General features: G+C 41.5%; 2 protein-coding genes across 3 annotated transcripts in view; one reads left to right on the forward strand and one right to left on the reverse strand.

The window, feature by feature from the left end:
* The window catches only part of LOC129187616 (indian hedgehog B protein-like), an 8,533-nt gene extending 4,943 nt beyond the window's left edge, over window positions 1-3,590 (reverse strand). The window contains exons 1-3 of the mRNA XM_054787152.1: window positions 2,841-3,590; window positions 486-643; window positions 232-335 (exon numbers count right to left, since the gene is read on the reverse strand). Coding sequence (XP_054643127.1) covers window positions 232-335; window positions 486-643; window positions 2,841-3,146 — 568 coding nt within the window. The 5' untranslated portion in view covers window positions 3,147-3,590. The remainder of the gene's footprint in view (window positions 1-231; window positions 336-485; window positions 644-2,840) is intronic.
* Window positions 3,591-26,418: 22,828 nt separating this feature from the next.
* LOC129187686 (sodium-dependent phosphate transport protein 2A-like) lies at window positions 26,419-45,736 on the forward strand. Of its 2 annotated transcripts, none has more exons than XM_054787290.1 (9): window positions 26,419-26,524; window positions 30,966-31,109; window positions 40,841-40,952; window positions 41,022-41,190; window positions 41,384-41,477; window positions 41,565-41,633; window positions 41,969-42,136; window positions 45,167-45,291; window positions 45,364-45,736. In XM_054787290.1, the coding sequence occupies exons 2-9, from the start codon at window positions 30,998-31,000 to the stop codon at window positions 45,502-45,504; spliced, it is 990 nt and encodes a 329-aa protein (XP_054643265.1). In that variant the 5' UTR covers window positions 26,419-26,524; window positions 30,966-30,997; the 3' UTR covers window positions 45,505-45,736. The 2 variants fall into 2 exon arrangements, with proteins under 2 accessions (XP_054643265.1, XP_054643266.1); XM_054787291.1 differs by lacking the exon at window positions 26,419-26,524 and adding an exon at window positions 28,073-28,195.
* Window positions 45,737-72,089: the final 26,353 nt, after the last annotated feature.

Genomic DNA, 72,089 nt, shown 5'->3' on the forward strand with positions numbered 1-72,089 from the left:
GGCAAGTCATGACAGCCATTACAACAGCCAAGAAGTGTGGATTACATAGACTTGCATTGACCAGCCTGCTAGCCTCTAAGCACTAGCCTGACGACCAGGCTAAAGGCTGCACCGTGACTCCAATTCCATCTGTTCATTTATTATGTGTTATGGATAGATGGCCACAAAACAGTGAGATATACAAGCACGCACACTACTGACCAGACACATACACTAATTGTTGTTGCTTACCTGACTTGACGCTACAATGAATATGGGCTTTGGACTCATAGTAGACCCAGTCAAATCCAGCTTCTACAGCAAGCCGAGCCAACATGGCGTACTTGTTTCTGTCTCTGTGAATGTGAAGAGAGTTTCAGTACGCTAAACATAGTCACCTCTAAATGTAGACTCATCAAATAATCAATACACGGATACTGTTATTTCAAAGGAAGGCGGAATTAGCTCAAATTCAACTCATTTTACCAACTGCAGTGGGTGCCCACCTGTCTGAGGTTGTGATGTCAACCGCACGTCCCTCATAGTGCAGCGAGTCCTCCGAGTGATGGCCGTCCTCATCCCACCCTTCGGTCACTCTCAGTTTCACACCGGGCCACATATTCATCACCGAGATGGCCAGGGAGTTTAACTTGTCTTTACATCGCTGAGAGTTGGAGGACACAAAAGAGGAAGAAGGTCATTAGAAACCAATACACACAGTATATGAAAGGCTGTCCTGAGTTGTGAGACAAAGCAAAGGGATGCCTGGTCAAAAATAGGAGTCAATTTCTGTCCATTTCTCAACCAAGCCAAAAATGACCACAAGAGATGGTCATAGGCGCTTGAGTTTGCTGAAAGGAAGAGGCTTTTTAATTTAAAACTGAACTCACATGAGCTTGTCACACCGTAAAATTAACGGGGGGGCACTAGACAGAACACTAACCACAATCACGGTGCGAATGCCAAAATGACAGCACAACATGCAACAAGTAAGTACACTCATCGGGCAACTACTACTACGACTACATATGTTAACTCTAAACATGCACCTTTACCAACGTTTTACAAAACAAGTGCTGCAAGGCATGCTGAGAGGCTGGAAACCTTTTTTTTCATATTTTTTTGTGGAATACTTGAGGCGGCCCATCCTCACCCAGACTCTTCCTCTAGATAGACGCCTGGTAGACAGTAAGGCTAACACCTTTTAAGGGCACCACCCCTGTAACAAGTAGTGATGTTCAGATCGATACTGAAATATTGATATCTGTTATATATTGATAACAGCTTTCCGTGCTCTAAAGTTGATACCCAAATCAAAATATCGAACTTTTGGCACTTCATTTGAAGCAATGTTTGTCTGAAAAGTTTGTCTGTTGAAACGATGAGCGATCCTAAACAGAGCCATGTGTGAATTGTGAATAAAGTTCTCATTCTCAAAGTAGTTCTTAATAATGAATCATTTATTTTAATGGCTTCTTTTTTCTTTTTCTTGTTTTATTGTTTAAAATACCATTTGCGCATATTTTATTTGATTTTGTCCTCTGTTTTTTCTGTTGTTGTATATTGGCTTGGCTCAGTATACTTGACGGTTTCAAATAAATAAATAATCTACTTAAATCAATTGAATTATTAATGTATTTAATGTAATACCTTTTTAATTAATACATTAATTAAATGACTGGTATTCTTTATGCTGGGCCGCACGGTGGCCTAGTGGTTAGCATGTTGGCCACAATGCTGGGTTTGAATGTCCTTTGGGCATCTCTGTGTGGAGTTTGCATGTTCTCCCCGTGCGTGCGTGGGTTTTCTCCGGGTACTCCGGTTTCCTCCCACATTCCAGAAACATGCATGTTAGGTTAATTGCCGACTCTAAATTGTCCATAGTTATGAATGTGAGTGTGAATGGTTGTTTGCGTACCCCGCCTCTCGCCCGACGTCAGCTGGAATAGGCTCCAGCATACTCGTGACCCTAGTGAGCATAATCGGCATGGAAGATGGATGGATGGTATTCTTTATGCTATGATATGAAATACACTACTTTTTAAAAACCACCAGACACATAAGGTGAATTTGCACAAACTATCTCACCAGTACCGGCCTGAATTTTTCTTGGTATCGGATTGGAAACTAAATCAGTGGTATCACACATCAATAGATATAAGTACTGTCATTTTTCATGCAAGCAGAGATCATTCGCACCTATTAGAAAGAGTCAATGAGTTCATGCGTCTTGTGATGACCCCTGAGATGCCAACTCGCAAAGAAAAAACTATGAGGTTGAGATCGACAGTATACACGTGTCTGTCTATCTTTTCTGTCACTATATAAAAATAACAGATTAAAAACTCCAAACAATTTCGCTGCTAACTCAATATTGCAGGTATATTTTCATGCATATACTTGTATTCCTGCACAAAGGGCAAGGCAGCATAGGAACATATTGGTGAATTCACCTTCATGAAGACCAACTATGGTTTGATTTCAAAGACGTTCTATCCTGTCAAGTGATAACGTGGCTTAAACATTCAAAATTGCACAAAATGCCAAAAACTGTACACCAGTGAGTGAGTGAGTTTTAGACCATTAGTAGTTCGAATCACAGCCGCTTTACGTCTGTCCAAGATACAGAGGTGAAGCAATGAATCAATGAAATCAATCATTTGGGTTTAAATATTTAACTGACAGCAAACATGGAGTACACAGTTTGGTGCAACTGTGAGGTTTGCTCCTTTTGAAGTGATTCATGGACAGGGTTAACCATACAGCGCTTAAATCACATGCTGCATCGGTACAAACAGCGCGCGCCTCTGCAACATGTGTGCAAACATGCACACAACTGCAGCTCCTCATCCTCTCCTCACCTGTGTCATGAGCCTGTCAGCGCCCGTGTCCTCTTCATCTTTGAAGATGATGTCCGTGTTGTAGTTGGGCGTCAGCTCCTTGAAGCGCTCCGAGTTGCGCGTAATTTTGCCCTCCGGCCGACCGCTGGCCCCCAGCGTCTTCTCGGCCACATTGGGGCTGAATTGCTTGTATGCAAGCGGGATGAGCTTCTTCGGAAGCCGCCTCTTGCCGTACCCCCTCCCCGGTCCGCAACCCTCCGAGGCAGGTGCGAGGAGGAGGACCGTGGCGCACAGAGAGGCGGTGAGAAGGAGGAAGGGGATCCGCATCGCCCCGGGAGGAGGGAGGACTCTCCCGAGGGAGAGAGTTGCCTTCAGTACGTCTCCGGTTCACCTGTCCAGTCCATGGTGGGGTGGGGGGGACAGTCACGGGCACTATGTCAGAAAACCTCTTTACTCCATCGGACACAGCAAGTTCTCGGCACTCACAATGAACAGGTTCTCCGCCTTAAGAGAAACAGCCGTGGGTGTGCAGGCTGTAAAGTCCGTGGATTTAAACAAACAGGTTCAAAGTCGATGAGGTGGGTTAGAGAGAGAGCGCGCAGTAACAGTCGCTCAAGTCCACGTTTTGAATCTTGTGCTCTTCTTCTCTGCTTCTCTTTCTTTTGCTCCAAGTGTCACAACATCACCCGTGGATTGTGAGACGTTTTTTTCCTCCCCATGTAAGAAGACGGCGAGCAGCAGTCTGCAGCTTTCCACTTGAATGGACTCCACTTGAGCTGATCCACGACGAACTGTTGCCATTTCAGACCGCACCCTGCCAGTCCTGCCCTCTTCTCCCTCTCCTGTCCCCGCTCTGCCACCCACCCCGCCCCTCGTGGGCACAGTACGCACGGGAGAGTCCTGTCCACACACACGCACATCGGAGACACACGCACACACACTGCAATGCACTGACAGGAAAAGGTCATGCAGGAAACATCAGTATTGCCACTTATCACTGCCACTTACAATTTCCATTCAACAGTCATTAAGGACCTGGACTTGTTTTGCCAGGTGGAAACAACTCTCTGGGGATGTTCACACTTTTGGTGTACTTAAAACAAACTCAAGACCATTTGTCAACCGTCCGACTGGTCCACTCCTGAGCGCACCCGGGGATCGAACCGGGGTTGAGCAGCGCTAGCCAACGAGCTAAAAGCCAAAGTTGTCAACATGTCATCAAATGCTGCTCTTTAAGGCGTCAGGGAGTGAGCTTTACATGCATCCCTGCTGGCATCCGTTACACTCGCACCCTAAACCTCACTGTCATCGTGTCACCGCACCAAAGCCTAGTTCACAACCGGTCGTACGGGCTCCAACGGACAATCGACGTGCAAAAAAACGCGCTGAGGGCGTGCGTGTGACGTGTTGATTTTTTAGCCGTAGAGTGGCCGCAGAGGTTCTTTGTCATGTCAAACAATGTCATGTTTTTTTCAGGCTGTAAGACAAATTTACTTACTTCGTGCGTTGTCCGTACTCGTCATCCAGAGCGTCTCTTTAAAGAAAAACTGCACTTTTTGTGGAATTTTGCCCATCATCCACAATTCTTATGTAAGACATGAGCACATCTTTCCCTTTTCTGTGCATTCAAAAGAGAGAAAAACAGTTAGCACAAGGGAGCTAACAATGCACGTCATGGGACACACCTATTTCAACTATAAAGCCCTATAAACTATACATTTTTATCATTTTAAACATGACCAGAACTTCTTTCCTGGACACATTGATTTTACATCTAGTGCTATTTCCGTCAACAATAGCAGCGTGTCAGTTTATTACTACTAATCGTGGCAGACTTTGCGAAAGCCCCTGCCGCCGACTTCTTTTGGACAAATGAGGATCCAGAACCTTTCTTTTTGAGCCTGAATATACGGAGGATGAGCTACAGGTTTTAGAAGCTGAGCCCGCAAGAAGAGAGAGTGAAACTTCGAAGGTAGCAGATGGGGGGGCAAGTCATTACACCGGCATGACTTGGTGTAAATGTGGAGCTTATCAAGCCATGCCGACAGAAATGGAGTGTGGCATACAGTGTTACCATGGAAGGAAAGGCTTAGTGTGTATGGCGAGGAGGACATTGCTCCAAGAGATTGCATCACATAAACGAAGAACTGTTAGCACTAACAAACCCTGCAGTGATACGGTAGAAAGTTTTTTCCAACTACACAAAATAAACTGGAAAAGATGCCCCACACCAGCTGACCTGACGGACAACTTCCTATCGAGTAAGTCACCACTGATTCTGATACATGGAGCACATAGCACGTGATATCACAACACAGTCCATCTAGCCATGTACAAACAAAACATGGGATGTGAGCTAATACATTACACATCATTTTGTTGTCTTTGCCGTTGTTCATATGCTTGGTCTTGTTTCCTAGTTAGTACAGCTTGGTATCCTATCGCATTGTTCTCAACAGCGCCTCACGGCACTACATCACGACGGCAGAAGAATAGTTCCTTTTGTTAGCTGCTACAAGAACAATGTCACTGTAGCTTGGTTTATATACAGGTCAGTTATGTAGATAGAACATTGTTGGCGTTTTTTGGAGGGTTCTTTTAGGGCTTTACAGTCGAAAGGGGTGTGTCCCGTTATGTGCATTGTTAGCTCCCACATGCTCGCTGTTTTTTTGTTTTTTTTACCAGTTTTTCTCTCTTTAGAACACGTAGAAAAGAGAGTGACGTGTGTGGTCATGTTTTACATAAGGATTGTGGATGTTAGGTAAATTCCCAAATTTCTTTTAGGCGTCAAGGAGTGAAGATTATTCACACAACCTTATGACTCACCACAACAACCCCGCTGGCAGCCATGGCTGAGCATACGTGTCAACATTTTCATTTGAAAATATGGTCAAGATCTTTACACAAATGTCTTTTTTTGTTTTCTTTAGCAGAGATGTCGTCATGTCCATCCATCGCTCTGTCAATTTGATTGAATCACGTGACATCTGGCAAGCCAGGCCTGACACGAGCCCCGCCTCTACATCACTGTTGTCACCTGTGGTAGTGTGGTGCAGGTTGCAAAGTTGCACCGTGCAACCAAGCGTGTCTTACTGGCATACTTTTATTTTGAAGGCCTGGATTTTCGCCTGATGCAGAACATTTGTTACGCTGATATTTACCGAATGTTGCAGGGGCTGTTCTTCTTCGGTTCCTGGGAGTACTGAAGACATTTTTTTTCCATTGAAGTTAAAAATGCAGGAAAAATACGGGAATGGGAGGACGCCGGGAAAGAAGGGCAAAATACAGTCGTTTCCCACCTGAGGGTGCGTTCGCAGTTGTAATCCTATACTCTGGTCTGGACCAAAACAAGTATCATGTATCATGCCTTGATTGGACAGCGTATGCAGTTTTGGTAAAATTCGGCTTTCAACAAATGCGCATAACAAACTAGTCCATTTGCCTTGTACTGTATCATTCTGCAGAATCGAGTGCCCAAACAAAGCACCCTGCGCGATGCTCACTCACTGTCCTTGCATTTTTATTGAGTACAGCTGCAAAACAATCCGCCATGGGGACAAAGAAAGTTGAGAGTGGCAACAATTTCAGAAAGAAGGTGAGAGACACTGTTGAATTCAAGAAAGAACTCATTGCAACGTATGAAGATGCCGTCGCCTCCCCTCCTCCGCTCATCACTGTCTTTGCTAACGAGATTTCAGTAGTTTTTTGTTCATATTTTTGGGTGTCCAGAAAGTATTCATTGGATATAAAGTGTTCCCTCGCTACATCGCAGTTCATCTTTTGCGGATTCGCTGTTTCGTTTTTTTTTCTGCGTCCTTGTGGTGTATTAGAGCGATCTGTCGGTGCTCTGTTGTATGTGTCTGTTATTGTATTTACTACTGCTACCAGTAGAGGGTGTTGTATACTCATGTGAGAGTTGAAGACGTGTGCCGCTGGAATAAAGATGTCGTCCCTCCACCTGTCAGCCGGCTAAATATAGAGCCACAACAGTCCTGATTGGCTAAGGGAGAACCTGCCCACTGTGTTCTGCGCTCTGGTTGGCTGTAGACCATTGTCAATCAATCTCCCTCGTGCATCATTGCCATTTTTTCTGTTTGCTAGAACGCTATTATGGAATACTCTAAATGAACCTTAGGTTCACTAGTCCACTACGAGGAGAAGTAAAGTTCTACAACAGGAGCAATATGTTTTAACAAGGATACAAAAACGCTACAGCCGAACGGCGCCGGGACGAGCCACGTCAGAGGAGTGAATAGGTGAGAATTAATAACTTCTTGTGTCAAAGAAATTGATCATTAAAATCAAACGGAACACTTTTGAGAGTGTTTAAACAAGAGAGAAATGTGAGAAAACGTGTGCCTGTCTGAGAAAAGTATATAAAGTGCATTGTGAGGGGTTTTCCAGTCTTAAAACATATATAATAATTGCTGACAAATAAACTATGCTACTGTGCGGATTTCACTTATTGCGGAACCTATCCCCCGTGATAAACGAGGGAACACTGTACATTGCTTTGTATGGGAAAAATTGCTTTGGTTTTTGTATGTTTTGGTTTTTGTCTGACCTTTTGGAACCAATTAATAACAAATACTGAGGTACCACTGTATATTTAACAGATTATAAAAATAACCTATGTCTTCAATGCGATGCAAACCACAGCAAAGTGCGCACCAAGTATCTCCTTTACATTTTTGGTCCAGACCACAGTTCCAAACCACAAGTGTGAACGCATCACTCATGATGATGTTAATTGTTAACTTTTTAAATAAGAATCGCTATAGATATAACATAGAATCATAGAATTGTCCAAAATATCCTGGTCTGATTAATTTTACAAGTGGAAGTTCTGGATAACGGAGGCATGTTTTCATACTTCTCTCCATATAGCGTCTTTAGACAAAGATCTGAAAAAGGTCAGCAGTCATCAGCTGACTGAATAGGTATTAGAATCTTGTGGCAACCTGGGCCTGACAGCCTGGTTGTTTGTTTAATCGACAATCTAAGAGTGGAATAAGTGCTTACATACTAATAAACCAAAGCCTTGCTTGGTTATTCACCTGGATGAATTAACTGGAATAGCGTCAACGATGATTCTAATTAATCATCTAGATTAATAGCTTACACTTACATGCAGTTACGCATAAATAACACCCTCCTTTTTAACACCAGCAAACAGAGCCCCTCCAAATTAGCTCCTCAAATATTTACCTGCCGAAACTCAGTGGTCTCACCCCAGTTTCTCTGGGAAACGTCTTTGAATGAGCTGAACTGTGTACAAGACTGAGCGTTCACACACTTTATGTATTATTATTTGCGGGTGTAAACACCGTAAAGTATTTTAGCAGCGCGGCCGCGTTTCATGTCGCTCGACGCCGCGTGTAAAACAAAGAGAGATTCACATAAACGGCAAACAGCCAAACATAACTGTGTTTACTTTTCAGTTGAAATAGAACATCAACGGACACTTGTGTGAAACATTTCAGAAAAGGGAATATACACGCCGATTGAGGAGACAGAAATTGTGTTATAAAGGTGTTAGTGTTTCCTCTAATTTGCGTCCAGCTTTGTGAAGGGAAGGCTCTGATATGTAATCTTGGATTCTTGCTTGAGGGATTTAGGGGGGGAAAAACAGAAGACTTTAGAATCACATTTGCTGCTCCAATGCAAAAAAGCACAATCATAAGCTCCACTCATAACTTATCCATGAGGGGAAATTGCATCGCATGCTGTGAAGTAAACGGCCATATGAACTGCATCCATCTTTTTAAGACACGGGTCCAAATGTTTTCCAAAGAGGGCCACATACTAAAATATAAAAGGATTTTGTAAACCAAAACATGTAGATATGCTAAGAAGTTATATATATTTAAGAAAAAAATGCATTTCAACTTTGATGTAGGTGAAAAGGTGTATTATTCATATGAACTTTGGTACTTTTGTTGTTTTTTTTTTTTCATTTTTTAAATATTTCAACTTTCTTTTAATAACGTTTCTTCTAATAATATTTTGACTTTATTCCCATAATATTATGATTTTCCCCCAACCTAATTTTCTCCAAAAATTACAACTTTATTTTGTTTTGTTTGTTTCTAATATTACAACTTAAAAAAAAAAACATTTTTTCTTTAATATTTCAACGCAATGCTAGGAAAATGACTTTATTTTTTCTCATATTACAAGCTTGTTCTCTGAAAATTCCATCTTTTTTCATGTTAGAATGACTTTTTAGTCGTAGTATTTTGACTTATTCTCATAAAATTGCAGCTGTTTTTCCCCCCAACTATTTCAATTTTATTCTTATAAATTTTCTTATTGACTTCATTTCCATATTTGTACTAGCTCTTTTTTTTCCATTTCTGCAGTTTAAAAAAAAAAAAAATCAAACTATTTCAACTTCAATAAATTTTGTTCTCATAATTATAATACATTTATTCCCATTCTTGTAAAATTATGACTTTTTCTTGTTAAATCACAACTTTTTTCTCTTAATCTTTTGGCTTTATTCTTGTAAAATTACTACAGATTTTTAAATTTTTGCTGTTTTTTTTTTTTTTTGTCAAATTATATTTTTAGAATATGCCGCAGGCCGCAAATGGCCCACAGGCCGCACTTTGGACACCCCTGTGTTAAGATGTAATGCATGGCATTGCAAGGCTTTAAGTAGCATTAATGTCACTGACTGCTGCAGTTGAGGTAATGAGGGCTGCTTGGGCTGAAATAACCTTTTCATAATAACGCTTACATCATAAATCACAGGGTTGTACTGCCTTATAGAGAGGCATGTAGAATACATTTTGACTTGGACTATACAGGACTACTGGATTCCCGGGTTGAGCATTGTTTAATAATACTGTATATACATGTAGGTATGACACTTAAGTGTTTCCGCACTTTATGCATTTAACCGCGCGCATGCAGCAGCAGCAGCAGCAATCTGTATGCAAATTTGCGACCAGCACATGTTTTCCTGTAACTGTCACATTTTGTGGATGTGCGTGAGTGTGTGTGCCATCCCTCCTTTTGAAGATCATAAATACGGGCGTGGCTCCAGCCAGGCCCGCTGCCTATTCAGCGTGGCTGTCGACAATGCTTCAGAAGTGGTCACATTTTCTCATCCATCCATCCCTCCTTTCATCCATCTGTCTCCGAGTCGAGGCTTGGCCTCAAGAAAGGACACTGCGGTTTTTCAAGGAGGAAACAATACGATCAGACCAAACCAGACTGTTGCCCCTTCCTGGTTGGGTTTGTCCATCCTGCACCTTATCTGACAGACTCCTTCAGCGTAACAGCTATGGGTCACATCCTTTAAGGTATGAGCTCTCGCGCACACGCAGACCCACAAACGCACACGCAAACCCACGCATATCCAAGGCATGTGTTCACAGCGCACATTCACACGGTTACACACACACACACACACACGCACACACGCACAAGAAAAACCCAACCAAGCATCAGTTTGCTTGCTCATTGATGTTTGTTAAAGTTATTAATTTTCTCTGGGAAATAAGAGGCCACAGTGGCAGGACAGAGGAAGATGGGTGCCAGGCCCGTAATCTCTTTCTACTTTTATCTACTGACACTGGAGGCCGATGAGTGCACAGAAGAGGGCCTTTCCATTGGCACTAGGGTTACCCACGCATACCCAGGGCTGTAACCAACAAAGATTCAGAGTGAGGCAAACGGCAAGAGAAAAAAATGAAAGGAAATGTTGAGGAAGAAGTAAAGAAAACAAGTCAGGATGTTAAAGAAATCTGGAGAGGCAGGGACCAAATTAAACGGGAACGCATTGGGAAGTTGGGGTGTAAGTGACTACACGGCACATTATCTGGTAAACAAGCGAGTTTGGGTTGTTTTGCAGGCAGTAGCAGCTAGCGTGTTTGTGGCTTGCGGCCGATTGCTGTAATGGGGGTTAAAGGACGTTATGCTCAAGGTAACAGCAGCTGGTGGCTAAAACCACCATCCCTCTTCCTCCTCCTTCCCCTTCTGTTCCTCCGCACACTCCAGCATCCAACCCCTGACCACAATAAACACCTAAAACTACATCTTTATACACAGGGCCTCTAAGAGTGTTTCTGCCTGAGATCTCGTAAGTCTTAATCTTCCAAGACGTGGATAGCGTTTGACTGGAAGCCTTCCTAAAAATGCAACTCTTAATTGGTAAACATCACACATTTTTTGCCTTGAGATGTTTTAGAGAAAGCCATTCGAAACCACAATGGGCAAACCTGACTAACAACAGTAAGGAGAGGCACTAGTGCCATTCTTGTCAAGGCTAGGAAGAGGGAAAGTAAAAGCAGGATGATAAAAGTAGAGTACTGGCTAAATGTGTCTCAGAGTTAGCGGGTAAGGCTAGCCACCGCACAGCTAAAGCAAACAAAGAGCTGGGCCAAGGGACTGAAGTTCACTCTGCTGTGATGCAAGCACATGAGGCATGCACACATGCAAGAATGCAGGTAAGCACTGGTGTGTAAGCATGTTGCGAACACAGCATTGACACTGCCCTGCGAATGTCTGGCTGTACGGAATCATACAAGTTGTTGTCATTGCTGGAAGAACAAACACAAGCCAGCTGCACACAAATTACTACTTCTTAATGCACTTGAATGCCATATTAATAATTACATGTGAATAGCCCTAAAATAGGAAACTTTGGGGCTTGGTCTGTGCAGAATCTCATGCACACTTTGCACACTTACTTGACAAAGAGTTGGTCAAATTTGTATGAAGTGCCCTAATAAGAAATACAGAGGGTTTGGTAGGGCCAACAATAATGCAGTCAATACTCCCTCCATGTCAAGAAAGGGTTCTCCCCCCCCTCCTTCTCGCTCTCTCCTTCCTCGCTCTCCTGAGCATGTGCCACATTTGTGGGCTCTGTGGTGATGTTTCTCCGCTCAGAATGGATTCACCAGCTCAAAAACGTCCTTATTATATTTATATTTTACTACACCGCGAGGAAAGCCATGCCAGCTGGGCTTCGGAACCTTGGGCAGAAAGCAGGGAGAGAAGGCGGAGGGGGAGGGGGGAGGGCAAGTGAGAAAGATGCAAAATAAAAAGATTGGACAGATGGACAGGTAAGGAAATGAAGGCAACAAGATGCTGGCAGAGGGGTATGGATAATGGTAAAGATGGGGTGATACAACAGTTCATTTAATTGAAACTGGACAGTTCTACAAGTCAAACCTCGGTTTTCGTACGCACACGTTATCGTATGATTCGGTTTTAGTTGAACATTTTCATCCATATTTTGCCTCAGTTTTCATACTGCATGAAACAAACTAGTCCGTTTGCCGAGAGCAACAGCAAGAGATAAAGAACGAGAGTAACAGGGGAAGCCATTGTGAGCATGCTCAGCTGAAGTAAATCTCCTTTGTTTGCTTTTATGAGTGAACATTAGTTGGCTGCATGTGTTCTCTTAAACATACATTTATCTCAATGTAAACACATACAGTCAAACCTCAGTTTTTGCACAGCCTAGTTTTCGGATTATTCAGTTTTCGTTTAAAATATTTGCCCAAATTCTGCCTTGTCTACATTTTTGCAAAATATGTGTCTTATTTTTCTCTTATGTCTACTATATTGGGTAATATGAGTGTAAAGGTAACTACATGGTTCTTTCATGTCTAGAGGGCTCTAATAATGTTAAAAAACTGTATTTAGAAGGTCGTAAACAGGTTTTCAATGCTGTAACTATAATTCATAAATAAGGAATCCTACTTTGCGGAAAGTCACTTACCACGGAACCAATTAACCACGATAAACAAGGGATTACCAGAGAATAAAACCAAATGTTTATAAAAGTGACTTCACTATAGCTTCGGTATAAATACGTTTTAATTGCATTTATTTATTTATTTAGCTGTGGTACAAATATTAATATTATATTACACTATTGTTATTTGTACACTGAACTTTGATGTGTTTGAACATCTTGAGTTATTTGACTTCAAGTCAAATAGAAAATCTCGGCCTGACATCAAATACAAAACCGGGAAATGAAATTACATACATCTTGTAAAAAAGCAAAGGAACCAAAAGTCTGCGCGCACGCACTTGAGGATTCAAAGAGAAAGAAGGAAGGATGTGAGGAAGAATCACATTTCCGACTGACACAAATACGTGCTAGGAAGAAAACAACACAGAGGAAAAGCAAACGGAGATAAAGACCACAAGAAAGTGGAGAGAGAAGACGAGACAGAGCAAATAAGAGAGATGGACTCGCTCAAAGACTGGTACTGATCAGTGACTCCTTCTGTGATGCGGCTGCCAGTTTCCAGCCCACCGATTGGTCAACTGCATAACTCGGAACATGCGTTGCCACAATCCCTCAACGCCACTTCAATGTCACCGCACTGGTTCACCACTCTGCGGCTCCAAGCAATGCCGGCTGGCATGGGCAACATATCAATAAATTCATTTATACTCAAATATTTGTGCTTCTGCACTGTGTTTTTCACAGGAATGGTATTTATAGTCAACGTGTTTGTATGTTCCCATGTGTACTCATGTTTATGACATTGTGTCACACACTGGATCTGTGCTGTGGTGAGACAGCTGTCTGGGGAGGGGGGCATTGGCATCTCAGGTCATGTGCAAAATAACAATAGACAAGCACAAGTGATGAAAAGCAACAATAGGAACTAATAAATACGAAGCACTCAGGAATATATTTTTTGCTCCAAGGCTCCCCCTACAGGTAAAATAGTAAACACACAGAGACAGTAGCAAATGTACATTTGTTAACCGACAATGACATGGTCCGAAGCTGAATGAGTGGCACAATTTGTCATCAAGTCTTGAAATAAACATTGTTTGATCGTTTGAGCGTGTGGCAACATCAGAACAAGCACTGCACACAACTCTGAACAGTAACTTTGGCACAGACATTAGTGCTAACACAACATGAGAACTGTCGCGGCAATAGCATAAACCACAAAAGTAGGTAGCCATGGCAATGACAGAGACACTATTCTTTTTATTATAAGTCACTGTAGCATCAAAACGACTTTGATGCTTTTATTTTAGGACTAAATTGCTACATATTATTGTTTTAAATACGCTCATGGGCACAAGTTCTGACTCTTGTCAGTGAGCAACAGTGAAATACACAAATAATTACTGTAGAATCGCTTTTGGTCACAACAATGCGGAAACTTGCGTGAGAACAGCTTGAAATGAACTCAAACGGATGAAACTAATAGACCATAAAAACCATACTGTATATTCATATTGTGCCACAGAGTAACTAGAGTTCATTATTCTCCTTTTTTTTTGTCCTGTCCAGCCAATGGGGCAGATAGTATTGTTGGTCTAAATGCCCTTACATGCTAAACAGATTTGCTCTGCCAGGGAAAAGTGTAAGCTGCTCATCCCCTGTTATATAGATTTGTATTTGACTTTGATGTTTTGTTGTTATGCAAATTTGGAGCGGCCGGACCGGAGCAGGGGGGGATAGAAAAGAAGAGAAAAGAAAACAGAGGGGGGAGTGCGGGGACAAGAGGGAGACAATACAGAGAGAGAAAAGAACAACAGTTGCAACGACAATAACAAAACAACAGAAACAAACAGCGCTGCATCAGCAAAATGTCTATGACGGCTATAAAGACCATAATGTAGAAGAGTTCATTATTGTTCAGAAGCCATTTTAGATGCATTATTGTTCTAATGTCACAATGTGGTTTACAATGTCCTTTCGCGACTTTGGTGATCAAATTTGAATTAGGCGGTCAGAGACCAGAAAGGCCTTCTCTGCTGGCCTAACCACTATCAGAAGCACTGACCAACATTTACAACTTAAATTTTAGTATTTAATCCCAACAGTCTGTTATCTTCATTCCGTAGTGTGTTTCTTGGCTGCAAAATGTACTGTATTTTCCGGACGATAAGTTGCTCCAGAGTAAGTCACACCAGCCAAAAATGCAGAATGAAGAAGAAAAAAACATATATAAGTTGCACTGGACTATAAGCCACATTTTTTGGGGGAAATATATTTTATTAAATCAGAGACCAAAAACAGACATCTCATCTTGAAAGGCAAGTTCTAGTAATAGCAATAAAATGGAGAACAACAGGCTAAATAGGCGTCTGTTAACATAACGTGAACAGGTGGTATGTTAAAGTAACATATTAACAGTTATTCAGATAACTATAGCCTAAACAGCATGACTAGTTTACTCGCAGCTTGTAATCTGCAGAATTTGATTTTCTTTTTGGGGGCATTTGTGTTCTGTCTTTCTCAGTTGATGTTTATATTGGAAATTGTCAGTGGTACAGGAGTGATAGGAGTAGCACATCCTGGCACATACGCCGAGAGCGCCATCTCGTGGCTCACTGTGAAAAAAACATATATAAGTCGCTCCAGAGTATAAGTCGCAGGACCAGCCAAACCATGAAAAAAGGTGTGACTTATAGCTTTAGTAGTAATGGTATTCATCCACAACCTCTTTAGATATTTATGTGTGTATGTGTGATCTAAATAAACAGAAAGACAAAAAAAACAGTAAGTGGATATTTTTATCTCTCACTAACGTAACTCTCACTGTGGAAGTACAATTGGTACGATTTTAACTTAAGTTATGTGGTGTCTTTGAATGGCTCATAATAAAGTGATTAAAGTGTGATTCTGCTCGTAAAGAGACTAGCGTTACACAAATAAATTTTCAGATGCGTGCTATCTTGTAGCTTAATTTAAACTTTCAGTTCATTCGGAGGTGTTCTATACAAAATATATCTAATTGTGTCCTGTCATTTATCTTTCTCTTCATAAAATACAGCAAAAATGGGTATATTTCACACATAGTGGCAAATGGGGATTAATCATGATTAATTAATTTGAAAACTGATTAATTTGGTTCAAATTTTTCATCATTTGACAGCAGTAATATATACAGTATATGGAACAGGTGACAAGTGTGGGTGCATGAATGTACGTTGGTAAATCTCACTCCCCGAACCTTAAGAATCCAACTGGACGTTTAGTTGAATGTATGGGCTTTTATCTTAACGGCTTGCGCTCTCATTCTGCAGAATGTTACATATATTCTTATTTCAGGATAAACCCATTTAAATTACCTCTAAAGATTGGATATATTTTGTGTGCACAATAAATATAGAGTTCAAGAAACCTGCCCTAACTGCACATGGTGGCAAGGCGTTCAGGGTCATGAGGGAGGTGGGTCCTGTCCCAGTTCAATTTGGGCACAGAGGCAAACGATCAATTCGGCCTATCCATCCATCTATTCATTTTCTGCCATGTTCGAGTTTGCAGGGTAGCCCAGCTGACTTTGGGAGAATGGGCACACTGGACTCTAGACTGAACATGAGTCAATCATTGGGTATTTTTAGTCAAACAACCTTCCAAACTCATATTTAACATCAAATGTGCCGAGTTGCATATCTGGCACTCAAGCAAGAATTCAACCTTTTTGCAGTCGTTGCCAACCTCAGTCTCCTCCATGCTACGGTTCAACATTCATCCTCCACTGAGGTGGGCTGCCGAAGTGGGAGTGACACAGAGATGACGCGAGAAAGAGAAATAAACACAAAAGACCAAGAAACTGAGAAATTGGGGCTCCGCTGACCAGAACTGACTGTGACTCACACAAAGTCAACACGTTTGATGACATCACTGACCATCGGCTCCATCGTTTCAGCTTAAATGCTTTCATGGTCCAAACACCCTTTGTTTGTACAAACCCACGTAGGCCTGTGCGGGGGGAGCGTCATAAAGCCAAACAAACACTGGAGTAAGTTTATCCAAAAACATGTTTTTTGTTCAAATTATTACTCATCAGGAAGATTCAAGTGTAATATTTTTCCATATTTAAAGCTAGAATACATACATCCTCACATGTTATTTATCTGACTGTTCCCATAATGGAGCATTACACAGCACGGCTGAGATGCAGGAGGCGCAGAATTTAACCACAGGCGTCTCGCTGGCACCAGAAAACGTAATTAACACTTGTAAAAAGTTTAACAAGGCTGGTTGATTAGATATTCCTTCATGAGGGGACAAGATGCTTGGTATTAAAGCACAGGTTGATGATTTTGTTGTGATATAATAACATCCTTTGTGCATAGCAGCTTACAAAAATGGAAGCTGGAGGAGTAATGGCAGAATTAGTGGACTGATAGCATGGCACGCAGGACACAAATGGTAAATGGTACTTTCACTTGTATAATGCTTATCTACCTTCATGGTACTCAAAGCGGTACATTTACCCACTGATGACGCAGCATTAGGAGCAACTTGGCGTTCAGTATCTTTCTCAAGGATACTTCGACATTGTCATGGGAGGACGGCGGATTGAACCAGCAACCTTCAGGTAGGAAGACGGCCGTTGTACCATCTGAGCCATGCCGCCCCACTGTACCAGACAACTTTATGTCGAGCTCGGGTTATTCCAAGCAGAAAATGTTGTTTTGTGCAGTGATTTTGGTTTGCAGGGCACACTTACAGTATGTACAGGTGGCTGATAATGTTGACTGATGGCCAACTATTAGTGGCACTTGTGTAAGGGGTAAGAAGGTCAATATGTGCATTTTAAACCATTAATATCAAGGTATGCATGTCAGTTGAGAGGTGTTACTTTACCCTGAAACGTACGTACTATAGTGTATACGAATTCTTGATATCAGTGAATGAATTAAAAAGTTTTTTAGCAGCACCTAATAATGAAGTGTGAACTCTGGATTTGTAGGAATTCAATTCAGTCTGCATTACATTTTTTATATGCAGTATTTAACCCCAACACACGCAATATGTGGAAAATTAAGAGGGGGTAAGAGTGAAATGTGGGGTTTAAAGCTGCGGTTGTCTGAATGTTAAGAGTGGGATGGAGAGGCAATGGGAAAACAGGGGTGTTGGAGTGTTCAAACCAGCAGCCTCTAATCCTGACACGATGCCTCTGCCAATTATAAAAGCTTCAAACACGACCGGTGGGAGGAAAAAACATGACCAGGGAGACCAGACGAGCGCCGGGGCGTATTTAGCTACATACAGGCAGACTGTAATTATATATTTGGGCAAAAGAGAGATTTTGTGACGTTGAGTGAAGGCAGGTGGACTGAAATGCAAAAACTAAGTAGCTCCTTGGCAGGAATTAAATGATTGATAGTTTAAACTAAAAGGTAAAACCGGGCTTCCGGGATTTACAGCAAACTAACTGAACTGAATGAACATAAGGGTGAATTTCAGGTGAAAACAAAATTAAAAATGTGCTTAATTTAAAAGTGATTAAAAATGATGTTAATACAGAGCCTGTTTACGACTACCAAAAATTAGAAAAATTAATCATCCCCTTCTCACTTGTTTGCTCCACTTTTGAGAGATGAGGTGCTCGGTTGGTTGATGAGATGAAGGAAAAACCTTGTTACTCATGGACAGGATTGCTTTGTAAGAAAGCAGGCTTTGCTACACATCTTGAAATAAATTCTGGGGCTCTGCCAACTATCAGTCAGTCAGCTGTGGATGTAAAAGGTGTATATTTGATAATTTGGTTTTACCTAGCATGATAATATAACGTTAGAATGTGCCTGTGATGTTGGCATTGACGCTCGCATACGCTACATCGCAGCTCACATGGTGCTCCCGTTTGTGTCCTCCCAACTCCTTATTGTTATCCGAATGCACAGCACATCCATTACACGTTACAGTACATCCCCATCTATTCGTGGATTACCTTTTCTCTGCTTTACATTGTAAATAATTTGGATTTTTTTCAATGGCAATTTAAATAGTGTGTGCAGCAGTCTTACAAGTCAATTCACTTAACATTTCCCAGCAGGACGATGCTTTGACACGACATGCTGTTGTGTAAGTGTACATTTGTAACTACAATGTGTGCAGCGTATGGCTGAAACAGTTTCTTAAAGGAAAACTGCACTTTTTTTGGAATTTTGCTCATCATCCACAATCCTTATGAGACATGAACACGTATGTCTTTCTTTTTTCTGTACGTTCAAAAGATACAAAAACAGATAAAAAGACTGATCTGAGAATGCACGTAAAGGGAAACGCTTATTCCGCCAACAACGCTCCATTTGCATATCATGTTATGTGCATATTAACCAAGCTACAGTGATATTATTATTATTATTATTATTAACACTGTTACGCCGATCAAACTACGGTACTGGCGTATTGCCACCTTACCACACCATATCGGCTAGCTACTCGTCGACTATACAGTCGTCCCTCATTTAACACGGTTAATTGGTTCCAGACCTGACCGCGATAAGTGAATTTCCGCAAAGTGGGATTCAATATTAACAAATGGAATATTTTTGTGGTTAGAGCATAGAAAATCTGTTTATGACTTTCAAAAGTATTTTTTTTTACCATTATTTGAGCTCCATAGACCACCTTTACACCTATTATTTGTTTAAACCACATTGCTAATACTAGGCTATGCAATCACTGGAGGGACATAAGAGATGGCCATGGCCTCAAATTTATTTATTCTAAACTGAAGAAAGGATGGAGTGGAGAAGGACAGAATAAGAAGCCAAAATTTTGCACCTTCCACACGGAATGAGAGGATAACCTTTTTTCAGTCTATCATTTTGGACATGCCATGGCTAACTAAATGCAGTGTTAAAGTAATGTACTGTAATGTCATGTCTCATCAATGTTTTGTGTCATTACTGATGCCAATCAACCAGAATACTACATCTGACTTGTCTTTCAATATTTTATGGCTAATAATGGAGTATAGTCAACCACAACCACGTGAAATTCTCTTGGAGATTAATATAGTCTCTATCTTTCTATAGTCAACCACAACACAGCGATCATTTGTTAATTAATTTCTTGAAATACCGCAACATGTAGCGAGGAATGACTGTTTACTTATTGCACAGTTAACAGTGAAATATTTGGTTCTAGTGCAATTTAGATATTTAATTTGAATTAATGACTTATGTGTACGCATGCAGTTGTATGCATTTTGAGTGACTCAAGTGTTTTTCTATATCTCTGCACATGAACTAGGAGAACCAATTATGGTTGTCATAAGTGTCACATGTCCAGTCTTCAGGATATGGAAAAACCTCAGCTGGACTGACTTGGCCAGCCAAAACATTCCACTGTTTGATATATAGCTGCTTGGACTGTATCCATATTTTAAGTACGTTTACTGCTGCATTGATTCTGATGATCATTGTTATTGATTTACTCACTAGCATTCGTGGTTAAGTAATATGAAATTACATAATTGTGCAAGTAGTTGGATATGAATGAAACTTTACACACAGACCTGCTGATGGTCCTAAATCAGGGAGTCGTAAAGTCATGCCATTTCTGTACACTAGGACATTAATCTTAAATGAATATAATTTAGTGGCAACCACCAAAGTGGTGCACTTCCGACTGACCATCGTTACCGAGACTGACACTGAGTCACCGCTGGGATGGGCTCCAGGTTGTGGTCTTTGAAGTCCCCTGTGAAATCGCGAGCGACTTATGGCGTGTCGTGCAGACTCTTTGTCAGGAATATCTTCAAATTTACATGACAATGTCGGACTTTCTACCTTTAATCTAAAAAGACATGTTTTCATGTCGGTCAATAGCGTGCTACTGTTGTTTACTCCTTTGTGAACGTCTTACATCATGGCTACCGCAGCAACGTAATAACAGTGTGCACTGTAGACACACACACACACACACACACAGCCCTCCACACACACCTCATCCCATCCTTTCATCACACACCACATTCACACTTCCTGTAAAACCATGGCTTCTTAAACGATGGCTCGGAAACCGAGATGGGTCGCAGGCCTACGTCTTGTGGGCTGCCACATGATAAAGAGTCCTCATATCATTTAATGAGCAAGCCTCCTGAGCTGTATTTCTCATTTTGGATTTAAAAGGAGAGATCTTTTGGAAATGAAAGTCCCAAAATATCCTGTTTTTATTTTATCACCATCTTTAGACCCTAGTTTTAAGCACCTCCTACAAACCGTGTTAGAGCATTTCTTGGTTACGAACACGCTCCCGTGAATTCATTCAAAACCTCATTTTGGTCCTAAACACAAGACTTGATTGAGAACTAGTTACAGCAGAAGAATACATACACTATACACTTTCAGTAGTCGACTGTCGTGACCATCATTAAGGATAAAGACTACACTGTAACATCTACGTGGATGACGAGTGATCGATCAAAAATCTCATTGCAAAAAACAAAAAAAGCTACTGTCTGCCGCAACCCCGACTAAACATCAGCAAACCCACGCACACACAGTCAGGACATGTCACATTCACAGAAATCACACATAACTGCCAGGTTGCTACAGTATCCTTGAGCATGTCAAAGGATCGTCTCCTATGAAAGCGACAGTAATAACTAAGCACAATTACTATGTTTAATTTCTGACCTGAGCTTTGTAATTCAAAGAGATTTTTTTTTTACAAATTTGATATTGGTTGTGAATTATTACAGTGGAAATCCTGGTTAGCATACCTCCCGGTTAGCATGTTTTAGTATCAAAAATGCATGCCAAAATTTTGTCTCCGTTAGTGTACAATGTGGTGTGCATTTTATTATGTTATTAATCCACTATGAGTCCTACTGTGTTCTTAATGTATTTTTATCACAAAACACCCTTGTTAGCAGCCTATTAGCTTGTTAGTACATGGAAACCGGAACTGGAAGTCAGCTTTGTTGGCCGTCGGCGATTGACTCTAGTTCTTTGCTAATGAACAGTTTTATCTTCATTGAAAACGTAATTGTTGCCAAAGAAATGAGATCGACACAGACACCACCAGTTATTTCTTGAAGTCTGCAGTGTTTTTCACTTTTGTTTTCAAAATGCTGCCACTTGCAACTTTCTTTGGCTCCATTTTGGGTTATTTTGCAGCTGTGATCAATAGAAAAGCAGAGAGATGAGAAACACTATTGGAATTCAAGAAATAAATCATGGCACAACACAAAGGCGGTGTCCTTATTGATCTTGCTGCCATATCGTGTCTTTGTCAACAATCATGTCTTGAGTGACGATTAAAGTAATCTTAAATGTTCATTTATCCCTTTCATTCATCATGTATATGTATTTATGTGCATCTGTCAATGTTTTCTGCATGTAAAACTATCATGGTAAAACTATAAAAACGTGTTTTGTGCTAACATTTTTGGCTTTTGGATTTTTGAATTGGATTTACATTATTTCTTATGTAAAAAAAAAAAAGATTAAGTTACAGTATGTTTTGGTTAGAGTCAGACCTTCTGGAACGGATTAATGACGCTAACCAAGGTTCCACTGTATATCAGAAAAAAGAAATCAGAATAAGGTGACCTGCGATGTAGAGTAAGCCTTACATGAAAGAACACATCTGAATCCGAGTCTCCAAACAACCGACAAACTGAACGCAACGCTAAATATTTTTCCCGTGCTATTTTGCTATCGCTCAAACAGATCTGTCAACCAAAACATGATAACCGTGTGTTTTTATACACACACACACACTTACATCTTGCTCCCAGCAGATGTTTCGTCCGCTGCTGCCTTCCCAGAAACCCACAAGTGAGCGCATTTTCCCGCCGCAGGGTCGGGGAACAAAACCGCCGGAGAGAAGACCGCGGTGCTCCGACATAAAACAAAACTCCAGAGGGAGAAAAAAATGTACAGAAAAACCTTTCAAAAAGGAAAGGAAGGGAAAAAAGCAAAGGATGTTCTAATCCGTCCTTTATTGAGGTGGCTGGTTTTCGGCTGGGCAACTTTTTTTTTTATGTGTGAGAAGGCTGGCCTGTAATTTGGGTAGCCACGGCGACCAGAGGGACTTGTAATAAAACGAGACTCTATTCTGGGATGCTCTGTAATAATGGACGCCAGCATCCACTCCTCTTGTTAGAGATGGAATGATGAATGAAGGGATGGAGATGGATGGACAGATGCTTGTATGGCAGTATCATGAATGGCTGCTGGACAAACAGCAGGGGGCTCAAATATAACAACATTCACTCTCGTCACATGAAAAAGAATGGGTGTGTCAACAGTTTAAATGACACATACACGAACTGCTTCATGAATATTACATGACCTGATTACATGTTTACACTTATTAGCTCATTCTGGTGTGCGCACTGCTTCAACTTATCAACTCTGATCGATTCACATAATCAATTATGCCCTAAAAAAACGGTGTATCGACATTATAAATGACACATACATAAACTGCTTCATGAATAATACATGACCTGATTACATGTTTACACTTGTTAGCTCTTTTGGTGTATGTACTGCTTCAACTTATCAGCTCTGATTGATACATGCAAGAGTCCGTTATGCCATAAAAAGAGACTGGGTGTATCAGCAGTTTAAATTAGACATACATAAACTGTTTCATGAATAATACATGATCTTTTTACATGTTTACACTTAATAGCGCATTCTGTTGTGTGTACTGCTTCAATTTATTAACTCTGATCGATACAGGAATGGGTCCATGATGCCCTAAAAAAAGAATGGGTGTATCAACACTTTAAATTACACATATGTGAACTGCTTCACGAATATTACATGACCTGATTACATGTTTACACTTAGTGCATTCTGGTGTACGCCCTGCTTCAACGTATCAACTGTGATCGAAACATATAAAGTTCTGTTAAGCCCAAAAAAAATAGAATGGGTGTATCAACCGTTTTTAAATTATACATACAGTACAGTACATAAATGCTTCCTGAATATTACATGTCCGGGTGACATGACTTCACTCAAGTTTATACTTATCGGATCATTCTGTTGTATGGACTGCTTCAATTTATCGGCTCTACTTAAGGGTCCGTTATGCCCTCACACTTTTACAAGTCTCTGTGGTTGGATTTCTGCTTTCAGACACCTCTCTATAATCTCCACGCCATGTTAACAGTCAGCCATTGCGCCAAAGCCATTATTAGGAAATTACATTGGCATATATCCTGTCATTAGAAGTGACTATTGCTATTGCATTGTAATTACATTTTAGTAGGTTGTTATTACACCATTTAGAAGCTGTCCGTCTTACCTCAATCTCCTCCTTAATTGGTTATATTGGCCTCTCCCGTCCCCCTAGGTCCGCCCACCTCTTAGCTGGAACATTCCAGTGGTTTTAGCTTTTTAAGATGGGGAGTATTACAAGAGAGTCTAATATGCCGCAGAATGAAAGAAACGGAGGAGGAAACATACCGGCGAGAGAAAATTGGGTGAAAGACAGACCTTGCTAAGCGAAGTAAAGTGAAAGAAATATTGAAAAGAAATGAAAGGTTGAGAAAGAGGGGGTGAACAGAGTTTTCCTGCTTGACAGATTCCCTCCCAGCCAAGCAAGCCTTGTCCTTTAATACCCAGAAGCCTTCATGTGGCTTCTCGACGAATGCACGAGGCAACGCTGACCACATCACTGCCGTGGTGCTTGTTAAACTGCGTTGCTCACACTCTGCGTGCATGCTCATATGTGTGTGTGTATGTGTGTGTGTTCTTGTTGGAGAGCAACATCTGTCATGCAGGCTTGCACATCTTAATTTGTCAACACCATGGTGATGGACAGGAGGGACAACATGGCAGAAAATGGATTCAGTAGAACACATGATGGTGTCAAAATAAATGGAACTAATTTTGTATGGAAATAAAGCTAATGAATGTTGACTTGTGTCATCGGAGGTTATGTGTCTTCCTAAATTACATTTACGAAAAAAAAAGCCACATATATTTGATATATTCTTGTTAAGGCAGTTCCAAATTGTGATATACAGTATTGTTTCCAACATTACCAACATACGTACTATGTATAAATACTATGGATAAATCTGTAAAGTATGCGCAAGGCAAGGCAAGGATGGGGGGAAAAAGAGACAGGTAAGCTGACATTGGACTGACTGACATAATGTCAGCCCCTGGTGGTGTAATGGTACAGCTGCTACCTTCTAAAGCAAAGAGTGCAGGTTTCATCCCAGCCCTGGACATTAAAAAGACATGTTGAATTGTTATTTTTTGAACAAAAAATACTTCCTTGAACAATTTGTTTCCCATGTATTCGTATTTCTCCAAAACAGCACAATTTGACCAGGGGTGGTCCTAAGGTAATCAATAAAGAAAGTCATTATGTAGAACTTAAGGTGGGCCTTAGAGCGGATCTGAGATACTGGCGTCAGAGGTCATATGGATTTGTGTCTTTGTTGGTACTGTAATTGCAAGTTTCAACTAGTTTTTGTCACTGCTACTCAACGATTGTCTCCCCAGAGACAACACAAAAATTCCGTAATGTAAAAATCAACCTTAAATGTAGATTTTTCTGACTCAAAGCGCATCCTCAATTTAAGATGATGGATATTGATCAGGAGTCAGTAGGAAACAGACTAGCTGGACATGAATGTAATTATTTTTTGCTGCCATCTGGTGTTCAAAAGAACAGAATTCAAGCAAGAGCTATCATGACCAAACCAAAACTACATTTATACCCAAGAATTGTACATGTTCTAATATATATTATATCAGAAAAATATATTTAAGTGCAATTAAATGGTATGTGGGCCGCACGGTGGTCTAGTGGTTAGCATGTTGGCCACACAGTCACAGTCTGGAGATCAGGCTGCGACCCTAATAAGGAGAAGCAGTATCCAAACGGGATGGATGGATAAATGGTATGTTTCTATGTATACATGAACCCATTTGAACTGCAGTCAATGTCTAAATGCTTGTGTTCAGTCTCTCTTTCTCACACAGCCTTCATTTGTTTGCTCCCTGAATGCATATTTGTATTTTGAATGCAAATCTTCTGGTGTTTTAACGTTATCCATTTTTTCGAAGAGCGGAAAATTGCTGAATTAAATGACAGTAATCCCTCACCACATTGAGGTTAACGCTATTGTTTTTTTTTAAACATATATTAATAAATATTGCTTTTTTGTGGTTGAATATGGCTTATTTGTTTAAAAAATGCATATTTAAGCAAATTAAGCATTTTCAATCATAAGAATGGCAAAATCAGCTAAAATACAAACACAAGGCATTAAGAATACGCATTCAAATTGTGAATGTAGTATTCTACATTGGTCACTAGGTGTCAGTAATTGTTCGGCGAGACAAGCACCAGACTTCACTGGAACAACAGGGTTTTATTGCAGGCTTAAATTATCTCACATGCCACTTGCTGTCCTCCAAACACCCGGAACACATTTACTGCGACACACACAGGCACAAGTCTTATTTATGTCTTAAATTGTTTATTTATTATGTTTACTATATCAGGTAATGTATATGTAAAGGTGAATGTAAGGGTGTTATTTCATGTGTAGAGGGCTTTAATAATGGTAAAACCCGTATTTAGAAGGCAAAAAAAAATCCATTTACAAAGAAGAAATCATACTTTGCAGAAATTCACTTATCACGGCTGGGTCTGGGATCAACTAACTGCGATAAACGTGGGATTACTGTACTGTAAAATCACCCCAATGGTCCAAACTGCAGGACACAGCTTTTTGGTAAAAATAAATATTTAATTTGTATTTCTTTTTAATTTAGACTTTTCAACAAATTTATAAATACTTGATAATAAAGCATAAAATAGGCAACATATTAGTACAGCATACGTGAAAGACGTGACGTCAGTACAAGATGGCGGCGCCCTGTGTGGCTTCGGAAGCACTAGCTAGTTTCGACAGGCAATTTTGTCACAATCTGGCCTCAAAACTTGCAGCGAGGTGAACACAAGTTAATATACAATGGTAAGTATAAATTTACAAAACTGTGGCCTTTTAAAAGATTAATATGAATTACAATGACTCCGTAATGCTCACAGTACACAAATATAAAGCCAACCAAATTGAACTAACCATCTTCACCACAACGCTGTAAAACAGTGAAAAACGCTGTAGTTCTCCAATAACATTTTTGGATCTTTGCTTCCCTCTGGTGTTTAAAATCTCAACTTCAAGACATCAGTGACTTCTCAGGTCTGAAAGCCAATGTAGCCAAGTAAAGACGTTTCCGCCCAACAATTGCCTGATAATGAATGTTCTTCATCACCATCTAATATTTGTTCAGCTTAAATGCCGTGGCTCTGTGAATGTACATATTGATTTGAACTGGAGTCACAACTTCTAAATTCAAAACACTCACACACACATATCTTCTGTAGCTCAAACAATGGCACAAACGTGCTTAAAAGCATACACCAATTAAAGTCAGTTAATTTTTTATTCGAGATTGTAGTGTGTGTGTGTGTATAGGCCTTACGCGTATGTCTGCCATGCGTCCAGACAGGAAGTGGTGGCAGCTTGGTTTGAGGTCGGTGGCAGGAAAAGGATAGAAACTGCTACTGCTCTGACGATGGCTGGTATGTTTGGGCTTTAGGTTTCTGACACACTGAAGTCTGCAACCACAACCTCCCTCTCACCTCATCCCTCCTTACCTGCACTGTTACACTTCATGACCTATAGATTCAGCTAAACTTTTCCATCAGATGCACATACTCGAAAACATCCCATTGCATGCCCAGCGGCGTCTATATAAAATGCTTTCTTTCTGCTCCACCCTTCTCTTTAAACATTAAATGCTGCACAACAGTTTGACCACAGGAACTAAAAGGCCGTGTTTCTGCACTGTTTACTAGTCTGAGGCAGACCACATCCCTCTTATTCACATCTGGGCTTTCAACCGTCTCCAAAGCCAAAGGGGCAGTGATGTCACCACAAAGAGGAAATTCATCATTACAAGTCGCTTTATTCAGATTTTTCTGAAGCGCTTTTTTCGCGATATTTTATGTCACATGTTGGCAATGTGTCGCGTTACTGTGTGGGGCCTGGTTTATGTTAGCCGAGACAAAAGCCATAAATTGCCCTTTATTTAATGCTAACTTGTAATCATTGAAGTAGTAATTAAAATTCTGTTATATAATGAAATATTTTTAACATGAAGACATTTACAGATAAATGAGAGCTTCACCTTTTCATTCAGAAACCTTTGCTAATCTGTGCCAAAGCACAAGATAGGTTTGTTTGTGGATGGCTTCATTTTTTTTTGCACCAACAGCTTCTCAGTCTGCGCAAATCAGAGCAAAATGCATTTGATATTCACCAAAAAAAGCTATCATTATAGCTTTTTACGAGTCAAAGCATCAAGGTCAAAGGTATTGTCAGTGAACTTGGTACAGTCGGTGCCAAAGGAAATTACAGGAGGCATACAGCGTAACGCACTGCGGCCCTGTGTGTGTGTGTGTTGCTACTGGAGCGCTAGCTACTCCAGTCAACTTTCTTAAAATCTATCTGCTTTAGAGGGAGATGGAGGCGGCCCCACAACAGATGGAAGCGCAGTTGAAGCGCTAGCCTGAGAAACCAGGCTAAAGGCTAGCCCGTGACTCCGATTCCATCTTTTCTATCAATTATCATTCATTAGTGGTGAGTACCTATACATTCTACGCTTTAAAATGTGTTTAATAAGCCTGCGAGGCAGATTTAAATACACATTCACAGGCTGTCATGCACATGCCAAATTAATGTTGGCGCTGCAGCGATAGACTGTTAAAGTAAATTTTAACCACCCAGAAGCGTCGATGACGTCAAACATGCCGATACGCAGGAGAAGATACATGTGGGCTGCTAGCGAAGTAGTGTTACTTTTCAGTAGTTTATTTCACAAACACATGTTCTTTATTCAAATGTAGCGATGCTGACTACCATGCTGTGAAGTGTTGTTCATTTTATCGGTTAAGACAGAACTCCATAGCTGTGACGCTATCATTGTTGAAATAATACTGTGTGTCTGGCAAATTGTCTTTGTTTAATTGCCTGCTCGACAGTAGTTATGTAGCACAAAACAAGCATATATAACAGAGAAGCTTTCAATGTGCAGGCGAAGCAGCTCAGTCAAACGCAATCACAATGGCCTTGCCATGCGAACATTCCCCATCCATCCATCCATCCATCCATCCTTCCTTCCTCAGCTGACTTCGTGCGCGAGGCAGGGTACACACTGGGGTCTATTGCACAAAACTTGGATACGATATTAAGCCGGGATATCTTGGTTATCCTGGCTCAATTTATCTGTGATCCTGTTGCACAAAAGTGAGAGAGTGGAAAGTGGAATATGTTCTGACATAAGTCACCATGGAGATTTATTCTGTGCTGTTAGCCTGCCTCAGACGAAGCTAAGGTCCAGGATCTATTTCATGTCATCCCTTATCTCAGTCAGTTGTCACCATAAATGGAAACCAATAATTAATCCATGGATTTCTGAATCCTAATTTTGTGCAATAGGCCCCTGGACTGGTCGCCAGTCAAATGCAGGGCACAAAGAGACAAACAAACATTCATACCTATGGACAATTTAGAGTCGCCAATTAACCTAATATGCATGTTTTTGGAATGTGGAACAAGCCGGAGTACCCAAAGAAAACATGCAAACGCAATGCCCAAGCGGAGAGTCAAACCTATATCTTCCAGATCTCCTGACTGTGTGGCCAACAAACTAACCACTCGGCCACCGTGCGGCCCCATGTCATTCTTCCAAAATAACGACATGCTTGTTACTGTTTTCCCACCATCTAGAGGTCCGATCGGGTCTTGACCGAAATCACCGTTGTCCGTGGAAACGTTGTAGTTCTAGTTTTAGAGAGCAAAACAGCAGCGGTAGTGTCCTCCGAAGCCCATAATGGCGCCTTTGTTCAACAGTGTAAAGCGAAAGTAAGTATATATTTACTCTAATACACACAAAAAAGTCGTGTCAATATGTTTAAAAGCAGCAATGTAATGTTTGCCATCATCTATATTATTCATCTAATGTGGAAATAATGGCACATTATTGCTCTGTCGGCAACAAGCCAAAAGCTCCGTCTTTGCCATCCGCACGCATACGCTGAAGCCGAGTTTTCCAAAAGCTTCATTTTTAAGGACAAAAACCTACGTTTGCGTGTGGATAAGAGGCCAAAACACATCGTTTTAACAAAATTCAGTATTTGTGTGGACATAGCCTCATAATCCCAATGTCGAACTAGTCAAAACCCTTTATGGCCGTTTATTATTCTTTCATATGTCCTGCAAAACAAAGCACCATATCCAAAACTACATGATCAAAATCAAACTTTTGCACCAATTTGCACACTTACTTTACTCATATTAGCAGATTTTTGTCAAACCAATGACACACTCTTGGGCCTAATGAAAAGCACGCTCATCTTTAGCACGCTTTGCCATAATACAAAAATATTTAAATGGTACAAAATTCTGCAGATACACACACATGCTTTAGAATTGTGTTTTTCAATATTTCACCAAAGATATATTTACATTGGAGTGAACTAAAATATGCTCACAAAAAACAATAAATAAAGTTTAATAAACAGTTTCCAAGTACCGGTAACTGGAAAAAATTGTAGTATTATGGCAAAGCATACTAAAGATAAAGTGTCACTGGTTAGACAAAAATAGCCTAATATGAATAATGTGTGTGCCCTTTGGTGCAAAAGTGGGATCAGGCTTCATGTAATTTTGGATACAGTGCTCCATTTTGCAGGATATATGAGGTATTTTGCAGTTTGGGTGTTGCAGTTTGGGAATTCAGCTGGGATAGGCCCCAGCACACTCCCATGACCCTAGCGAGGACAAGCGGCATAAAAAATGGATGAATGGATGGGTTTGGCAATTGTGGTATGATAAAAACAGCTGAGTTGGAAAAAACTAACCATTTGAAATAAAAAATTGTTATAATCTAACATTATAATCCATTCATCCATCAATCTTCTTCCTCTTATTTGAGGTCGGGTCACGGGGGGAGCAGCAGCCTAAGACGAGAAGCCCAGCCTTCCCTGTCCCTGGCTGGTGTTTCTGTATATGTGGGAATTACATTAATATAACATTATGATAATATCGACTTTTAATATTAATAACAATAATAATAATACAAATTAATGTGTTTTCCTGAGAGTACACAGACACAACTCCCTTTTCTCTTTGACTAACTTGCTTCCAGTGTTGTGGGAAACATTGTCAACTGAAGCAACATCCATATAAAACTAACCGTATTGTAACAGTAGCATGAAAGCTTACACATCTCATCACATCACAAGCAAAAACATCGCTTTGACGACTTTTATGACCAGTGACAATCATAATGTCGTCCTTCTCATGACTGCTGTGATGTTGAGACCATGACTTTGTTGTTTGTGCACAGGCAAAGCTGCGGGGGACCTCTTCGGATGCACCATGGTCTTGTCCAACCCTGTGGCCGGCCTGATGATCGGAGTCTTGGTCACAGTGTTGGTGCAAAGCTTCAGCACATCCTCGTCCATTGTGGTCAGCATGGTGTCCGCTGAATGTAAGTGCTAATTAGTATCGTGGTCAAGGGTAGTGAAAAATATCAGTGTCACAAGATTAAAAAAAACTTGTACATTAGGTTTGTCACGACTCTAAATCCTCTTCAATGTTAATGAAAACACCGTATGTACACAATAGCAAGTATGTTAGTCATGTTCAAGGGGTTTGAAATTACGTATGTTAGGTACAACTGTCAGCGGCCCTCAATGATTAAAATAAAAACATCCATTAGGCACTGGAGAAAAAACATAATCCACATCTTCAGGGGTAAAAGTACAAGTAATGGCAAATTACATGAAAGCCAAATTGAAAAAGTGGGCCTTGAGTCTGCTTTTAAAGATGCCAACAGATTCTGCGGCCCTGAGCCTCTTTGGCAAGCTGTTCCAAAGATGTGGACCATAGTGGCAAAACAGAGTTTCACTGTAGGTTTTTGTGCAGACATTTGGAACCATTAGAGGGCAAATGCTTGGAGACGTCACGGTCCGTGATGGCTCATAATGTAAAAGCAAGTCAGATAGATAAGGCCCAAGACCATGACAACAATTAAAAGCTAATAACAAATCAATCAAACATCCAGTGAGCCAAGGCAACAATCTTAAAATGCGTGTAACATGCACCGGCTTTCTGGTCCTTGTCAGCACACTCATGCTGCTGAGTTTTGGAGACATTGTAACTTTTTTTGTGCAGTTTTTCTAACCATGATATAGTGAAAGACGGCTGTATTCAGGTTGTCTTAGAAGCACTACATCAGGGGTTCCTGTTACGTCAATTTCAATCTACCGGTCAATCGTGAAAGTAGTTTGGGTCGATCGCATAAACACCACTTCATAGATGTCATATCAGTCAGCTGTCATTAAGCTCCCCTTGTTATTCGCTCTTCCTTTCCAGCAATGGTGAACATCACGTCTCAAACTACACACTGAGATGCAACTTTTGTCTCGATTATTCAGATTATGGATAAACTAACTCAGTGGTAAAATGCCTATATCTATAACAAGTTATTCATTCACTTGTAGTTATGTAGGAAAAAGTTAATTGTTTGAGGGCTTTGCTTTGCATCATGAACTCCATTATAGAAATGTGTGTTTTTCTACACTTCCGTTTCTGAAACTATTATTTCATGATGAATTGGAAAAATGCCCTTTGCTGAAACCTTTTTAATATGTTGCCTTGACTTCGGCTGCATTGTCTTTTGCATAACAATTTTCATTTATTGTACAGACCCTTTCCAAAAAAATTGAATGTCATGGAAAAGTTGTTTAATTTCCATAATTCCATTCAAAAAGTTAGACTTTCATAGATTATAGATTCAGGGCCCACAATTTAAACGATTTCAAGTATTTATTTGTTTATTTTTACATAATTTGGCCTTCCAGCTCATTAAACCCACAAAAACAGGAATTAAAAAAATTAGAATACTGTGAAGAAATCAGCCCAAATTTTGCAGGGCATGAATGTTTTAAACTGAGTGTCACACACTAATCATCTACTAAAGTCAAATCACCTGCACAGGCTTCCCCAGGTGTCATGAAATTGCTTCAGTTTGGTTCAATTGTCTCAGTTCGGTTCAATATGGGGAAGACTGCAGACATGACAACTGGCCAGAAGACCATCATTGATACCCTCCATAGGATGTGTAAGCCACAAAAGTTCATAGCTAAGGAGGCTGGTTTTTCACAGAGTGCTGTATCCAAGCATATCAATGGAAAGTCTAGAGGAAGGGCAAAATGTGTCAGGAGAAGATGCACCAGCAAAAGAGATGACCGTGGGCTTCAGCGGATTATCAAACAGGGAAGATTCAAGAATCTGGCAGAGATGCAGAAAGAGTGGAATGAGGCGGGAGTCACAGCTTCAAAAACCACCACATTCAGACGCATCCGGGAGATGGGCTACCACTGTGGGGTTCCTCAGGTCAAGCCACTTCTGAACCTGAGCCAACGTAGGAAGCGTCTCCACTGGGCCAAGGAGAAGAAGGACTGGACTGTTGGCCAGTGGTCCAAGGTCCTCTTTTTCGATTAAAGTAAAGTGTGCCTTTCATTTGGGAATCAAGGTCCAAGGGTTTGGAGGAAGACGGGTGAGGAACAGAACCCAAGCTTCCTGAGGTCCAGTGTGAAATATTCACAGTCCGTCATGATTTGGGGTGCAATGTCCGGTGCAGGTGTTGGTAAACTCTGCTTTCTTATATATAAGGTCACCGCAACAGTCTACCAGAATGTTTTAGAGGACTTCATGATTCCTTCTGCTGAGGATCTGTATGGAGATGCAGATTTCATCTTCCAGCAGGACCTGGCCCCTGCCCATACCGCCAGAAGCAGCAAAACCTGGTTTGATGCCCATGCCATCACAGTGCTTGACTGGCCAGCCAACTCACCGGACTTAAACCCCATTGAGAATCTATGGGTATTCTCAAGAGGCAAATGAGGGGCACCAGACCCAACAACAAAGAAAAGCTGACAGCATCAAGGAAATCTGGGCTTCCATAAGTCCCAGGCAATGCCACAGGATGATTGCTTCAATGCCACGTCGGATCGAGGCAGTGATTAAGGCAAAGGGATTCCCAACAAAGTATTGAAGATTGACATATCGTTTTGAAAGTACCATATTTTGATTGATTTGATGTGATCCTAATTTCTTTATTTTTTTTTCCTGCAAAAACTGAGAAGTAAATGGTGTTTTCTTCACGGTATTCTAATTTTTTGAATTCCTGTTTTCGTGGGTTTTATGAGCTGGAAGCCTAAATTACGTAAAAATAAACAAACACTTGAAATCGTTTAAATTGTGGGCCCTGAATCTTTTTCTTTTTTTTTTCCCCTGTCCTGTCCAGCCTTTAAAGCACATAGAATTGTAGATCTAAATGCCGTCAAATGCTCAACAGATTTACTCTGCCAGGGAGAAGTGTGATATACACTTCCCCTGTCATACAAAATTTATTTGACTTTGATGCTTGTTATAAAGCAAATTTGGAGCGACCGGACCGGAGCAGGAGGGGACAGAGATGAAGAGAAAAGGAAACAGGGGAGGGGGGGACAACAAAAAAAAAAAAGAGAGACAAGAGACAAGGACAACAGCAGCAACAACAACAGAAACATGCAGGACAACATCAGCAAATAAATGTCCGTGACAACCACAAAGACGAACAAGGACATAAGGACAAAACAACATCAACAACCACAATGACAAAGCTGTCAATGACAATCACACATAATAGCAGTCATGAAATGATGATCTATGACAGTGATCACAATGACAATATTGTATTGAAACAGTCACACATAATAGCAGTCATGAAATGATGAACTATGATAGTGATCACAATGATAATACTGCATTGAAACAGTCACACATAATTAGCAGTAATGAAATGATGAACTATGATAGTGATCACAATGATCATACTGCATTGAAACAGTCACACATAATTGTAGTAATGAAATGATTATCCATGATAGTGAACAGAATAAAAATAACTGTAATGCACATCATTGTAAAAAAAACCCAAAAAACAAAACTATAGTCATACTGCTGATATTACCGTCGCTGTAATAAAACCAACAACATAACACCCTGGATAACTCAGTGAGTAATGTGGGGAAGTACGTATGTACTGTGAGTGTGCATATGTACAGGTATCTCTGTATGTGAGGAAGACTTCATATATATAAAGGTGCAAGAATGTGTGGGCGTGTAATTGTAACTGAGAATGCATGAAAGGAAAGGGGCCGCCTTCCACCTCCCAGAGAGCCCCGCCCCAAATAGCCAGGCCGGGCCCCGGCCGCCAGAAGGCCACCAGGCCCACAGGGGCAGGCAGCACAAAGATTAGTGCCCCAAGAGCCAGCCCAGGGCTCTATTCCGTGCCTCCATTGCTGAGGCAGCCGATCGGAGCTGCGGCCGCAAGGTGGTCGGTGCCAGTCGTGGCGGCAAGCCCCGAACCCGATGGTGGACACCAGAGGGCTGCCGTCAAGCTGAAGAAGGAGTCCTATCGAGCATGGATGGCTTGTGGGACTCCTGAAGCAGCTGACGGATACCGGCAGGCCAAGCGGCACGCAGCTTCGGCGGTGGTCGAGGCAAAAACTCGGGTGTGGGAGGAGTTCGGTGAGGCCATGGAACACGACTTTCGGTCGGCCTTGAAGAGGTTCTGGCAAACCGTCCGGCGCCTCAGAAAGGGGAAGCAGTGCCCGGTCCACACTGTTTACAGTGGGGACGGGAGCCTGCTGACCTCGACTGAGGATATAGTTGGGCGGTGGAAGAAATACTTTGAGGCCCTTCTCAATCCCACTGACATACCTTCCATAGAGGAAGCAGAGACTGAGGATACGAACGCAGACAGTTCCATCACCGTGGCTGAGGTATCTGGGGTAGTCAAAATGCTCCCCAGTGGCAAAGCTCCGGGGGTGGACGAGTTTCGCCCTGAATTCCTCAAGGCTCTGGATGTTGCGGGACTGTCTTGGCTGACACGTCTCTTCAACATTGCGTGGAAGTCGGGAACAGTACCTCTGGATTGGCAGACTGGGGTGGTGGTCCCCCTTTTCAAGAAGGGTGACCGGAGGGTGTGTTCCAACTATAGGGGGATCACACTCCTCAGCCTCCCCGGGAAAGTCTATTCCAGGGTGCTAGAGAGAAGGGTACAACCGTTAATCGAACCTCGGCTACAGGAGGTGCAATGTGGTTTACGTCCTGGTCGCGGAACACTGGACCAGCTCTACACCCTTGTAAGGGTCCTGGAGGGTACTTGGGAGTTTGCCCAACCGGTCTACATGTGCTTTTAGGACCTGGAAAAGGCATTCGACCGTGTCCCTCGCGGTGTCCTGTGGGGGGTGCTCCGGGAGTATGGGATTGGTGGCGCGCTACTACGTGCCATTCAGTCCTTGTACAACCGGAGCAGGAGCCTGGTTCGCATTGCCAGTAGTAAGTCAAGCCTGTTTCCGGTGAACGTTGGCCTCCGCCAAGTCTGCCCTTTGTCACCGATTCTGTTTATAATTTTCATGGACAGAATTTCTAGGCGCAGCCAAGGTGTCGAGGGAGTACAGTTCGGGGGCACTAGGATCTCATCTCTGCAATTTGCAGACGATGTGGTCCTGATGGCCTCATCGGGCTGTGACCTGCAGGGTTTACTGGGACGGTTTGCATCTGAGTGTGAAGCTTCTGGGATGAGACTCAGCACCTCCAAATCCGAGGCCATGGTTCTCAGTCGGAAAAGGGTGGATTGCTCCCTTCGGGTTGGGAATGAGGTCGTGCCCCAGGTGGAGGAGTTCAAGTATCTCGGGGTCTTGTTCACGAGTGAGGGAAGGTTGGAGCGTGAGGTCGATAGGCGGATCGGCGCAGCGTCTGCAGTAATGCGGTCGCTGTACCGGACCGTCGTGGTGAAGAGAAAGCTGAGCCGGAAGGCAAAGCTCTCAATTTACCGTTCGATCTATGTTCCCACCCTCACCTATGGTCATGAGCTTTGGGTCATGACCGAAAAAACGAGATCGCGGATACAAGCGGCTGAAATGAGTTTTCTTCGTAGGGTAGCGGGACTCACCCTAAGAGACAGGGTGAGGAGCTCGGTTATCCGGGAGGAGCTCAGAGTAGAGCCGCTGCTCCTTCACATCGAGAGGAGCCAGCTGAGGTGGCTCGGGCATCTAGTCCGGATGCCTCCCGGACGCCTCCCTGGTGAGGTGTTTCGGGCATGCCCAGCCGGGAGAAGGCCCCGGGGAAGACCTAGGACACGCTGGAGGGATTATGTCTCACAGCTGGCCTGGGAACGCCTTGGTGTCCTCCCGGTGGAGCTGGAGGAGGTGGTCGGGGACCGGGAAGTCTGGGCTTCCCTACTGAGACTGCTGCCCCCGCGACCCGGACCCGGATAAGCGGAGGAAAATGGAATGGAACGGAATGGAACACACACGCACGCACATACACACTCCTACGCACCCACACGCACGCACATACACACTCCTACGCACATACACACCCCTACGCGCACGCACATACACACTCCTACGCACTCAAGCGCGCACACACACGCACGCACGCACACGCACGCACGCACACACAGTGGTTGACTGCCCGACACCCGGAAGCCCCACCCTATCCCCCGTTGGTAACCCTAGGAGCAGCGGAGCCGGGGACCCCGGGGTCCCAGACATACGATCCAGAACCCAGGCGCGGAGAGCGCGGACCGCCGGGGAGCAGGAAGACACCAGGCCACACCATCCCAACGGTAGGACGCCGCCAGCAAGGCAGACAGGGGAGCCAGCGAGGAGGAAAGCGGGAAACTGAGCAGGCAGGCGGGAAAACGGGCGAGCAGCCAGGTGAACCACCACACAGCGCCAACCGACACCCGCGGGCCAGCAAACCCCGAAGAGGGAGCGGGAGCACCACACCCCAAGCCGCAGGGAGGCCAAGCACCAGAGCCGAGAAGGCGAGACCAGCAGCAGACCAGCCGACGGCCCCCACAAACCACCAGAAGCCAGACCAGCCACATGCCACCAGAGCCGACAGCGCACCACCCGCGTACCGGAGCCCCACCCCCGACAAGCCCACAGACAGACCGGGGGAGGCGAGGACACAGACAGCGGCCCGGCAGAGCACAAAGCGCAACGGCGACAAACGCCCAAGCACCCGTCAGAGCACAACCCCCCCCCAGCGGGCCCGGCCCCAGGGCACCCGCCCCCCCCACCCCCACCCCGCCACCCAGGCCCACAGTACCCGCAAGCATGACCAAGCTCCAACCCACCAGCTGGCCCGGCGCACCAGCAGCCGCCACAGCGCAGCAACCACCAGCCGCCGCGGCGGCACACGGGCCACCCGCAGCACCGGCACCGCCCCCCCGGAGACCGCCGAATTCGCCCCAAGAGCGCAGAGGCGCCCGCAGCACGTGTCAGTCCAGGGGAAGCACCGCAAGCCGCCCCCCCCGGCGCAAGCCCCGGCATCAACAGGCCCCAGAGGGCCACCCCAGGGAAGGGCAGGCGAACCAGACAAGGGCACCCCACAGGCCAGGCCGCCCCAGGCGAGCCACCGCGACGGCCAGGCCCCCGGCCACACCGCCGACCCTGGCGGGCAGGCGCCGAGGTGCACGAGGCACCCCAATCCAGCCCGCCCCACCCGTGTATGTGATAAGGTGTGATTGTGTCTATAATGCAATTAAAAAAATAATAAATAAATAAAATAAAATAAGAGGATAGCTACGAAAAGCTGGCCTCTGTGTCCCTGAGGGGTGTATCTGTGTGCATGTATATGGGGTGTATGTGGATGATAGCTAATGATGCAATTAAAATCGGGGGACAGCTGCCGCTCGGAGGGCCCCTCGCCTGACCAGCCCCCCCCAAACCCTAAGTGTCTACTCTGCGATTAAAATTGGGTGGGCCCTGAATCTATAATCCATGAAAGTTTAACTTTTTGAATGGAATTACGGAAATTAAACAACTTTTCCATGACATTCAAATTTTTTGGAAAGGGTCTGTATATAGGTAATGTTTGATAGCAAATGCTAACTGAATGTAATACATGAACTGTGTGTCTAATGAACACTGCGTAGGTGTTTTGACTGAGATATTAGCAGTACTCAGGTTATGTACACAACTACCGTTGAATTATGTGTAATTATGTTTATTGTCATATTGAATATAATTATGATATTGACTCCTTTGATTACCTGTTGAGTATAGTAGTTTAAACGTTTACCGGTTAGATTTTATGTATATATTATCATTTTATATGATATTATATGTAATATTCTATAATTATGTTTTTATTTAGTTATTTATGCTTTATAGTAAGAGATAGATCATGTTGACTTATAGCTTGCATGCTGAAAAAGTGCGTGCACCCCGATATACATGTACAATGTATACTCATATTTATCAAGACAAGTAAATATATATTTTCTATATTGATAGTAGGTGGTAGATCTTTGGGACTTTTAAGAGTAATTTTAAAAGTAGCTCGCAGGCTGAAAAAGTGTGAGCACCCCTGCTCTACATAGACTAGAGGCGTCCTATGTAGTCAGACAAGTGCGGCCCCACCTAGTCTTTGTGCATGAACCGATGAGGCCAAACGTCTTCTCAAGATAACCTGAACCCTCCAGTTGCCATCGATTACGGGTATCGATCAAAGTGGCTACAAAAACACGGATCTTAACTTCATTGACTACGCTAAACCTTTGATGCTTATGAGAAAACGGACATTAAATTGTCATTAGTGGCTAAGAACACATGTTTATTAGCTTCATTGAACACCCTTTGTGGCTGTGAAAACACATGTGTTAGTTTAACTGATGACACGAAAAAGACTTTGATGGTTACAAAAACATAAACATTAGGTATAAAAATGAATGTCTTCAATGACGTGTAACAATTGAAGACGTTCTTTTTTTCTGATTACGAAAACATGTACGTGAGGTTTGTTGCAGCTTAATTGTCTTCAGAGGTGACAAAAGCATGCACCTTCACTTCACTGATGACTAAATATGTCTTTAGGTTTGTCATAGACTGGAAATTGTCTTCAATGCAGGGTCTGGAAAAGTATGAAAAATGGAAACTCAAGTATAGAAAAATATTAATGTTTTCAAATAGTGTTACCAGTAATTATGAATAACTAAAAAAAAGAAATGGCTCAATCTGTTTTTCCAAGGCGCCAGGGCAACTACTTGTAAGATGTTTGTGTGAGAGCACACGTAGGCGACACATCGCGGAAAACATTTGGAAAGATTGACAAGTTGAAAGGCCAGCCCTCTACTCTTATCCTCCTCCAACTCATTTTAAAGCCCGCCTGTCATCAAGTTTTACTGCTGCTTCAAGGGACAGGTGATGTCCACGCACTTTCTGTCTCCATCTTGGACAGAACCCATAATGGGCAAAGGTAAATCTTCTGACAACTGGCTTAAAAACCCCAGATATAAAGACTGGTTTGCTAAAGAGCCCAAATGGACACAAAAAGATAAATGCACACTTTGTGTGAAATGTTTTGACATCTCCAACATGGAGATGAGGTGGTTGCGAGTCATATGCAGGTGAGAAAGCACTATCATCTGGTCACCACCTCCTCTGCAGCACCTAATGTCACTACGTTTTTGACTAAGACCAAGTCTGACAATGTATCTGGATTTCGTCTTTCTTTGTATGGACTACATTACCTACCTATAATCTCCTTGAAATGATATGGTGACATAATGGCATACATATTTAGAATAATGAAAACAAACACTTAATTCCATAAATTATTTACATGATACACATCTATTTACTGAGTCTGGAAAAAGTGGAATTTTGAAAAGTCAATGTCAATGGTTATGAAAGCACATACGTTCAGTCATTGAAGACTACAGTCCATTAGCTTCATTGAACACCCTATGTGGCTACGAAAACATCTGCATGACGTTTGTTGCAACTAAACTGTCTTCAGTGGTGACAAAAACATGTTGAAGACTAAATGTGTTAAGGGTTGTTATCAACTGGAACACTTTGATAGTTACAAAAACACCTACATGAGGTGTGTTGCAACAAAATTTTTTTCAGTGGCTACGAAAACACGCATGTTGGCTTCATTGAAGTCTAAACATCTAGGTTTGGATTTCTAGGTTGGAAATTTTCTTCAATGGTTATGAAAACACGTAGGTTAGCTTTGTTGAAGACAGTAAATTCAGACAATACTGAGGAAAATGTGTACGAGCTTCATTGAAAACTTTGTTTTCTTCACTGGTTACGGGAATTAAAAACACTTGATTGAAAATTCATGCCGCCTTCATGTTCAAAGTATTGGAGGTCCAGTCGGCAGTGCTCATCATTATGGGCGCCAACATCGGAGCGTCAGTCACCAACACTATCCTGGCCATGATGCAGGCAGGAGACTGCAACGTGTTCCGCAGGTAAACAACAAACCGATCCCAACGTCGGGAACAGTATTTCATGCGGAACATAATGTTAATCACCTACAGGGCTTTTGCCGGCGCCACTGTACACGACTTCAACTGTCTGTCTGTGGACACTGAGGCCCTGTGCAAGCTCACCTTTATCATCACCAACTCCTTCCACATTCAGACCGGAGAGAATGCGCCCAAACTGCTCAAGATCATCACTGACCTCCTCACAGACTCCATCATCAAGGTAGACCTTCAATTACAATGATTACCTAGATAATATACTCATTACATTTGGCAAAAGGTTAGGTTAGAGGTTAGACTGTGTAAACAGACCTTTTTCTTCTTCCAGTGAGCTATGACTTTTGTATGTGGCTTAAGAAGATGTCAAAGTTGTAACACGTATGTGTATGGAGAGGTTTATGTTCTTTCTTTTTCAGTTGGATAAATCAGTCATTACCGCCATCGCCACCGGGGACCTGGCAGCGAGAAACAAGTCTGATCAAAATATGGTGCTAGAAAAAGACCAACACAGTAAGCCACTGATCTCGATCGTCACAATTTAAATAAATTGAGCTGTGCCTGTCTTTGAATTAAGACTTTCTTGCCCTGGCGGTGCAGTCTGTTGGAAGGAAATGAACCCAACATGGATGGAGATGACCACGACGTGGGCCGACTACCAAGAGAAATGTAAGCCTGCCTCCGTCGGTGAATCCCTTTGGACAATGAGGACCTTTCAGTTTTCCTGGTTGGTTACTCTGGTTACCTGCTCAATAAAACTATGCTGCACTGTGACAGACACGTGGTCATTATCCACAACCTAGTCTAGTATTAGTAAGTTAATAAGTTCATCGTAGCTTTGAAAAGTAGGAAATCTGTGTAACCCAACTGGTCCGCCCCTCCGCACGTCGAAGGCTCGAACCACGGTCCACAGATGAGAGTAGAGCAATGCTAGCTGACAACTCGTCACCCAGCGCGGCTCTTTAAGGAATCAGGGAGTGAGTCCCTTGACTTGTCCCTTACAGGCACACATACCTTTGTCAACACCAACTTGCCTGACTTAGTGGTGGGCCACATTCTCCTGGGTCTGTCCCTGTTCGTCCTCTGCACCTGCCTCATCCTCATTGTCAAGCTGCTCAACTCTATGCTCAAGGGCCAAATGGCACTGGTCATCAAGAAGGTTGTCAACACAGGTAAGGTCTCTAAATTGTCTTAAATTTGAACAAAAACAAACATTCGATAACAGATTAATGATGTTAACCAAGGTTCCACTGTATAAACAACAAACATTGTGTGTGTGGAGGTTTTGACGTTCACAAGAGTATGTATGTTTGGTTTGTCCAAGACTAAAAATTGTCTTTGATGGTTAGGTTATGTTATTTTAATGCTTCATTTTAAAAATCAACGAACACAAAAGCTAAGCAGTTTTCTGTTTTGCATTTTGTTCCCTTACTTTACTCAAAATGAACTCAACGGTATCTTTAATACCAAGGTACGTACCGAACCGTGCCGTACCGTTACATCCCTATATTTGAATAATGTAACTTGTTGATTCATTTTCTATGGCGCTTGTCCTCATTAGGGTCGCGGGGGTATGCTGGAGCGTATCCCAACAAATTTCTGGCGAGAGGCGGGGGACACCCTTCACTGATCGCCAGCCAATCACAGGGCACATATAGGCAAACAACCATTCACACTCACATACCTATGGACAATTTAGAGTCGCCAGTTAACCTAACATGCATGTTTTGGGATTTGGGAGGAAGCCAGAGAAACCCACGCGCACGCGAACCCAGATCTTCCAGATTTCCTGACTGTGTAACCAACATGCAAACCACTAGGCCATCGTGCGGCTAATGTAAATTGTATTTAACGTTTACAGTATGTTGATAATGAAAGCGTAATTAAACAAAAAACAAAAAAACAATGTATGGTGGCATAAACTGTATGAAAAAAAGTATGTGAGCATGTACTGTACTTATGGATGTCAGCACATCTGCTTTGGTGTTGATGCTTGATAAGCTACACATGCAAAGCCATTCCTGATGCTTCCGCCCCACCTTCAAGTCCTCCGAGTCCTGATTTGAGAGAGCTCAGGGACAAACCACGCTCTAATCAAACTCGTTTCATGAGAATGAGTTCTTGGCCATAACGCCTCTTGTTGGTGAGTGTGGTCATGCTAGTTCACTCAAAGGCTTGGTTTGAATGAGATACTTCTTCAGAATGTCTGTTCCAAGTCAGAACCAAAAGGACATACCGCCTTAAGGGAGCTTGGACAGGTAAGTTTGCGTTGTAGTGATCCCAAGCTTTGGGTTGAGATCACAGATATTCGCAAACACGACAAACACGGAGACTCTGAATCACATGTACACTAGCTGTATGTACGTTAGGTCTACTGATCATATATGAAAACATGTACGCTTAAAACTTAAGGTCTTCACTGTTTACAAAAACACGTCAATAAGACTAGATAATTTTTAGTTGTTACAAAAACATATAGGCTAGATTTATTGAAGACTAAATTGTCTTTAAACAAACACATACTGTACACAAAGTTTACTGAATACTCAAAATCAGTCTTCATGAAAATATACCTGTTAAAACATTAGACAACATTCTCAGCAGAACAGAGAAACGGAGACCGGTATGGCAATTTCGGGCAATGTAAGCAAGGTTGTGGACCAGGATGGACCGGATGCAGCATTTACAAATACATGTGGGAAAGTGTAAAATGGCAGGCACTTTGAAAAGGGCAGGCACTTGGGAAGACCCCTTGGATTGAAGAGCAGATCAATCACAAGCGAAGAATGAAAACTTGGAGACTTTCTATAGAGAAACATCTGCAATGCTCTTATTCAATTTCCGTTCAAACTGTGTCATCTAACCCATGCCCGTAAAGATTCAAGATTCAAGAGTTTTATTGTCATATGCACAGTAAAACAGGTAGTTCTGCTATGCAGTGAAATTCTTTTTCTGTTCAATCTCCCAAAAAAAGAAAACACAAGAAAATGAATAAGAACGGTAGAAACATAAATACCAATAAATTAAACAACAACAACAGAAGAGACATGAATACCAATAAATAAATAAAGTGTTATGAGTGTGTGCGTGTGTTGCGTACGGCAAGGGTGTGAGTGTGTCATTGAGAAGCCTGATGGCCTGTGGGTAAAAGCTGCTTGCCAGCCTTGTGGTCCTGCACTTCAAACTCCTGTAGCGTCTGCCTGACGGTAGGAGTGTGAATAATGAGTGTTGTGGATGTGTGCTGTCCTTGATGAGGTTGTTTAAATCTTGCAGTGAGGGGAGGGCTGCCCCAACAATGTTCTGTGAGGTCTTGATCACCCGCTGGAGTGCCTTCCTATCACGTGTTGTACAGTTACCGTACCAAACAGTGATGGAGGCGGTAAGGACACTTTCCATAGTGCATCTATAGAAGCAACTCAGGATTTTGGTGGACATGCCAAATTTCCTCAGTCTTCTCAGGAAGTACAGTCTCCTTTGGGACTTCTTCATAATTTGTTGGGTGTTGTGAGACCAGGTGAGGTCCTCGCTGATGTGTGTGCCAAGGAACTTGAAGGTTTTCACCCTCTCCACCTCAGTTTCATCAATAAAAAGGGGTCTATGCAGCTCCTTTTCCCTTGTTCTTGGGTCGATGATCATCTCTTTAGTCTTATCTGTATTGAGAAGGAGATTGTTATCACGACACCAAGCTATGAGGTCCGCCACCTCTCTTCTGTATGACGTTTCAACGTTCATCTTTTGGACCGACCGCAACCATGACAGAGTTTGAATCGATGGATTTGTCGGATTACGTTAGTACTTTGGTACCTAATTCAGCCTAGTGTTGTGTGCCTCGCACCAACACCCTAACATTGGAATTTTCCAGTTCCGGCATCTGGCGTAAAAATAAAAACTAAGCCCCACAATTTATGTGATTGTTTGGAAGCTGAAAGACAGCGACCACTTTGGAACCCAATTCTTTCCAATACCAACTGTCAGGATGATGCCATGCAGGAACAGAAACAGAGCATCACAATCAGGACAACCTGTGTAATCCGCAAATTGGCAAGTCATCTGGACTCTACCAGTTGCCTCGATTCAACCTCTGACAATATGACAATAAAACTCTCTCTTGAATCTTGAGCATGACCTGGATGACTGAAAATCAACAGACATACTGACCACCTGCGTAGATTCTATGTAAAAGCTTTCACTTGTCTTGCTAGGTGTTGGTGTCATAAGCCTCGAGAAGGCCTATCCTCTAACTCTGGGCTCAAATATCAGTACAACCAACACAGCCATCATGGCGGCGATGGCTAGTCCCAGAGAAAGGCTGGCCAACTTGCTGCAGGTATGACGCCAGAACGAGTCCTTGTGTATTTTCTTTGCTTTTTGGAAATCTAATAATCTTCTTTCTTGGTAGATTGCCCTCTGTCATTTTTTCTTCAACATCCTGGGCATTCTCCTGGGATGCCATGGTGACCTCCACCATGGGCTACTTCTGCTCCTTTTGCCGGGGCTGCAAGTGCTGCCAGAAGAAGAACAGCCTGGAGAGGCACGATAACCTGGCGCTGGCTGTGGACGACGGCCCTCTGGGCATACAAGGACCTCAACTTTAATGAGCATTATGCGCAGTCATCACTTCTAAGACTTGATTGTCTTATAATTGCCCTAAGTGGAGCTACTCTGCACTGTAATCATGACACAAGTGCGGGGCTGCTAAGAACTCCTACGATGAACACTGGACCAGCTGTTTGGCATGACACATATCACCTCTCTGTACGACTTTTTATAGTGTATTTTCTGTTCATATAAGAAATGATTTTAACTCGGTAATTCATGTTTGTGTATTAAAAAATACTATTTTTCATGAACCCACTTTTATTGTTATTTAATAGGCAGTTATGTGTGTTTGTGTAAGATAACTACTACTACTACAACTGCTGAAGTTCTGCCCACAACAGAAGGATATGTTACTCGGGGATTCTGCTAGCATTTTGGCTAGCAACGTTTATTAGGAACGCTAGGAACGTTTATTTTCTTAGTTGATTAATGTGAAGCTTGTGTTTTCACGGATGACAAAAGAAATGAAAAAAGACTGAAATCAAAGGATATTTATATTTTCAAATCAAACGATTAAAGAAACAGCCCCAAAATGTTGATTAATTAGACAAAATAATTAATCGTTCAATCATTGATTCATCGATTGATTGTTGCAGCTTTAAAACAGTTGATTGCCACAAACGCAATTCACATAGATTAAGAATTATTCAATTTAAAAATGAATGCACAGACACCGATGATTAAAAATTGTTTCACAGCACTAGCGAAAACGTATCAAAACAGGCACCCTTACTGTGTTGCACATGCTATTATTTTTATGACAGAATCCACCCCTTGGTGGCGCTCTTTTTAAACCCTATAAATTAGACTGAAAGTTCTCACACAGCTCTATAACAACCAAAATATTGACTGCTTTTTAAAGAGAAGATGTAATTTTAAAAATTAAATGCTTTAGGTTAATTTGTGTAAAAATAAAGTCATGTAATTTGTTATGAATAAGGTTATACAGTCGTCCCTCACTATATTGTGGTTCAGACATCGCTCCCTTACTATTAATGCTTTTTATCAAAAAATTTCTTATAAGTTTTAGTTGTTTTGGAGTAGACTATGGCCTATTGTTAGTAAAAAAATATTAAAAGCAAGTTATATGTAGTATTGTGGTCACTAAGCATCAGTAATGTTATGAGACATGACGCTAGATTACATTACCTTCCACACTGTATAGAGACTGGCAACTGAGCCAGCAGAGCCGAGCCGACATGCCATGGCTCAGATCAAGTGAAAAAAATGTTTTTGGCTTCTTTGTCCTTTTCCACTCCCTTTGAAACAATGTATGTTTAGAATAAGTGAATTGGATGGGCTAGCTTGCGATGCTAGTGGCGGCCATCTCTTATGTCCCTGCAGTGATGCCGTGGCCTGCAAAATGTGATGTAATCAAAGAATAATAGGAGTATAAAAGTGACTACTGGGGTGTTATTTCAAGTCTGCAGGGCTCCTATATAGAAAGCCATAAAGAGGTTTTCTATGCTCTAACCATGAACATATTCAATTTACATTAGCCGCACGGTGGCCTAGTGGTTAGCATATTGGTCACACGGTCAGGAAATCTGGAAGATCTGGGTTCAAATGCACGTGGGTTACTCCGGCTTCCTCCCAAATCCCAAAAACATGGACTCTGTGGACTCTTATGGACTCTAAATTGTCCATAAGAATGTGAGTGTGAAGGGTTTTTTGTCTATATGTGCCCTGCAACTGGCTGGCAACCGCCCCAGCGTGTACCGCGCCTGTCGCCTGAAGTCAGCTGGGATAGGCTCCAGCATACCCCTGTGAGCCTAATGAGGAGAAACTGCATAGAAAATGGATGGGTGGGCTATGAAAGCCAAAATCTGCTCAAAATCTTCATTTTCTGTCAGGCATTCACACCGTCATGCCCTCTTGATGGCTAAAGCTAAGAAGCTTAAAATTTTATTTTTTTTGTTTAAATTACAAGTTCCAAATGTTTTTTGTAGCTACACTTAAAACCTCATTAAGAACCAAATGTGAAAAATTCTGTTTTTTTCAATTGGTCTTAAGATTTTGATCAGGTCTGTATATTAGGGGTGCTCAGATAGATGGCCACCATATCGGTCGATTTCCTTGAAAAAGCATGGTATGGTAAAAGCTTTAGTTTGGTGTGGCACTTGGGGGTCGGGTACTTGGCAGGGTGTGGTGAGTTTTCGCGGCTCGCCATGTGATCGTCGGTCGGGCGGCGTCTAATTCGTGATAGCCCGAACAGTGGTTGCATTCGTCGGACTGGATGGCTGGCCTTCGACGGCGGTGGAGGAAATCAGGTTTGCCGACTGCCTGGGGTCCTGCTGGAATGCCATCAAGCTGCTCTTCCATCCAAAGTCTCCTTAAAGAAGGCGTTTGATCCTCTAAGTTTCACCAGTGATTTCAAAAAGTAAGTCAAATATGTTTTTGTCTAAAATTAATGGTTCCCCTTTCATATAATATAGCCTAGGCGTCACCAATGTGGTGCCCGCGGGCACCAGGTAGCCCCCCACAACGACATGAGGTGCCTGCAAGCCTGTTTTTCCTTCAGGTTTTCAGTTAATAATGTGAGAACACTAGAAAGAAATGCATTCTGAAATACAAAATGTGAGTTGTGGAGACCAGCATTTTGTTAATGTTCTGGTAAAACATACATGTTTGGGTTGAGGCAAGATATGAAAATGTTTTTTTTTATTTTAAGTGGTCCCCCACAGTCAGTATGGGGCCCTCTGTGGAAAAGATTCAGACACCCTTTGTCCTACACAGACAAAGTAAGAGTTTTACTGATTATATAAACCCAAAGTGACTCTTCTCTCACAGTCCAACAAAATCATGTTATATATTTATAAAATAGTTTACTGTGTATGTTCTTTCTTCTGTGTTAATTTATTGTGACATGACCAGGTAAATCCACAAGAGGGCAGACAAGCTACACTAGCAGGAGGGAGAATTTGATCCCTGGCCAGGCATTCAGACGAGAGAAGATCCTTTTAAGAAAATCACGCGAGGCAGCCCATCAATTCCTGTGGCCAGTCTGAGCACCCTGCAATTTCTAGCCGGCCAGAGCGACACGGTGAAAACTATAAATTATTCACGTTTGATTTGTCCTTCATTAAAGTAATGACTTTCTAAAAGAGAGGCACATTTAACTGATCTGCGCCTCTTGTGCCAAGAGAACACAAACTGCATAAGTTATTGAAGAGACACTTCATTTACTGGTACCTGAGAAGCAGTCCAAGACAGCTTTAACACCTTCTAGGGTGTGGATTTATGATTGGTAAACGATCAATCAATAAGCAAGGGTATTTGTCAAACTAACAAAATATGGTAGGGAATTCAGTCAAAGTTCCTTCCTGATTTATCGCCCTCCAACACAACAGTTTTATAGACCAGCTCGCACTAAAGCTGCTTAGAATGCAAAGTACTTTTACGTTACAAGGGAGCTTGGGTCATTCATGGACGATACTGAAAATGTTGGTGTCGCTCCAATACCAAGTATATACAGTACCTGTATTGCCAATACCGATACATATACTTTTTGCTTGGCATTTTTCAAAATAATTAAATCATTTTGCCTTTCATTTTTTGGTCACAATTATAATCAGAATAAAACACAGCAATACAATGTTGGACAAAACAAAGGAAGAAAGAAATACAATAATAAAAGACAATGTAACAATATCAGCAAATGCAGAAAACAATGTGAAAAGTATGAATCCCGAATGAAATGGACAAATGAAAATTTAACCTCATTTTTACCTTTAATGAAGAGTGAAGGCGAGGAACTACAAAGGGGGAGTGGAAGGGACGCTGTCGTCACCTTCTTTATCAAATTGCTGGCACTCGCAACATTCTTTGGGCCCATGGCGGGTTATTTAGCAGCCGCACTCAAAAGAAAAAAGGCACAGACAGTAAGTCAGCCACGTTTAGGGTGCTTCGTTTGGCCACTTGATTTTGCGGAATGATACAGTCAAGGGCAAACGGACTGGTTTGTTATCCGCAATATTGTATGAAAACCGCGACAGGATGCGAAAACCAAGGCAAAACTCAATTGTATGAAAACTGAGGTTGAACTGTACTGCGCTTGGTATCGATATTTTGATTGATACGCCTACTGCTATATTAGACAGCAATAAAAAATGATTTATTGGTTTTGAAATTTTAACGCAGGGGTGTCCAAACTTTTTCCAGCGAGGGCTACGTACTGAAAAATGAAAGGATGGGCAAGGGCCACGTTGTAAAAAGTTTCAAGAAAAAAATGCATCTCAGCTTTATAATATATTATTAATTTTCCAAAAATCTCAACGTTATTCATAAAATAATAATCATTGTAAATGTTCTTCTCGTAATATTATTTCTTTATTCCCATAATATTTTGACTTTATTCTCATAATATTATGACTTTATTTTCTTAATATTATGACTTCCCCATAGCATGTTTGCCACACAGTCACAGTCAGGAGATTGGGAAGATCTGGATTCGAATCTCCCTTGGGCATTTCTGTGTGGAGTTTGCATGTTCTCCCCATGCGTGGGTTTTCTCCGGGTACTCCGGTTTCCTCCCACATTCCAAAAACATCCATGTTAGGTTAATTGGCGACTCTAAATTGTCCATAGGTATGAATGTGAGTGTGAACGGTTGTTTGTCTATATGTGCCCTGCCATTGGCTGGCGACCAGTCCCGGGTGTACCCCGCCTGTCCCCCGAAGTCAGCTGGGATAGGCTCCAGCATAACCCCGCGACCCTAATGAGGAGAAGCGGCATAGAAAATGGATGGATGCATGACCTAATTTTCCAAAAATTACAACTTTATTTAGTTTGTTTCTCAAAAAATACTGTATTTTTTTTTTATATTTGAACTTTGTGCTACTAAAATGACTTTTTTTCTCAGAATATTACAAGTTTCTCATAAAATTGTGACTTTTTTTTCATTTAAATACAACTTTTTTCTGTTTTTTTCCATTTCTGCTGTTGTTTTTTTTAATTTCCAACTATTTCAACTTTCTTTTTGTATTTTTTTTCTCGTAATTATGAAGTTATTACTATTATTCCAATAATATTGTAACTTTTCCCCAACCTAATTTTCCCAAAAATTACAAAAATATTTGTTTGTTTGTTTTCCTTTAATATTTCAACTTTATGCTACTAAAATGACTATTTTTCCTCATAATATTATGATGCTATTCCTGTAAAATTACAACTTTTTCTTGTTAGATTACAACTTTTCGCTCTGTTTTAAATTTTTACTTTATTCCTGTAAAACTACTGCAGATTTCTCAATTTTTGTTGTTTTTTTTTTTTGTGTTAAATTATATTTTTAGAATGTGCTGCGGGCCAATAAAAAAACAGGCGCGGGCTGCAAATGGCCCCCGAGCTGCACTTTGGACACCCCTGTTCTAGGAACTGGAAGAGGGATATCGTGTCACAAATTAAGTGATTCCAATGCCAATGCAAACGTTTGATCATACTCAAGATTCCCTCAAATGCAATGTTCTAAGGAAATTACACCAAAAGACGTTAATGAGTTGCGCCATCGGATCTGACCTGATTTTTAACTGACCTCACATGACCTTCCAACTCTTTTTGGGAGTGGGTTCCTGTGGTGAACAGGGGCTAACTCATAGCCCCGATTGCATCGCTCACCTTTACCGTCCCTGAAGTCTGATCTGACGACGTCGTTCCGTTCCAACCCAAACTGGTAAAGACCAAAGAGACAGCCGTCACAGTTCATAACTGAGCCTCTCCTGGCCTGTCGGTGTATCCTTACACATGCATCATTATCTCACATAAACAGTGGAAATGCGAGGCCGTCGGGGGAGCTCACACTCGTCAAGGGAAGCGGCGAGGGCTGAGTGAAAGGATCCTGGATGGTGACACTCTAGTTTAGCGTCAGTTGAAGAAAACAACACACAAAGTCTTTCTGCAAGGGCAGCTGGGTCCAATTTGTGTATTTATTTACATTGCGATAAATGTGTGTGTTGAACGGAACACATGGAGCCAGCAAACATTCACTCATAAAAACACGAAGCAAACAAAAGGAGAGAACAAAAAATCTCACATCTCTCACATTGAGATGTACTTGAGCTGAGCATGCTCACAAAGGCCTCCCCCGCTTCTCTCGCTCTTTATCTCTTGATGTTGCTCTGTCTCTCTCGCAAACATAGTAGCTCCACTGTGCAGCCTCTGCATTGAATCCCTTTTGTATTCACTGCAGAGGCTCCGGGTGAGGGCCTTCCTTTGGCTGGAGAACTAAACAGAGAAGATGGTGTTATCTGAACGCTGCCAGGAGGTTGTCAGCTTGTATTGGGCCGGTCTGACCGAGTGGCCGGTTAGCGGATGCTCCTCGGTGCCAGGCTCCCAGCGCCTCTCCTCTGCGGACATCTGTTGTGTGTGGAAAAGCTGTGGAGTTTGTCTGCGGTTGCATCTTAATCCGCCATCTCTTGAGCCGCAGCCATGCCTTGCCGTGCAAAAACCGGCAGCTCAGCTTGCTTTGCTTGTATTAATTGCCCTTGCCTGGCTTGCTGCTTGCTTCTGATTACAATCATTAATTTCAATTCCCCAGGATACTGCCATAACCGTAGCTGCTTTTAGACACACACACACACACACACACACACACATTTACACACAGCGTCGTATGCAGACAAATGTACACTTGCATAATTGCATATTTAGAAGAATGTAACCCACAAGCATTTCAAAAAGATTCACAGCATTGAAGATTTCATTCTCCCAGCATGTTCACTTGGAACACCTTGATGATGATTATGATGCAGAAAATGTGGGGCAATACAATACAACTGTACTGTGGCTCTAGACCAACCTGAGTATGAGTATGTAGTATGTCGTAAATGAGTTACTGATGATTTCAAACTGTTCGGATTAATTGTGTGCTCATTTCAAATTATTTTTTTAATACATTTCCAAAATTTTATCTTTACATATTTATATGTAAGTCTTGTCCAATATATATTTTATTTATTTATTTAAGATTATTATATACAATATATACTGTATAATTATATTCTTTTATTCTATTTTTTATAATTATATTTTATTCAAGATTTTTATTATATATATACTGTATAATTATATTGTTTTATTGTAATATTTAAAAATATTTATATTTTTTTCAATATATTTATTTATTAATTATTTTTATTTATACACATTTTGGCTTAAAACAATATGCCTTTTTATTTTTACGAATTTTGTGACATGCAAGTTGAGCAGAATAGTCGTTTAAATACTCCAGTAATATACATAAAATGATAACGACAGTCATACTGTAAATTCACCAATATGAAATAAAATTGATAACAAATTGTCACGCAGAATGTTGAAAAGATTTCAGTATTTTAAAGGCATGTATTACGCACAATTCAAGCAGAAATTGATCAAATTCTGGTGACCTGCTTGTGTTGCAGTGTGGATGTTCAGAATGCCACTGGTTGTGACTGCACATCATGAGGAAGTGTTGCGCTTGTGTGGAGAGCGATGACGAAGTTTATGTGCAGTGTTGGAACTGAGCGCTGCTGTTGGCGTGCTAAGGTTGACAGTATCGTTTTAAAAGAGCATCAGACTCTGTACCTCTGTCAGAGTGTTGCATTACTTACAAGACGTTACTTGCACAATATAATATTACCTTCAAGCACTTGTTGCAGGTGGCTGAGTCTTAATGGTTTTATGGTTTAATTAAAGTCTGCATTTATTTAGCACCAAAATAAGGCACCAATAGATACTCGTTTTTTTGGTACGCATCCCTATTGGTCACTGCCTGGATTCTTTTATTTTTTTGCATAAAATGTATGTGAAGTACATAGAGGACATATGCTGATTATAATTAGCTTCATGAGAGAGATGCTCGCTTGCAAACGCAGTACTTGACCATTTGTAGGTCATCAGCAGCTGCAAGGTGTGTCTCTCTTTTCCGCATTGGCTGGTCTCCTCCCCCAGAGACACGGGACAGCAGAGCATGCCGTCAGGACACCCCAGCAGGGTCGCCACATCTGGTAAAAGCCCAACATCTGGGCAGTCAGGGTGGCCTCGTAATTACAGCGGTGCTTTATAGACTGTTTAAAATTGCCAGGAAAAGTCAGTGTCAAAGTATATTATTAGTGCTGACACAATACATTTTTAGGCTCATATGCAAACACTTTGCTCTAAGCAAATATGGTATCATCAGCTTGATGACAGCAGCTCAGGGCAGAATGGATGGAATGAGTGTGATTCTCTTGAGCATACAATACGTGTTTGTTCGACATTGCACATTAATTCAGTTGATTTAAGTTTAAAATACTGGAGCGTAATGATATTATAGCTGCATACTACCACATGTGGTGAGGCTTGGTGCACATGCCCATGTATAAAATAGATGTCCACTGAGTCTAATTATCATCCTTGTCACTGCATTAGCCTTTAGTTTGAGGATGCTGCTACTCTCCAACAACCCCTTCCACTCACCGTATAAGCCTACCAAGAGAGCACTCAAATTCTCTCGTAATCACAATCTGTGTGGCCTCTTACCTTCTGTCACCCTAACACCTCAGAGTGTTGGATTTTCTGGGAAAGTGGGGTTTCCGGACCGACTCATAAGACAGCTTTACCCTAAAGAGCCTCACGGGGGCATCAACCTGAGGGTCACAGCCTTAGAGTTGCTCATTTGTAGGCCAGGCACAAATAAAAACCCCTCAAGCTTGAAAACTTCCTTGCTGAGCACATGTAACCCAATTAGTGGCTGTCCTCAGTCGGAGAAAATGAAAACATTCTGCAGTCAAATTCCCAACACGCCTGTATTCGTTTATTAAATCCATTTCTTCTTTCACCCTCTTCCTGAGGTTTTCTAGGAGTGAATTTAATGGGTCAACAAGGAGTGTCTGGACAACTCAAGCCAGTGGGTTGCAAACATCTAGTAAACAAGCTATAATGGAGCACATCATTATATTAATCTGCTTCTATCTTTTTAAAGGACACCCACATAATGGGAGCTTGTCTCTCTGTGGCTGTTGGGGAAGAAGATGCTGGAAGAGTTAGACAAAGACAGAGGGAAGAATCGGATCTCTAGAGGGTGTGCTGGTTCATAAACTACCCTGTGAATTGGGCTGTGGACTGCTAACCGCCCTTCCCTCTGAATTTTTTGTGGATTACCAGACTGCTACCCTAAAGGCCCTGAAAACAGACAGCAGTGAAATCAATGACTGTCTCGTAGAGGCGCTTCTAGGTCCTAGCCAATCATTTCTGGGGACTCCCTCAGCACCCCCACTTCTTCACGTCTTCACTTATCCCTTGACTTCTGCATAAGTCGTTGGGGCGCACTTGAAAACTGTTCTCTCCACCTGTCTGTCCTTCACTGCCTTGTGGGATTTTGCCAGGACTTTTCCAGTCCATTCGCAAATGTTGTCTTTTCTTCTGTCTTTCTCTTCTGCAACTTCTTTGGCGTGTTCCTTGCATGATAGTGTTTGCAAGGCGTGATGAACGGGAAACATGCATGTATTACTTCAGCTTGCGTTTTTTTACAGCTGTGAATAGGTCATCATGGGGTCCGTTTGTTTCGCTGATCTTTCTACAGACATCGTTTGTAATGTGGTCTTTATACTGGATGCCCAAGATTTTTCTGTAGCGTCACATTTCCATTGCCAGTATCGTTTTTGGAAGCTGTAACACTGACGGGGCAAGGAATTTTGATGTTCTTCCTGTCTTTCCAGATGTTCTTCAGTTTCCCTACTTGCACCCACTGACAACAAAACATGATTTGGCATGTTCTGCAACGACAGAGTCCCCTTTTCTCCTAAATAAAGCCATTCTGTAGAAACAGGTATTCCAATAATACAACAAATTTTAGCCAGTGAGAGAAAAGGATGGTGAGAACTGCCTTGAAGGTTACATTTGCCTATTGAGACAAGAACTCTTATGGGGTTTCTCTCCCTTATGTACTTCTGACAGAGCCAGATAGGCCTCCTCTATGCTGACAGCCAAATGTCCTCATCCATCCTCATCCAAGAGGCCTGCAGGCATCATCAACCACAGCTAGGCTCCTCCCCAAAGCAGAAATGTCTTTTTCCAAGCCCAGCAAAGCAGTGGTGCTGGGAGTGTCCCTGTAGACCGTCTGTCAATATATTATCATCACAGCTAGTTGGCAGCACCCACCACAGATGTGTCAGCAGAAGTGTTTTCTCTGTATTATTATTTCCTTCTACTGCATATTCATTGCGAGGCACATGCATATTTTCCTATTTTATACAATGCACCTCTCATACCAGGAATGACAATTATTCATGACAACAAATGGTCACAAAGGTGAGTACAAGTGTAACAGATGCCAGCTGGTGCAGCTGTGCGAAAGTATACTGGTTGGTACGTCAAGACGCGCTGGATATCAGGTTGATGGCTCGGGCTTTTAGCTCAATGGCTACCGCTCTCGACTCTCACTCTGTGGACAGTGGTTTGAGACCCTGGCGTTTGCAGGGGTGTGTCAGATGTCTTACATTGGTGTCGTGATGAGTGATGGTGGGAAAGTACATTGGTAAACCTCACTCCTTGACGCCTTAAGAATTGCGCTAGACATCGAGTTCACAGCTTGGGATTTTAGCCTAATGGGTAGCACTCTCGACCCTTAATCTGTGGACCATGGTTAGAGTCCTGGGCACACGCAGAGGTGGATCAGACGAGTTACATGGCTGCTGTGATGAGTGATGGTGTGAAAGTACGTTGGTAAACCTCACTCCCTGATGCCTTAAGAATCGAACTGGACATTGAGTTGACAGGTCAGGTTTTTAGCTTGATGCCTAGTGCTCTCGACTCCCATTGGGTGGACCTTGGTTTGAGCCCAGGGCACATACAGGGGTGTATCAGACAGGTTACATGGGTGCTGTGATGCGTGATGGTGCAGCTGTGCAAAAGTACGTTGGTAAACCTCACTCCCTGACATCGAATTGACAGCTTGGGCTTTTAGCTCGATGGCTTGCGGTCTCGACTCTTTCGGTGGACTATAGTTCAAGCCTCGGGCAGCTTATCCACCCTGGTTTTGCAATCATACATTTTCATTTGTGTAGTTTTTTTATATTCTCACACAGAAGAAAATGGTTGGATTTATAAAAGAAAATCCATTAAATGGCAAAACCTTCAGAGGAATCGTGTTCATGCACTTTAGAACAGAAAACTCCTCTGAAGCTTACAATAACTGTTTTTACAATTGCTATAAAGCAAGCCATAAAACAATATTTACTTTTTTTTCCACTGGAAACCACACTGTAAAGAAAGGCACATTGCCACTGGCAGGGAAACCACCACCACTGCAATAACATCACCATTTTATGAAACCAGAGTCACACCCAGTGGAACCTCTCTGGGCTTTATATGATTAGCCATGAGATGGTAATAGTCTTTACTAAAGTTAATAAGTGACATGGAGAAAGTGCCAGGAGAAAGGAGGGTCACACACACACGCACACAGAAAAAGGGAAAGAAAGTTGACCATGCAGAACTTCTCTCCCTGACAAATTGCAGGAAATTGCAACTTTAAAGCTATTGGCGTGAATTTATTTTGCGTTTCAAGGGGGAAAAGCAAAACAGCTTCACATATGTTGTCTTGACTTTTCCTAAGCTGTAGTATAATGCACAGATAAATAGGAAAAAATGACAGCATGGGGGATATTTATGACTTGGACACTATGATTTGAGGTGTTTTTAGTCATTCATTCATTCATACATTTATTTTCTACCGCTTATCCATTTCAGGGTCATGGGTGAGCTGGGGCCTATCCCTGCTGACGTTGGGTGGGACGCGGGGAACACACTTGACTGGTCGGCAGTCAACATTCACACTCACATTCACACCTACTGTATATACAGTAGATCATTGCTTATCGTAAGGGTTAACTTCTGGGACCGTCAGGGGATGGTGAAAATCTGTGAGTAATTGAGATGCCCATAAAAATGTCTATTTTAGACACACGGCTCTCTTCCCCCCCTCCAAATCCCCTGCTACCTTGATGTTGCCGCTCTCCGATTTAAGGGTGACTGTTCTAATTATTGCTGGGTTGCAACCACGTGACCTAGAGGCAATCCGCGTCACTTCCAGTGATCGGATGGGAGTCAAACATTGAATATGACCAGATACACACTTGGTATCTTTGTACAACGTTTGGCAGATTAAAGCCAATAACGATGGCTGTCGTTGAACTGATTTGCTTCAATTGCGTGAGTGTGAATGGTGTGTTGCATAAACACATGAAGTAATTGAAAACAAGATGATCAAATAGCTTATCTTCCGCATCACACATAATGAATGTAGTAGATGAAAATAATGCTTTTATATATAGAAGTTTCACTTTTGCGTCTCACAGCAACTATGATGCTCTCAAGTACCACCAAGCAAAATGTGAAATTGCAACGCTTGACGAAAAACGTAAGTGAAGCATGAAGACATAAACTTGTAAAAATTGTGGGATTTTTTTTTTTTTTTTACAGTGTTACATGTATACTGTACATTTTACCTGTGTCATCACATATTTACAAATTTCTACAGATTTAGGGTGAATAATACGTGTTTCATGCAGAAATAAATGGGCTATTTTTTTTAAGGAAAAATACATGAGAAAATAATTTTTTGACCAACATATGCACAAATTCGCAGAGCCGCAACAAATCAGGAATGGACGACTGTACAATTGAAAGCCTTTAATTAATCTAGCATGATGTCTTTGGATTGTATTTTGAATGGGATGCAGAGAAATATTAATACATGCCCTTGTCAGCTTTAACACTCTGATGTTTGCAGTCTAAACGGGACTGGAGAGAGGAAATGATGGCCCATGCGTGTGGTGATGTGTGACCTTTGACCATGGAATGTTTTTCATAGCTGACTCATCCATCTTCATTTTCTCCAATAGTTTAGTGTGCTATACGGCATTAATTCACAGAGCTGGAGGTGTTTGGATAGCTCAGCTCCAAGCAACCCACCCAAGCTGTCTGAAATGACATCCATCCGTCACACTTTGTTTCAACAAGGGATTGGGTTAACTTCATGTTGTCACTGTCTGTAATTGAACTCCACATTATTTTGTAATGTAAAGGGTGAAAGTTTTTTGGGAAAGAATTTGTGTGGGCTACTGAAAAGCCCAGCTTTAATGACTTGATTTAATAACCTCCCAGCAAAGTATTTTAGGACTTGGTATTTTATCAACAATGTGTGCATTTTACATGTGAAACGTCAGGGGTTTGCCACTCCATTATCCTTATGAAAGTGTTAACATGGTCAGTTCAGTTAAATTTAGCGAAGGCATCCATATAAAAATAAGTTGGATGCCCAGGAATAAATCGGATTTACAGGGGATCCTGCACATTTGCAATTCAGGATCTTATTTTCTGTATTTTTGGTAAAAAAAAATGTAATTAGGGGTACGCCGATCAATCGTCCACCGATCCAAATCGGTTGATTTCCGTGAATAAGCATGGTATCAGTAAATGCCAGTACTTGCTTTATAACGCAGGTCACATGCGCAGATCAGCTCCGCCCCATTGCAGCATCCAGCCCATAGCGACCTTCTCTAGCCCACTTTCGCCTTCACAAAACCAAAACAGGCATGGCTGCCATGTGGGACTTACCTGTTGTTGTGAGAGTGATATAAGTTTTGCACCCTGCCAAACATGTCACGAAAAAAACGTTGGTGACCCCTGATACAGCCCATCCATTTTCTATACCGCTTCTCCTCATTAGGGTTGCTGGGTATGCTGGAGCCTATCCCAGCTGACTTCGGGCGACAGGCTGGGTAAACCCTGGACTGGTCGCCAGCCAATGGCAGGGCACATATAGACAAACAACCATTCACACTCACATTCATACCTATGGACAATTTAGAGTCGCCAATTAACCTAACATTCATGCTTTTGGAATGTGGGAGAAAACCGGAGTACCCGGAGAACGGGGAGAACATGCAAACTCCACAAAGTAATGCTCAACAGAGATTCTAACACAGGTCTTCCAGATCTCCTGACTCTGACTGTATGGCCAACATGCTAACCAGTAGACGTGCGGCCCGATACAGCCCATAATAAATAAAAAAAATGTACACTTAATCTATATGACTGGTAGGGGTGGCCTACCAAAGTTTTCTATGCCGCTTATCCTCACTAGGGTACTAGCTGACTTCGGGGTACACCCTGGACTGGTCGCCAGTCAATGGCAGGGCACATATAGACAAACAACCACACTCACATTCATACCTATGGACAATTTAGAGTCGCCTATGTTTTTGAAATGTGGGAGGAAACCCATAGTACCCAGAGAAAACCATGCACGCACGGGAAGAACATGCAAACTCCACACAGAGATACCCAACGGAGATTCAAACCCAGATCTTCCCGATCTCGTGACTGTGTGGCCAACATGCTAACCACTAGACCACCATGAATGTTACATCTGCAAGAAAGAAAACCAGCTTAGTGCAAACACCGATAACTTCAGCATATAAACAACCTCTAGCAAGCAACTCTGACCGGGCCAAAGCAGTAACATATGATATTGGAGTTTTTATAGCCACGAGATTACGTCCATATTCAGCTGTTGAGAGCGCTGGCTTTAAGTATAGTCATGGAAAAAATGATTAGACCACATTCATTTTAATGCCTGATACAACTAAAGGTACTTTTTGTTTGGACAAATATAACAATGACAACAAAAATAGCTCATAAGACTTAAATTGTTTGGCAGTACAATGCTATAGCTATTCATGTAAGAACTGAAGTGATTTTGGTTATTATCAAGAAAACCATGGAAGTTGCTAGATATCAGCAAAATATGACTAAGTCAGCATGTGTTAGTGAGCATTCAACATTCATCATTTATTGACATCACAGAGCAAGACACTAATTAGACAGCATCACTATTGCACAGGTGTGCCTTGGGCTGGCCATAATAAAAGGTCACTCCAAAATATGCACTTTAACTGTATTGGCGGTGGGGGGGTTTCAAAACCCCCAAAAAACAGTTAATATCTGATGTGACCACCATTTGCTTCAAATACCATACACATATGTGAGCCACAACATCCCAAACATGCTCAGTGGGTGAGTGAGTATGCTGGCCATGCAACTGGGATGTTTTCAGCACGCAGGAAATGCAAGTAATGATCCTGGATGAATGGCACAATAATGGGCCTCAGGATCTCGTCATGGTATCTCTGTGCATTCAAAATGCCATCAATAAAATGCACCTCTGGTTTAGTGACGCTCGTCAAAGGTCATACCAGTATATGTTATCGGTATATGTTACTGGTATATTAATAGCATGTATCACCCCTTTCTTTTCTCCGAAATAAATCCTTTGTTTTTCTTTCAACCCCATCCCCTTCCCTTTTACGTAAATGTTGTGACAGAGCCGTACAAACGAACATGATCCAGCAGAAGTCAACGGGTATCATCTCAAGGACACTGACTGACATTTTATAAAGCACCTGCAATAAAGTGCAATTGATGCCATTCATTTTAACAGGATAGTCATTTAATAAGGTTGCAGCATGATATCTGTTACATCGAAAGTGCTGTTTAAGAGAGCAATCTTGCAGGGAAAATGGAAAGGTCAAAATCAAATGATGTGCTTTCTCAAATGCAATTTTCTTAAGATGCCATCATTTTTTTTTTGTCTAGTTCTGGTATTGCTCTTATGCACCCTTCTTTTTTTTCCCCCTTTTAAGCTAATTTTTGCTTCAGTATGACATTTAGTTAAGTCACTTACAGCTAAGTGACAAAGCCCTTTTCTGATTGTATGTTCTCCTATCTTCTTGAAGGCCCTCCCAACTGAGATATAGGCAGGGGATTTAAGGGAAATAATAATAAGAGAGGAGTCGTGATAACTGGCATTTTACAGAATGAGACACCTTCGTTTGAAGCCCTCAATTAAATAGCACCTGACATGTGACAGCAGCATTATCAGTTCATTATACACTTAATGCCTCCAGCAGTATATAGAGGAGCTGTCAGATACGCTTCACTGTACAGAAATGAAGTATACTTTTGATTATATAAGAATAAGCCCGTATTAAACCCGATGTAGGGAAAATTAACATAATTCATGCCATTTCCTGGCAAATACTCAAATGCAAATACACAAGTACTCAATACACTGGAATCTCAAAACAGCCATATGTCTCAATACATTAATGCTACAATGACAACCCATTCAAAACAGTCTAGCGTCAAAATGTTTAGAACAGTCAGGACACTTTGACTATCGGGACTTTAAAAAAAATCCCATATTTACTTTATTATAATTCCCTTGACAATTCTGACTTTGAAAATTAATGTGCAAGATATTTATTTTGACAAAGATTATTATGTTAATTGTGTGTTTTTTTATTATTATTATTTATTAATTCATTTTATTGTAATAATTTCACATTTTCTATTATTGTAACATTCTGCTTATTTTACAGTTTGACATGGCTCAGAAGGTAGAGTGGTCGTTTCCCCAACTCGATTGTTGCTGGTTCGATCCTCAGTCCCACTGTAATCTTTCAACTATTGGCAGAAATTAATTTTATATTTTGCATTCTACTTCTGTGAACGGTGGTGGCTCAGGCTGTAGATGTGATGGTTGCAGTTTTGATCTTCAAGCAAGAGGATATTTCTACATTCATTATTTATTCTACTTTTCAGTTCAGCTTCACCATTCACATGCAGTTTCTACTGAAATTGCTTTATCTAGTTTTCTATAAAATGTGTTTTTTTTGTTAATATTTTTGGGTATCTGGAATTGTTTAATTGGATTTACAGTATTTCCTATTGGAAAAATTGCCTCGTTTTTTGTACGTTTTGGTAATGAATTAATGACAAAAATCAAGGTTCCACTGTATTTCTAAACTGCAGCTTTTTGGAGCTTTGTGCAAACACTTTCAGTCAGAGTGTGTGTAACGGATGCCAGTCAATGTGGCTGTGCAATAGTACATTGGTAAACCTCACTCCCTGACACCTTAAGAGCCGCACCAGTTAACAGCTCTGAATTTCACCTCATTGCCTGGCGCTGCTCAACTTAACTGTCATTTAGCGGGGATTTGTGGACACTGGTTGGGGTGGAGGGCTGAACTACATCACATGTGTAACGTAGGAGCCCCTGTTTCGAAGTGTGAGTGAAAGGCCACTTTAATTCATAAGCTTCTCCTTGCCCTCTCCAAAGGCATCCCCTCATAAATGCCACTGGGCATGCACTTAGTCCAGACACGCGACCACACACAGCGACATTAGTTGCCCCCAGCAGACACTGCCATCTGCGTGTGTGTATATGTGTGTGTGTGCAGCTGAGCTTGTGTTTACTAAGCTGCTTACACGAAAGGAAAAGGATATTCATGTGGCACACATGTAAACCTTGTGGCAGTGACAGAAAGGAAAGGAGCGAGAGACACTCCCCTCTCCACAGGCACAAGGAACCTAAAGCAGATTGCCGCAGACTGCCTACCACTTCAATTAAAGCGCTAATGATAAGCTTCCAACAGAAAATGAACTTATCATCCCACGTAATCACTTTGTGGTGGTTACATCCAACAGAATTGCGACCATCTGCTTAGTGGAAAAAGACATTCTTATTATTCTTTAAATAGTAGCAGTTCACCTACCAGTTGACCTCCATTAGGTCATATGTGTTTAAACATTGTGATTAATGAGGCACATCTGTGAGAATCGGCCAAGAAAATCTCTTATATTGATTCCGTTCATTTCAATAAGATGCAGGGTTAAGTGCACTAAGTGTACTATTGTATGTTCTCGTATATTGTCTCCTTTTATAAGTCCAAAAAGACATGGTGTAAATGTCAAGAAAAAAATCCTACCAAGTCATAGGAAACATATGAAGACTAGAGTTTGAATGACGACGGGTGATCAAAGACTCTAGTTTCAATGACTCACAGTTTCAGTGACTCACGGGTACTCGACAAAGACTCACATTTTACTGACTCACAGGTACTCGAGGAAGACTGGCGTTTCACTTACTCATGGGTTGTCAACGAAGACTGGAGTTTCACTGACTCACAGGTGCTCGATGAAGACTCAAGTTCCGTTAACTCTCGGTCCTCTACAAAGTGTCATGTTTCACTGACTCACGGGTACATGACAAAGACTCGAGTTTCAGTTACTTACAAGTACTTGACAAAGACTCCAGTTTTACTGACTCATTGGTATTCAAGGAAGACTCGAGTTTCACTAGCTAGTGGTTACTCGACAAAGACTCGAGTTTCACGGATTCACTGGTACTTCATGTAGACTTGACACTGACTTACCGGTACTTAACAAAGATTTGAGTTTCAGTAACCCACGGGTACTTGACAAAGACTCACCTTTCAGTTACTCATAGGTACTTGACAAAGACTGAAGTTTGATGGACTCATGAGTGACTCACCGGACTGCTTAGCTGCCAAACTTGTTGCAGATCGATGTTGAGTTTCTGCATATGCGCTTAGAGTAGCTCAATTCACTTCTTTCTGACTCACAATAACTCGAGTCAGTGAAATGAATGAAGTTTCTCATCACTACTTCTAAGTAGAGATGCAAAAAGAAGAAATGGGAGCCAGAGACGAAAAATCTGAGCAGGTAATTTATTGAAAACTGCATTAAAACTCAAATATTTAAACTCTCTTTAAAAGACAAAATTAGGATTCCAAGTCATTTTCTGTCAGGTATTGACACTTTCAGGCCCTCCTGATAGAAAAGGCAAAAAGCTTTCTATCTTTGAACATGGTAGGATTGTTGAGTATAAAAGCAAGGCCTCTCACAAAGTGTCACAGTTGCTGAGTTTGGACGCAGTAAGGCTGTCATTTTGAATTTCTTAAAAGATCCCGGTGGTTATGGACCAAAAAATGTCAATTGATAGACCCATAAAAAATATCACTGGTGCTGAGCCGGGATATCAACATTATGACAGTTTGATGGCCAAAACGGTGTGAAATTGAAGGCATATTTGAGGTTGAGGTTTGTCCACGAAATGATGGTAAAGCTTCGTTTTTAAGAGCTTTCCAAAAAATCATGAAGATGTTTCACAAGTTGCTTTTACAGAGAGATTTCAATTTATATTCTGTTCATGTGATAGTTTGATCTATCACATGAATGAAAAGTTACTTGAAAACGTCCTTCATCCATGTAGATACCACTTGCATTGTAGGTTTTACTAATGCTTTGTTATGACAATTTATGCTTTGTTGACATGAGCTAAGAGGCGTAACTGAGGGTCCTACAAACAGTCTCCACACTTTCATTAGCAGATCTCACTTTTTATGCTCACAGCAGCGAGATTTACTTGGAGTGGATCAATCTGGGGTCATATACGGAGCACTTTGGGATTATTTACAAGCCCCTGGTAGTCAGTCATAGTCGAGCTGACAGAAAAGCGGCACCCCAGGAACTGATGTAATACTCCTCTATGTTGGGAGCTTTAAATGTGCCACTGTTAAAAAAAGCTTTGGGAAGAGAAAAAGTGATGAGAGCAGCTTGACGTCGCTGATGTAAATCCCGCCTCTGTTTGCCGAGGTTTTTCCGATCAAAAGGAAGCAGACAAAGATGGAGGATGACTGGTAAAGAAAGACATAAGCAGGAAGCTGCTGTCGTCACCGGGGTCGTGCAGGGAGCAGTGCTGCGCTAATGGTTGTGTGGATTTCATATACGGTTCATACAGTGGCACCTCGGATTGTGTTATTAATCCTTTTCGAAAAGGTCTGACAAAAATGAAATATAGAAAAATCAAAGCAATGTAAACGAACAATTATAATTTTACATGCAGAAAACAAATGCAAAATCATTATAAATGACAAATGATATCGAAGACTCTTGTTGGCAACGACAGCGAGGAGGGGAGATAAGGGATCTACACCAACCACAACTTCTTAACTGCTGGGAGTATAGTCCACCCACATCTTTATTAATACCACAAGATTAACACAAGATTCACAAGATTCAAGAAGACCCAGGACGCATTAAAGAGACTATGTCTCTCAATTCTGGTTGTGAACCTCTCGGGATCCTACGGGAGGAGTTGGATGAAATAGCCAGGGGGAGGGAGGTTTGGGCTTCTCTGCTTAGCCTACTGCACCCGCGACCCGACCCCAGATCAGCAGAAGAAGGTGGATGGATTGCTGGCTGGATCAGCGTACCAAAGGGTACAATACGAGTTTGTTGCCTGCAATACGATAACCAAGACGGTGTACAAGAACCAAGGAAAGACCCGAATCATACAAAAACTGGGGCATTCGAAAACCAAGGTTTGAGGGTATTTGGTAGGGATGAGCCGGGTACTCGTTACAAACGAGTATCCGTTATGGATAATGCATTTTTGCCAAGCATGAAACTAGTACATCTCGTCATGATCCGTAATCGTGATGGAAGAAAATCCTCATTCTGTATTCACTCTTCACGCTCTGTGATTGGTCAGTCACACACAGCGACCGCCCCTCCTGAGACACACTGTGCAGGCTGGAGCTACAGAGGAGTTGATCGGTGCCTCGGTGCAATTGGCAAGTTGAAAACGGCTCGTGTGGCGTTGCCCACTGCCTCCACTTTAGTAGGATTTCCTCAGCTTGCCTCTATTTCGGTTTGTACCTAAAGTTACTTGGTAAACTTGTTTTGTAAAGTAAACGGTGCATTTGACAAGACAGCGCTGTGCAGGCTTGTGTTGCGTCAGTCACTTATGCAGCTCAATTGGTGTCGCATGACCGCTTTTTTCCTTGAAATGTATTTTTGTCTTATTCCATGAAGTCGTCATAAAACAGGCGTGCTACCTCTGCTTGCTGATAATTTGGCTGGTGATATAAAGTCAGTTGGAAAACTTTGCTTGTAGTACTGAATGCGGTGCTTTTGAGAAAAATACAGTGAACGAAGCTGACAGGTTATTTCCGTCTTTGGCATCAGTGGATGTTTGCATGAGTCACCAACTTCACACAGATCATTAAAAAAATAAATAATAAAGATCACTTACACACAAACACAGTACACATGGAGCTGAATAATAAACAATAAATATAGCAACTTCTGATCAATCCATGGCAATTTCAGAGACACGCCCATTCCTGGCTAAACCACGCCCGCTGTCGGTTTATGCCTCGCCCACTCCGAGTACAGATACAGATCATTTAGATGGGTGAACAGATACAGATACAGATAGTGGTGTACTTGCTCATACCTAATATTTGGTTAATTGCTTTCTCTGGTCCTGAAACCTAACAAGTTTTTTGCTCATCTTTAACAAACTTAAATATTGGGATTTGAAGCGGGCAAGTCGCAGCACGAATGATCGACTGCGTTTGATTTCAAAGTTTTCTCTGTGCTTGTGAGTTTTCTCCTGGTACTGCGATTTACTCACACATACCAAAAACTTGCATATTGGGTTAATTGGAGACTCTAAATCAGGGGTCTCAAACACAATTTACCTAGGGGCCGCTGAGGGTAGCGTTTGAGTGAGGCTGGGCCGCATCAAGTATTGGGAGTAGGGCTGGGAATCTCAGGGTATCGCACGATACGACACGCGATACATGGCTCACAGTAACAATAATATCTTGATACAGTAATTGGGTGAATCAAATAAATAAATAAATAATTTCACAGATTATTTTGCTGCACTCAGCTGGGATAGGCTCCAGCTTACCTGTGACCCTAATGAAGACAAGTGGTATTCCGTACAACTTCCTGTTGTACGGAAAGGACGCTCACGGAAAAGCTCCGTCCACTATTACCGGAGTTTTAAACTTTTGCGACCTTGGTGAATACAGTTCGTGATCACAACTTGTGATTACAACTCTGCAAGTGAGTGCTGAGACTTCTGCCTCAACTTGGACCCGCGAGTGGACTAAACTCACCAAAAGAGACAATCAGGTGGAGCCGACAGCCGTTACAAGCAAGCTATCATGCTAGCCGCGGTTTGAAGCCTGATTTCAATAACAGGATAACATTTGGAGTTTTCCTGTGCAGCTTTTTCGGCCCACGAGGACTGGTGGGACTTTGGTGAGATACTGGTGAGAGATAAACTCGCCGTTATAACGAAGATTATTCACCGAAGGCATTGCACCACAAGTCAACGGCTAACTGACGGCGTTACCTAGCAACAGTAACAATGTCAAAGGCTCGAGGGAGAAGAAGCGCAACAAGCGGTGGCTCTAGTAGTTCTGGTCGAAGTACTCCAGATTCAGTCATATATACGGATGTTGAACAGATTCCTGAGACAACTGGAGGTGCTCACCTATTACCACAACCGCCGCCGAGACCTTACAAGGATGACACAGTTAACCAGTTGACACACCTGAGTGGAAATATAGACAAAGCAACAGCGACAGCCTTGCAGAAGGTTAAACACCGCGCAAACAAGCAAGAAAGAAGTTCAATGGAAAAGAGTGAGTATACTATGGCGAAAACCATGGAGGATTATGGAAAACAGATGCAGCAACTTGTGGAGAATTCCAACTCCCTGCATCAACTAATTTACAGTTTGATAGAGACTACCAACGCCATACAAAGAGAAATGCAAGGTCTGAGAGCGGAGAATAAAAAATTACAGGAAAGTTATGATGCACTGGGAGCCACTCTCAAAAAAGAACGTGAAGAAAAGGATAAAATCATTGAGAAGCTGAAAAACACCATAGATGATATGGATCAGAACACACGAATGAATGACGTGGTCGTGACGGGACTTCGAATTAAACCAAGGTCCTATGCCAGAGCAGTGGCGAATACTGAAGAACCAGACGAAAGGGATGTCGCCTCAACAGAGCAACAAGTTGTTGATTTTTTGCAATCGAAGGAGGTGGATGTAGACATCCAATCTATTGATACTTGCATCCCACTGTATGGGAGGAACCGCACTACACCCGTCATCATCGTCAAATTCACCAACAGGAAATACAAGGTTGCCCTGCTGAAACAGGGAAAGAAGCTGAAAGGAACAAATGTCTACATGAATGACCACCTGACCAAGCGCAACGCTGAGATTGCGAAGAAAGCACGTGATCTGAGGAAGCAAGGAAAGATTCAAGGAACATGGAGTGCAAACTGCAAAATCTTCATCAAAGCAAATGGAGGACCAGAGGCCAGAGTTCTTGCTGTCAAAGACATCAAGGACCTAGAAAGATATTGAGGTCTCCCAACATGGAGGAAAACAGCTTTAATATGCTACAAGAAGATCTACAATTGGACACTTTTCACTTTACAGATCACAAACAATTGGATATGGAAAAAGATATTGATCCAGACTCAAATTTTTTCTCTCACATTACAAACGACTGCCGTTATTATACGGAGGAGCAATACAACAACAGTTTCATCAACGACGACAAGTTATCCATCATACACATAAACAGCAGAAGCTTGAACGCAAACTTTACTAATATTAAACAATATTTGAATCAATTCAAAGAACCTTTCAAAGTTATAGCAATCTCAGAAACTTGGATTAATGCTAACAAAGGAATGGACTTCGAGCTGGAAGGATATGAAATGACGTGTGCAAACAGGAACAATGCAAATGGAGGAGGTGTGGCCTTATACGTGGACAAACATTTGAACTACAAAATGGTAAAGAATATGTCATTTGTCATTGATAACATTTTAGAATGTATAACAATTGAAATCTGTAAAGAAAAAAGCAAAAATGTGTTAATAAGTTGTGTGTACAGAACTCCAAAGTCAAAGATTGGAATGTTTGAGGATTGGATTAAGACAACGTTTACAGACATAGGTCAGAAAACTATTTTCATATGTGGAGACTTCAATATTGACCTCTTGAACTCACACAAGTGCAAGGAAACAGATGACTTTATAGATACAATGTATAGCTTGAGTTTATATCCTAAAATCATTAGACCAAGTAGAATAACAGACCACTGTGCCACCCTCATCGATAATATATTCACCAATGACTTTGATAACAACACCATCAGTGGCCTGCTAATTAGTGACATCAGTGATCATCTTCCAGTGTTTACAATCTACAATGAACATTATAAGAAAAAACAGGCGGAGGCAAAAAAGACTTTTCAAAGATTGCGTACAGAGGACAACATCCGTGCCTTCAAGATAGGTCTAGAAGAACAAAGTTGGGAGAGTGTCTACAGTGCAACAGATGTGGACGAGGCATATGACAGCTTCCTTGGTACTTATATGGAGCTCTACGATAAGAACTGTCCCTGGCAAGAAAAGCCCAAGAAGCAAAAGAAAAACCAGCAGCCATGGATGACAAAAGGACTAAAAAACGCCTGTAAGAAGAAGAACACATTATACAGGACATTTATCATTCAACAGACTAAAGAAGCAGAACAAAAGTATAAGACATACAAAAACAAGTTGACAACTATCTTGAGAGTGTGTAAGAGGGAATATTATAGTCACGTACTAAATAAGAACAAAAATAACATGAGAGCAACTTGGGGCATCTTAAATAGTATTATAAAGAACAACGTTAAGAAAGCAGACTATCCTCCCTATTTCATGGTTGGAAACACTTACAGGAATGACATGAATGCGGTAGCTGAAATGTTAAATGAATATTTTGTAAATATTGGACAAAAACTGGAAGAGGAAATTCCAAAACAAGACACAATTGATGAAGGGATTGATATTATCGATAGGAATCTTAATTCTATGTTTCTCACTGCTGTAACCAAAAAGGAGATCACTGACATTGTTAACCATTTTAAGGCAAAAACATCAACTGATTGTCATGGAATCGAAATGGAAACAATTAAAAGGGTCATCAATGAGATCGCAGACCCGTTAACATATATTAGTAACTTATCATTTCAGACTGGAATATTTCCAAGCAAAATGAAAACAGCCAAGGTGGTTCCAATTTTCAAAAAAGGAGACAAACACCAATTTACAAATTATCGACCAGTTTCCTTGTTACCACAATTCTCGAAAATTGTGGAGAAGCTATTTAATAATAGGTTGGACAAATTTATTAATAAGAATGAATTATTGGCAAGTAGTCAATATGGTTACAGAGCCAACATTTCAACTTCTATGGCACTGATGGAAATCACGGAGGAAATCACTACTGCCATAGACAACAGAAGATGCGCAGCTGCAGTATTCATGGATCTGACAAAAGCCTTCGATACAATTAATCACACTATTTTAATTTCAAAATTAGAAAGGTACGGAATTAGAGGTTTAGTCTTAAATTGGGTTAAAAGCTACCTAGCAAAGAGGAAACAATTTGTAAAGCTAGGAGAATATACATCTGGGAGTCTACACAATACGTGTGGAGTACCACAGGGGTCCATACTGGGACCAAAACTGTTTAACTTGTACATTAACGACATTTGCAAAGTAACTAACAACTTAAAATTGGTCTTATTCGCCGATGATACCACTGCTTTCTGTTCTGGTGAAAGCACACAAGAACTCATTAAAAAGGTCAAGGATGAAATGGTCATATTAAAGTCATGGTTTGACAAGAATAGATTATCTCTGAATTTAAGTAAAACTAAAATAATGCTATTTGGTAATAGTAGAAAGGACACGTACGACCAAATACAAATTAATGGAACGGATATTGAAAAAGTGGAAGAATATAAATTCCTTGGGGTTATAATAGATGAAAAAATGAGTTGGAAATCTCATATTAAATATATACAGCAAAAGGTGGCGAGAAATATCTCTATATTGAATAAAGCAAAATATCTTCTTGATCAAAAATCACTCCACACTCTGTACTGTTCCTTAGTATTACCATATCTAACGTATTGTGTGGAGATATGGGGAAATAACTACAAAAGTAATCTTCACTCACTCACTGTACTGCAAAAAAGATCTGTGAGGATAATTCATAATGCCAAGTATAGAGAACATACAAACCCTTTATTTTTAAAATCACAGATATTAAAATTCGCAGATTTAGTACACTTTCAAACCGCTAGAATAATGTATAAAGTTAATAATAACTCGTTACCCAAAAATCTAATCAAGTATTTCTCAATCAGAGAGGAGAAATATGATCTTAGAGGAAAATTAAACCTAAAACATTTATATGCGAGAACAACGCTGAAAACCCATAGCATTTCCGTGTGTGGAATTAAATTATGGAACGGATTGAGTAAAGAACTCAAACAATGTACAGAGATGAGCAAATTCAAAAAACAATACAAGCAGTTGATGTTTGCCAAATACAAGGCAGAAGAGTCCTGATTGTTCTGTCAGGTTTGTTATTTTATTTTATTTATTTATTTTTTTATTTTCTATTTTATTTTATTTTATTTTATTTTTTATTATTTAATTAAATTTTATTTGTTATTTATTTATTTCTATTTATTTATTTATTTTTTTTTTTAATAATTTTCTTTGTTGTGTTTAAAAAAAAAAAAAAAAAAAGCTTTGTTCTTATTTATTTATTTATTTATTTAGTATTGTCATCATATTATCATTATTATGAATGTTCTCTCTTTTTTTGGGGGGACGGTTATCTCACCGTTATCTATTATGTGTTATCCTGACTATCACTGAAAACATGACATGGAATCCAGGAAGTGAACTACATGTACTGTACTAGATGTAGAATGGATGGGGGGTAGGATTAAATAAGCTTTGCTTCTTCCT

Source organism: Dunckerocampus dactyliophorus, chromosome 9 (assembly GCF_027744805.1).
Source record: "Dunckerocampus dactyliophorus isolate RoL2022-P2 chromosome 9, RoL_Ddac_1.1, whole genome shotgun sequence".
Taxonomy (NCBI): domain Eukaryota; kingdom Metazoa; phylum Chordata; class Actinopteri; order Syngnathiformes; family Syngnathidae; genus Dunckerocampus; species Dunckerocampus dactyliophorus.

Excerpts from the sequence above, each read along its gene's own strand:
- LOC129187686 (XM_054787290.1), top strand. The coding sequence starts at position 30,998 with ATGGTCTTGTCCAACCCTGTGGCCGGCCTGATGATCGGAGTCTTGGTC. Across the intron at positions 41,634-41,968 it reads GGCCGACTACCAAGAGAAAT|GCACACATACCTTTGTCAAC; the intron begins GTAAGCCTGCCT and ends TGTCCCTTACAG. Across the intron at positions 42,137-45,166 it reads CAAGAAGGTTGTCAACACAG|GTGTTGGTGTCATAAGCCTC; the intron begins GTAAGGTCTCTA and ends TTGTCTTGCTAG.